At 36.8% G+C, this 72,089-nt stretch overlaps 1 protein-coding gene across 1 annotated transcript; it reads left to right on the top strand.

The window, feature by feature from the left end:
- Positions 1-31,135: 31,135 nt before the first annotated feature.
- tbata (thymus, brain and testes associated) lies at positions 31,136-50,920 on the top strand. Its single transcript, XM_030163539.1, has 8 exons — positions 31,136-31,255; positions 32,878-33,048; positions 33,137-33,225; positions 36,345-36,494; positions 42,367-42,448; positions 43,899-44,016; positions 44,127-44,170; positions 50,762-50,920. Exons 1-8 carry the CDS (start codon positions 31,159-31,161, stop codon positions 50,839-50,841), a joined length of 831 nt encoding a protein of 276 aa, XP_030019399.1. The 5' UTR covers positions 31,136-31,158; the 3' UTR covers positions 50,842-50,920.
- Positions 50,921-72,089: the final 21,169 nt, after the last annotated feature.

The raw sequence follows: 72,089 nt of genomic DNA, 5'->3' as shown, positions 1-72,089 counted from the left end.
TAAACCAAATTTAAAAAACGGATTGATTTTCATATTCTCTTCCTATTAACAAAAATAAATCAATAAATAAAGGTACAACCTGAGAGAAACAGAAAAACGGACCAAAAACGCCTGATTTATTCATTTATTTATTTTTCATTTTCTGAGACTGGATGTTGTCATTTTCAGGGAAAGAGCATTACTGTTTAGGTCACAAAGATTCTTATGAACAATGGGTTTGTATGAATCTTCCAGTTTGTATGAAATTTGGAGTTCGTAGATGGTCAGTGTATCTTTTGGTAATTGGATTTTCTTTTCAGAAACAAAAGAAAAACTAGTGGTTAATTGATTTTTGTTTTAAAATAGAGAAATTAAAAGTGAATTTCAAGGCATTTTTCTTTTTCAATGTCAAAACAGATAAACCAAATTTAAAAAAGTGGACTGATTTTCATTTTCTCTTCCTAATAACAAAAAAAAAAAAAAAAAAAAAAGAAAATTACAACCTGACAGAAACGGAAAAACGGACCACAAGTGCCAGATTTTTTTTTTTCATTTTCTGAGACTGGATGTTGTCATTTTCAAGGAAACAGCACTACTGTCTAGATCACAAACATTCTTACGAACAATGGGTTTGTACGAATCTTCCAGTCCGTATGAAATTTGGAGTTCGTAGATGGTCAGTGTATCTTTTGGTAATTGGATTTTCTTTTCAGAAACAAAAGAAAAAATAGTGGTTAATTGATTTTTGTTCTAAAATAGAGAAATTAAAAGTGAATTTCAAGGCATTTTTCTTTTTCAGTGTCAAAACAGATAAACCAAATTTTTTAAAAAATGGATTGATTTTCATTTTCTCTTCCTAATAACAAAAAAGAAAGTTACGACCTGACAAAAATGTCTGTTTTTTTATTTTCTGAGACCGAATGTTGTCATTTTCAAGGACAGAGCGCTAATGTCTGCGTCACAAAGATTCATATGAACCATGGGTTTATATGAATCTTCAACTTCATACAAAATCTGGAGTTCTTAGACATTCATTGAGGGAGCACGTCGACGATGTCCAGATTTTGTACGAACTGGAAGATTCGTACAAACCCATCATTCATAAGAATCTCTGTGACCTAGGCATTAGCGCTTATTCCTTGAAAATGACAGCATTCGGTCTCAGAAAATAAAAAAAAAAAAAAGCCATTTTGGATCCATTTTTCCATTTCTGTCAGGTTGTAACTTTCTTTTTTATTATTAGAAAGAGGAAATGAAAAATCCATTTTTAAAATGTGGTTTATTGGTTTTGACACTGAAAAAGAAAAATGCCTTGAAATTCAATTTTAATTCTTCTATTTTAAAGTGAAAATCAATTAACCACTAGATTTTCTTTTGTCTCTGAAAAGAAAATCCAATTACCAAAAGATAGTGACCTGACAGAAATGGAAAAACAGACCAAAAACAGCTGTTGTTTTGAATGTTGTCTTTTTCAAGGAAAGAGCACAAATGTCTGGGTCACAGAGAACCACTACATGTTGAAATCCAAAACAGACACAAACATAAACTGTTCTTTTTGTGCTGCACCTTTTCTGTCATTGTTCATACACCAAGAAACTGTGGAAGGACTTCAGCAGATTTATTATCGACCATATTTTCAGAAACTTTATCATATTGTGGAAAAATTTATTATTTTGTTTTTACAGATACCCCTAAAAGGAAAGAAAAACATTTTTTAAATAATTAATTTATTTCTCTTACTTCCTAAATTTTCCATTCACAGATGTAAGTTCTTTAACATAAAACCAAATATTAGTTATTTTTTGAAAGATATTGAACTTTATTAAAAGCTTTTACATAAATCTGGAAACAAAAAGTCTATAAAAACCATCAGTATTTGTTCTGATTTAGACATTGTATTATAATAACTGTATAATCCTTCCTCCTAGTGAACTTATTATTTTGTTGTATACACTGATTGTATACTTTACCTTCTTGAATAAAGATTTAACGAAAAAAAAAAAGAAGCTTAGGTCACAAAGATTCTTAGGAACGATGGGTTTGTATGAATCTTCCAGTTCATACGAAGTCTGGAGTTCGTAGGAGGGAGCATGTCTACGATGTCCAGATTTCGTATGAACTGGAAGATTCGTACAAACCGATTGCTCGTAAGAATCTTTATGACCTAGACATTAGCGCTCTTTCCTTGAAAACGACAACATCCAGTCTCAGAAAATGAAAAAAACAGTTGTTTTTGGTCCGTTTTTTCCACTTCTGTCAGATAGTAACTATCTTTTTTGTTATTAGACAGAGAAAATGAGTCAATCCATAAGTGATTTTCATTTTAAAATAGAGGAATTGAAATTGAATTTCAAGGCATTTTTCTTTTTCAATGTCAAAACAGATAAACCTGTTTTTTTTTTCATTTTCTGAGATCGGATGTTGTCATTTTCAAGGAAAGCGCGCTAATGGCTAGGTCCAGGGGTGTCACTAGCAATTGTGGGCCCTATGAAAGGTAAACGTTGTGGACTCTTCATAAAATTCCGTATCCTGTTGAGCTGTCGGAGTGCGCACGGGTAACTAACGTAACTTACGCTGACGTAAAACGAAACTGAAACTTAACATGCTTTCAACGTCCGACTCCCGACTTCTGTTCCTCTATCATACAGCAGATCTTACATGAAATCTTCACATCTTCTAATCTGTATCCACTGGACCCCCTCCACTGCTCTATGGGCCCCCCACAAATGCTGGGCCCCATGAATTTGTCATGATCCCCCCCTTTTTTGGCGCCCCAGGCTAGGTCACAAAGACTCTTATGAACGATGGGTTTGTATGAATCTTCCAGTTCGTATGAAATCTGGACATCGTAAACATGTTCTCCCCACAAATGTTTACGAACTCCAGACTTTGTACAAACTGGAAGATTCGTACAAACCCATCATTCGTAAGAATCTTTATGACTAGGCATTAGCACTCTTTTCTTGAAAATGACAACATCCCGTCTCAGAAAATGAAAAAAACAGTTGTTTTTGGTCCCTTTTTTTCCACTTCTGTCAGATAGTAACTATCTTTTTTGTTATTAGACAGAGAAAATGAGTCAGTCCATAAGTGATTTTCATTTTAAAATAGAGGAATTGAAATTGAATTTCAAGGCATTTTTCTTTTTCAATGTCAAAACAGATAAACCCGTTTTTTTTCATTTTCTGAGATCGAATGTTGTCATTTTCAAGGAAAGCGCGCTAATGGCTAGGTCCAGGGAAACCGCTAGCAATTGTGGGCCCCATGAAAGGTAAACGTTGTGGACTCTTCATAAAATTCCGTATCCTGTTGAGCTGTCGGAGTGCGCACGGGTAACTAACGTAACATACGCTGACGTAAAACGAAACTGAAACTTAACATGCTTTCAACGTCCGACTCCCGACTTCTGTTCCTCTATCATACAGCAGATCTTACATGAAATCTTCACAACTTCTAACCTGTATCCACTGGACCCCCTCCACTGCTCTATGGGCCCCCCACAAATGCTGGGCCCCATGAATTTGTCATGATCCCCCCCTTTTTTGGCGCCCCAGGCTAGGTCACAAAGACTCTTATGAACGATGGGTTTGTATGAATCTTCCAGTTCATACGAAATCTGGACATCGTAGACATGTTCTCCCCACGAATGTTTACGAACTCCAGACTTTGTACAAACTGGAAGATTTGTACAAACCCATTGTTCGTAAGAATCTTTGTGAACTAGACATTAGCGCTTTTTTCTTGAAAATGAATCATCCAGTCTCAGAAAATGGAAAAAAAACAGTTGTTTTTGGTCCGTTTTTTTCCATTTCTGTCAGGTAGTAACTTTCTTTTTTGTTATTAGACAGAGAAAATGAAAATCAACCTGTTTTTTTAAATTAGGTTTATCTGTTTTGACACTGGAAAAGAAAAACACCTTGAAATTCAATTTTAATTCCTCTATTTTAAAATGAAAATCAAACTAACCACTCATTTTTCTTTAGTTTCTGAGAACAAAATCCAATTACCAAAAATTACACTTACCTGGTCGGCTTCATTCAGACTCGTGCTTGTTTTCAGAGCAGACTCTACAAGAAAAGCTCACAAGAAATGATGCCAGACTTTCATTTTGCTGCCTCACTTCAGTTCTCCTGACTCACCATGACACCAGCATTCCAGTCAGAAAAGGTCAGCAACATAATAAGTGGAAACAGAAGCTCATTACAGAGAAACCACAGGGTGTTGAAGGTCAGAAATCATGAAGACATAATGGTGCAAGTCCACCTCAACCATCTACTGATATAAACTGTTTAATACCTGTTGATCCATTAATCCTATTAATACATGTAAATACTTGGTGTAAAATACAGTTTGTCATCTTTTCATGGTCATCATATTTGACCCATTTGGCTCCGTAGTTACCATGGAAACACTGTCATCTTCTACAACATTGATTCCCCAGTAAAACCCGTGGAGTTGGATCAATGACAGTGGATGGAGATACTTGGTTTATGTTCAGTTATTGATATTTTTGCTTAAAAAGTCACGTTTTCTTCAGTTTTCTCTGTTTCTTATGACGGCGTATTAGGTTCACATAAGAAAATAAAAACGCTTGTCACAACGAGAATAAAGTCGTAATATTTCGAGAATGAAGTCATAATATAATGAGAATAATGTTGTAATATTTCAGGAATGAAGTCATAATATAACTAGAAGCACTCGGAGAGCGCAGACCTCCGCCAAGGCTGATCAGTGGCCCCCCCCCCCCCCCGTGGGCCCCCCCACCCCCGATCACCACCAAAATTTAATAATTTCTTCCTTATCCCATTTCCAACAAACCCTGAAAATTTCATCCAAATCTGTCCATAACTTTTTGAGTTATGTTGCACACTAACGGACAGACAAACAGACAAACAGACAAACAGACAAACAAACAAACAAACCTGGCAAAAACATAATCTCCTTGGCGGAGGTAATGACAATAAAGTCGTACCCATTCATCGAATAATGGAGAACTTGGAACATTTGGTAAAGTTATACTTAAATTTGGGGTTTACACACAAAGGCCAAATATTGAGCCTATTAGCCCCGCCCACCATCAACACATTATCATTACTCTAAGGACTTTGAAGCGAGTTTGCATGCATTTGGGTTTGTTTCATTTTAAGAACTGAACTTTTGTGGAGGAGAAACTGACAAAGTGGTCGTCTGCAGGGCTATCGGTGGTTACACCAGAGAGCTATTAATGTTTCTCAAGAAACTGTGAGGATTCTACTCCGAATTTTGGAGTCAAGTAGAAGTGAAAGTTGCTGTTTTGCTTGTTGCGTTCACTGTAAAACCGGAAACTTTGTAGAATTTTCAAAATATTATGACATTATTCTTGTTAAATGAGTTTGTTTTTTTTTTTTTAAGTATGACTGTATTCTCATGACATTATGACTTTATTCTCATTAAATTAGTTTTTAAAACTACGACTTCATTCTCATTATATTATGATTTTATTCACGAAATATTATGAAATTACTTTCATAGTGACAAGGATTTTTATTTTCTTGTGTGGCCCTAATACGCCATCGTAGTTTCTGATACAATAACCCTCAACTTTAATCTGAGCTTTTATGAACATTTACATGATAAGTAAATGAAATATAGGGAAAATACCTTATGTTTACTGAAAAAACACAAAATACAGAAGATAATATCATAATAAATGGTGATAAATCACTTAAGACAAGTTAAATATAGAGAGAACTGACACAAAAGTAGCACTGGGTCTTTATGGGTTAAAGAAAAACAATTCAGCGTCTTTGCGTCAAGGCAGATAGAGCTTGTCAACGTATCGAAATAATTGATATGTATAAAAAAAAAAACAAAAAAAACAACTCTGGCTTGGTATTTTTTTTCCTTATCCCATCATGCCTTCAATCTCTTCATCTTTCAAGAACAAAAAATAAGTAAACAGTACATAATGAGAATAAACACTGGAATAAAGGAGGTTCAAATGAAAAGGTTAGCGGTAATTTAGCGGGTTTTGTGTCTGGATGCGTTGTTCGTTTTCTCCAACATTGGAGAACCCCAGGGTGACGAACCCACTCTAATTTTACGAAATAGAAAAAAGAATTACCATGTCATCACAGTGCATTTCACTCGTTCCTGCTGTATGTTATGAACATGCAACCGTAGAAAATTCCATAATTACTTTTTATATTGGGATTCAAGTGGTGTGACAGACTTGTGCCAGTTTAGAGCTCCAGGGCCTCACCAGTCATCAGTGGTGCATAACCTAAGCTTTACTGGGTCTGAAATGAACCCAACACTGCAGTAAATTCATCGTCTGTGTCACATACAAACGCTTTGACAACACAATATGATGAAGTGAACAGGAAAGAGGATAAAACAGGACACTTTCCCAGATGAACATGACGTCCTCGACCACAACTCGCCTCGTGGTTGGACGGTTCTTCACAGGTGTTTTTTAACAGTACGATGTTTATCAAGTTTTTAATATAAATTATATATTTAAAAAAAAAGGAATTTATCAGCTGCCAATATGTTTTAAATAAATGTTTATGGGGAATTTTGGAATAGAAATGGAAATGGAAAAGTCTTTATTGTCATCATCCAATACAGGCAACAAAATTGAAGTGCAATCCTTAAAGTGCATTTAAAAAAAAAAAAAAAAAAAAAAAAAAAAATATATATATATATATATATATATATATATAAAAACAGCACACACCATCTTAAACCAACAAGTATAACTTGTTGGTTGGCGACTTGTACTCACAAGTTGCTTTTCCGTTGACCCTCAAATTGCGCAAATATAACTTTCGCATAAAAATTTACCTAATGGAAAAACGACAATTTCACCAAAAGTCTCATTTTTCGATTAAAAGTTTTTGCGCTGGCAAGAGGTGGTTTTTCAGGCATAGCGCAAATGGTATATCACGAAAAAACTGCAATGGAAAGACCTTTTTCCTCAACTGGAGTCACGTGAATTAAAAAAAATGGATGTTGACGTAAGTTACAACAAGCGAAGAAGAAAAGATTTAAAAGAAACATGAAACTGAATCATTTTTTAATTTAGTACAAAATAGAGGGGTAATATATAATAACAATAATAATGAATATATCTGTAAATCAACACCATATTTACGTTCGTCGCCATGTTTATGGAATGACTTCTCGTGTCACCTTGCGATAATAAATAAACAAATTGTCACATTTGTGATTTAATGGAAAAACTGACATTACGCACTTCTGTTTTTTCGACATTTAGTAAATATCGGTAAAGTTTTGCGCAGCTGTCCAATGGAAAAGAGACTACTGTTGCCCATAAAGTTGGAATAATATGGTTTTCAGACACGTTCTTTTTATTGGTATTTATACACATTTATATTCACCTTTAACCAGGTTCAATGATTACATACCGAGTCCCAGTTACGCTTGATTGATCGAGAATGAGGCACATTGTCACTATTATTTCATAAGAAAAGGTACAAATGTTTTATTCCACCTTTATTCACAACAGTGTAGATGCTTTTTCTCCAAATATTTCATCCTTCCATCCTCACAATTAAGTCTTTTGTTCCTCTAAGCTGAAAACCACCACCTGATCTACACTGTAAAAAGTATTTATTTGCCCCCAAATGGATGGTATTCAGAGAGAGCAGGGATTTTATTCAAGTATTTTCCCTCACACTTGGGTTTGAGTGTATACCGTTACCAAAATACTGAAGGTCACAGAGCATCTGTCTGTCTGTCTGTCTGTCTTTTAACTGGCCAATTTGGTACCTACAGTTGAAGAACAGTCCCATCTCCACATTAAATATCTTTTTCCTTTAAAGTTCCCTTTTTTAAAGTCAGGAGGGACTGATTTAATTCACGTTGCTAAGCAGTTGCCAGGGGGCGGGACAGGAAGCAGCCTTGCACGTCAGGAGAAAGTTGTGCAGTACCACACTGCATGATGAGAAATTAAGTTAAAAACAGAGTGACGCATTTACGAACTTCAATCCCTAGATATCAGAATTAATATATGAATCGTTGTTTAAATTTTAAAGAATGATTTACCGAACGATTTTGATGTCAGTACTTATAAAATATAGAGTAACATCTTTTCCCAAAAGTCAGCTCTCCCCAGCATATCTAGAACCCATGGTTTCAAAAAGTAACAAAAAGTTAAGGGTATTTCTTTTTTTTTTGTCTTTTTTTTTTTTTTGCCATTTTTGCCATTTGTAAATAAAACTAGGTCTGGTCATTAAAAAAATGTGTTTCAATTCACACACAAAAAAGTGAAAAGCGCTGTGCAAGAATCCTAACTGAAAAAAAAAAAAAAAGTAGCCCAAAATTTTAAAATATATTAAAAATATAATATTGTTTGTAGTGTATATTAGAGCTGTCAAAACTAACGTGTTAATCCATCATCATGATTAATCTAATTAAAAATTTTAACGTAATTAACCCATCTACAGCTCAGAATGACTCTGAACGTCTCTGCCAACACATTTGGGTCAGTTTGTCCAAGTAGAGTTAGTGTCACGCATGTGCAAATGGTCAGTTGTTCTGGTAGTGACAGGCAGTAGAACCAACCCATAAAGATGGAAGACACTAAACAGCACAGTGGACCTCTGGATGGAAATATGAGGACAAAAAAAACAAGACGGAACAGTTGTTTCAAGTTGTTTTGTTGAAACGGTTGAAGGTGTTTAATAAACACATTAAGTGCATATATATTCCCTTCTTTCTTGAGCCTGTTTGCTCATGTGAAATGAAAGGTAATTAATATAGATTAATAATGAATATTTAATCGTGATTAATTGAAATGAATCCACAGCACACCTGTGATTAATATGATTAAAAATTTTATTTAAATACTGTATATATATATAAACACTTGTATCCAGTCCAAGCAGCTCCTATGGACATGTGAATAACAGCTACTGATGACTGATCAGATTCAGGTCAGCAGGACTTCAGTCTAATGACATCAGAGTGGACAGACGTCTGACCATGAATGCTAATATCTAAGTCAAAACCACATCCAGGGTGAGACCGGCTTATGTCGCCCCTGTAATTGAGTTTAGTAAAAGCACAGCAGCACTTTTCATCATCCACGCACCAGTGACCGACTCATTACTAAACCTTGAATAAGAAGTGTTCTGGTCCTCCTGTTGCTGCAATACATTAAAGTTTTTGAAATATTAAATAAAAGTTTTTATCAGGATCGTGCGATGACAGAATGAATGTGTGTTTGTTTATGTATTTATTATTGTATGTTTGTGTTGTTTTTGTATTACGGCTAAAATTTACTTAGGGGGTCAAATGAGTGACCATTTTTTGCAAATAAAAAAAAAGTTGTAAGAAATGCATAGAACTGTGTTGAAATAATGCTAATACATTTGTGCACAGACTACTGATATTATTTGACAGTGGAAGCTATATTTTCAGAAATATTAGATTTTGAATAGCACGTGTATGTGAAAACTTTTGCTGGTGGACGGACGTGACATTACCCATGATGCTCTGGTCAGTACCAGTACTTTATTAGGAATAAACTTATAGACTTACTATTGCTAATTCTCCTCTTATTCATAAATGTTAGTATTGTGGATCTAAAACAATAACAGCTGACACAAAAACACAAAATGTGGCAGTGGACGGATGTGACATGGTTGTTACAGATCCCATCATACTGATACTCAGCAGCCATGTCACCGTTTACACTAATGATCCCTGTGCAAAAACTAGGATATGAATTATTTATTGTATAGTTTATCATCATATTAAAGAGGAAATAACAATATAGAATTGTTATTTCTTCATAAAAATGCTTATTATTAGAAAACTGTTGATTTGAAAAGTGACATGTGACATTCTTAATGTATGTATTGGCGTAACATAAGCAGGATGGATCAGCACCATACTCCATATTGCAACCTGTAAAACTAAAACATGTGATATGTAGGATAGAATCTTGTAAGAAAAACTGTGGAATCTAAAAGAATAGAATATTTGTTTTTCAGGTAAATTCAGTTCAAATATAACTTGGCCATTTGTGACATGAAAATATAGCATTAATTGTGATGAAATTGGACATTTTTGAGCTGAAAACATAGTTCATATGACCATCAACATGTTGCAACAGAACTGAAATCCTGTCAGTTTGCAGAACTTGCATTTACCAACACAAAGTTCCTTTGGGGATTCACTTATATTAATTTCTAATGCACAAAGACAGAAATAAGACCTCTAAGCAAATTTTAGCTGATTAGTACTATGCACTGACTCCTTGACACTTTTAATTTCGTCGTACATGTTCCAGTGACAATAAAGGGCTGTTCTATTCTATTCTATTTAATGCATCTGTACTAAAGTGTTACAGGGTACATATGCAGATAAAAATTCATGAAAAAATTTGTCATGTCAAATCTCAGTGTTTCAACCACGGGCAAAACAAACACATTCACAGGTATGAGAAGCTGCTTCACTATGAAAGAAAAACCACCAGGATTCTGCTTTGAGATCACATGTGACATCGTAGACAGGATGTGAGGCTTAATAAAAGCATCCAAGACTGAGGTGAAAAGGTTTTCTAACCCTGTCTTCTAAAATTACCATCATGTATTATAATTCTACAATCACTGAATGCGTGAGTGGTGGGTGTTGAAATCGCAAAACGGAGATTTTCATCCAATTCAGCGAAGGGTTTGCAGAGGCTTTTTTTTTTTTTTTTTTATTAAATCACATACATTTCATGAACAAGCCGAAGAAAATGTGCTGAGAATGTGAGGAGGTGTTTGAAGGTGAGTTTGGTCAAGAAGGATAATTATGGTGATGACTCACTCATTTCTCGGCAAAGGAACATCTAAATTCTACCACTTTCTTACATTTGAATGCACCTAAAGAGCTCCTTAAAAATGATGGCTTGGACTTTCCATTGTGCTTGATGTGCTTTTACTGGCTGTGAAAATTGGGTTCACCTCTTTCAGCTCTGTTGGACTCTGAGCCTGCTTTGGTTTGTGTGAACACTCTTACAGTGGTTGGTGTTTATGGAAAAAAAAACAGCCTCTCCTTGAACCCATTGTCATATCTTCGTGCGTTTTTCGACTTGAGTCCAGTTTCTACCCACAAATGGTTATACCTTCCCTCAGAGCAATACTCACAACCTGGGGTGCCGATAAGAGGGGGGATAAACATGGCAAATTCATGGGGCCCAGCATTTGTGGGGGGGCCACTGAGCAGAAGAGGGGGTCCAGTGGATACAGGGTAGAAGTTGCGAAAATTTCATGTAAGGTCCGCTGTATAATAGAACCATAAAAGTTGGAAATCGGACGTTGAAAGCATATTAAGATTCAGTTTCGTTTTCACGCTAGTGCAGGGGTGTCAAACTCATTTTGTTTCAGGGGCCATATTTAGCCCAATTTGATCTCAAGCAGGCCAGACCAGTAAAATAATGACTTAATAACCTATAAATAATGACAAATACAAGCTTTTCTTTTTGTTTTAGTAGAAAAAAAACCCAATTAAATTATGAAAATATTTACATTTTACAAAAAAAATGTGAATAACCTGAAAAAACTGAAATTTCATTTGAAAAATTGGTGCAATTTTAACAATATTATGCTTCAACTTATTATTTGTACATGTACGTTACACACAGTGTTCCATAAACATTTGGTACCAGGCAGAATATTGTTAAAAGTTTTGGAGTTTGGAAGTAAAATTTGAACAATTTCTACAATATTACATCTCTTATTATTAACACGACTACAGATCACAGTGGATCCATAAATGCACAAAACATTTAGGAACAGGCAGAATATTATTAAAATTGCACATTTTAGGTTGTTCATCTTTGTTTTTATTAATTAATTTATTTTTGCTTTTCACTGTGAAAATAATTTTGTAAATGTAAATGTTTTCACAGTGTAATGTTATTTTATTTTTTATTTTTTTCACTTCATTTTTTTCCACATAATTTTTCAAAAAGAAAATTTGTAGTTGCCATTATTTATGGGTTATTGTGTTGTTATTTTTACTTTACATTGGTCTGTATGTGGAACCTGAACCAAAATGATTTGGACAACCTGGACTGTTCAGGTTCATTTTTGCACTTTCATCTTGTGGGACAGAATGGAACCTTTGGTCGGCCAGTTTTGGCCCCCGGGCCGCATGTTTGACACCTGGGCACTAGTGCAAGTCACATTATGTATGGACGGCTCTGACAGACCGACATGATACTGGTTTTTATGAAAGGGCCCACAACGTTTACCTTTCATGGAGCCCACAAGTGGTAGCAGCACCCCTGCTAACAACTAATATATTATATACTAGACTGGGGATATATACTGGACTGGGGGTATATACCATATACTGGACTGGGGGTATATACTGGACTGGGGGTATATACCATATACTGGACTGGGGGTATATACTGGAGTGGGGGCATATACCATATACTGGACTGGGGGTATATACTGGAGTGGGGGCATATACCATATACTGGACTGGGGGTATATACTGGAGTGGGGGCATATACCATATACTGGACTGGGGGTATATACTGGAGTGGGGGCATATACCATATACTGGACTGGGGGTATATACTGGAGTGGGGGCATATACCATATACTGGACTGGGGGTATATACTGGAGTGGGGGCATATTTCAGACTAGGGGTATACTGGACTGGGGGTATATTCTGTCCTGGGGGTATATTTTGGCCTGGGGGTATGTTTTGGCCTGGAGGTATATTTTGGCCTGGGGGTGTATTTTGGGCTGGGGGTGTATTTTGGGCTGGGGGCATATTTTGGCCTGGGGGTATATTTTGGCCTGGGGGTATATTTTAGCCTGGAGGTGTATTTTGGCCTGGGGGTGTATTTCGGCCTGGGGGTATATTTTGGCCTGGGGGTATATTTTAGCCTGGGGGTATATTTTGGCCTGGGGGCATATTTCGGAATAGGGGTATATACTAGACTGGGGGTATATTCCGTCCTGGGGGTGTATTTTGGCCTGGGGGTATGTTTTGGCCTGGGGTATATTCTGGCCTGGGGGTATATTTTGGCCTGGAGGTGTATTTTGGCCTGGGGGTATATTTTGGCCTGGGGGTATATTTTAGCCTGGAGGTGTATTTTGGCCTGGGGGTGTATTTCGGCCTGGGGGTGTATTTCGGCCTGGGGGTATATTTTGGCCTGGGGGTATATTTTAGCCTGGGGGTATATTTTGGCCTGGGGGCATATTTCGGAATAGGGGTATATACTAGACTGGGGGTATATTCCGTCCTGGGGGTGTATTTTGGCCTGGGGGTATGTTTTGGCCTGGAGGTATATTTTGGCCTGGGGATGTATTTTGGCCTGGGGGTATATTTTGGCCTGGGGGTGTATTTTGGCCTGGGGGTATATTTTGGCCTGGGGGTGTATTTTGGCCTGGAGGTGTATTTTGGCCTGGGGGTGTATTTTGGCCTGGGGGTATATTTTGGCCTGGGGGTATATTTTAGCCTGGGGGTATATTTTGGCCTGGGGGCATATTTTGGCCTGGGGGCGTATTTTGGCCTGGAGGTGTATTTGGCCTGGGGGTGTATTTCGGCCTGGGGGTATATTTTGGCCTGGGGATATATTTTAGCCTGGGGGTATATTTTGGCCTGGGGGCATATTTTGGACTAGGGGTATATACTAGACTGGGGGTATATTCCGTCGTGGGGGTGTATTTTGGCCTGGGGGTATGTTTTGGCCTGGAGGTATATTTTGACCTGGGGGTGTATTTTGGCCTGTGGATGTATTTTGGCCTGGGGGTGTATTTTGGCCTGGGGGTGTACTTTGGCCTAGGGTTATATTTTGGCCTGGGGGTGTATTTTGGCCTGGGGGTATATTTTGGCCTGGGGGTGTATTTTGGCCTGGGGGTGTATTTTGGCCTGGGGGTTTATTTTGGCCTGGGGGTATATTTCGGCCTGGGGGTGTATTTTGGCCTGGGGGTATATTTTGGCCTGGGGGTATATTTCGGCCTGGGGGTGTATTTTGGCCTGGGGGTATATTTTGGCCTGGGGGTATATTTCAGCCTGGGGGTGTATTTCGGCCTGGGGGTGTATTTTGGCCTGGGGGTATATTTTGGCCTGGGGGTATATTTTGGCCTGGGGGTATATTCCGTCCTGGGGGTGTATTTTGGCCTGGGGGTATATTCCGTCCTGGGGGTGTATTTTGGCCTGGGGGTGTATTTTGGCCTGGGGGTATATTCCGTCCTGGGGGTGTATTTTGGCCTGGGGGTATATTCCGTCCTGGGGGTGTATTTTGGCCTGGGGGTATATTTTGGCCTGGGGGTGTATTTTGGCCTGGGGGTATATTTTGGCCTGGGGGTGTATTTTGGCCTGGGGGTATATTCCGTCCTGGGGGTGTATTTTGGCCTGGGGGTATATTCCGTCCTGGGGGTGTATTTCGGCCTGGGGGTATATTTTGGCCTGGGGGTGTATTTTGGCCTGGGGGTATATTCCGTCCTGGGGGTGTATTTTGGCCTGGGGGTATATTCCGTCCTGGGGGTGTATTTTGGCCTGGGGGTGTATTTTGGCCTGGGGGTATATTCCGTCCTGGGGGTGTATTTTGGCCTGGGGGTATATTTCAGCCTGGGGGTGTATTTCGGCCTGGGGGTATATTCCGTCCTGGGGGTGTATTTCGGCCTGGGGGTATATTTTGGCCTGGGGGTGTATTTTGGCCTGGGGGTATATTCCGTCCTGGGGGTGTATTTTGGCCTGGGGGTATATTTTGGCCTGGGGGTGTATTTTGGCCTGGGGGTATATTCCGTCCTGGGGGTGTATTTCGGCCTGGGGGTATATTTTGGCCTGGGGGTGTATTTTGGCCTGGGGGTATATTCCGTCCTGGGGGTGTATTTTGGCCTGGGGGTATATTCCGTCCTGGGGGTGTATTTTGGCCTGGGGGTATATTCCGTCCTGGGGGTGTATTTTGGCCCACAGAACATTTCCTTCCTAAAATGTGTGCATGTGTCGTTCCCATTGCGACTCATCCCCTCGTGGTCTCGTCTGGCTCTAAATCATTATATCAAACTGAACAAACACACTCTGATTTAACTTTTTTGGTAAACACTAGTGGACTGTGCTCTGAATTTCAATACAGACTGAGAGGAAATAATCCTGATGTTTGGGGGAAGGCTGGGTATTGATCAGTGGGAGGAAATTGATCTTATCGCTCCCCCAGTCTGTATCACTGCAGGAAACTATCCAGACAATATTTCCACAAACTGAACTCATTAAATTTTTAGTCTCACATCGCTGGACTGAAAAGTTGTCAGATTAGTCTGGCTCCATCCACTTGGACGACGGAACAGTTGAAAACCAAAACTTTCCTGGTTGTTTGGCTCATCTAAACCTTATCGCTCTGCTCTTGGGGGGGTTAGAAGCTCAGAATGTGCTTGTCATGAGAGACAGTAGTCGCTTTTCCACTGGACATCTGCGCAAAACTTTACCGATATTTACTAAATGTCGAAAAAACAGAAGTCTGTCATGTCGGTTTTTTCATTAAATCACAAATGCGATGATTTGTTTATTTATTATCGCGAGATGACACGACAAGCAAGGTTATTATCATTAACGAAATGATGAAAACTAGAATTGTATAAACATTTTCGTTAACTGAAATAAATAAAAACTATAATTAAAAGTAAACAAATGATAACTAACTGAAACTGTATTGTGTGTTTACAAAATGAACTAAAACGTATAAAAATTCTGGATAAAATTCCCTTCGTTTTCGTCTTTGTCAATGTCGGACTGATATGAAATCGATTTATTTCCTTCAAGGAATTTTAGCAGGTGGTACCATATGATATTTAACGGTCCGTCACTTCTTGTCAATTATCGTTTAGTCGTCTTCTCATCCCCACTCTACCTGGAAACATGGAGACTAAAGTTGGGAGAAAGCAGCAGAGTCCTGTCTGGGATTTATTTGAATTCGACGGTGAAGAAGAGAAAAGATGTAAAGAAACTAAAACTAAACTAAAACTAAGCATTTAGAAAATAACGAAAACTAATAAAAACCAGCAAACTTGCTTTAAAAACTAATTAAAACTAACTGAATTAGAGAAAAAATGTCAAAACTAAATAAAACTAAACTATAATGAAAAATCCAAAACTTTTATAACCTTGAAGAGAAGTCATTCCATAAACATGGCGATGAACGAAAATATTGTTTATTTACAGATATATTCATTATTACTATATATTACCCCTCTATCTCGTACTAAATTAAAAAATGATTGGGTTTCCTGGTGTGTCCACACATACCGCAACATGTTTCTTCTTTATTGTAACGTCCGTCAACATCCGTTTTTTTAATTCACCTGACTCTAGTTGCGAAAAAAGGTCTTTCCATTGCAGTTTTGCGTGATATACCATTTCCGCTACACCTGAAAACCCACCTCTTGCCAGCGCAAAAACTTTTAATCAAAAAAGGCTACTTCTGATGAAATTGTTGTTTTTCCATTAGGTACATTTTTATGCGCAAGTTATATTTGCGCAATTTGAGAGTCAGTGGAAAAGCAACTACTGTCAACTTCCCTTTGCAGGATTTTCTGAGGGGCAACATCCTGGTTCCCCTGCACGGATATTTGTTATGTGTTCACGCATGATGTACCGCATTTGTCCAGCAGTCACCGCCAAAACGGTCATGTGAGTCTGGGCATAGCAAAGTGATTGTAAGGATATTGTATTCCAAAATTACAGATATCTCCCAAAATATTGGTCCTATCAACTTGCCGTTTTCGCTAGTTTGTTCCTTGATGAAAAATACATAAGTGTGCTAAATTACAGCTGTCAGCTCATTCCGGATTTTGTGTAATGTCCGAGACACACACACACAAACACACACAGAGTCCACTTCCGTTTTATAATATAAGATACTACAGATAACCCCTTTAGAATTCAGTATTTTTTCCACATCAGACATGACCTGATGCTGCAACCACCAAGTATTCAAGAACAAAATGCATTATATCACAAATGTACTTTTTTTTTTACCCTAATAGTTAACATTTAATTAGCATTTTCCACATTGTTATCATTATTTCTCATTTGGGGTTGACATTATTTGGCTAAAGATGTATCCGTTTTAACACATAAACCAGTTTTTATCCAAGTTATGTAAAATCTGAAGTCACTGCTGAGAAGTAAGGTCATTGTGTACCTACTGCTACTTCCACAAGTCATTCAGTCACTACAATAACACACTGAGAAATACATAGAATTGTCTGGGCATAATTACAGATTCTCCAAATGCATGGACCCACAGTGCAGATTACATTCATACACAATGGAAAGAAGAATAAGAATAAATTGCACACAAACTACAGGGATGGTGATGTTGTTGTGCTGTAATGCATGTAATGATGGGAGGAAGCCTTTCGCTGCACAAATGGAAAAACCACCGATTATTGGTCTGCAGAGCTACAGCAATAGTCCAACTCTATCACAACTCAATCTTTGCGGTACTATTTTCTGTGTTGAACGGCACTTTAACTGAAGGCCGGTGATAAAACAATATCAGTGATTATTTGGATATAAAGTTATATCATTTTGTGATCATTTTCCTGAAGATCCATGCCCATACAGGGTGGGGAAGCAAAATTTACAATGAACATTTAGTTGTTTTTTCTCAGCAGGCACTACGTCAACTGTTTTGAAACCAAACATATATTGATGTCATAATCATACCTAACACTATTATCCATACCTTTTCAGAAACTTTTGCCCATATGAGTAATCAGGAAAGCAAACGTCAAAGAGTGTGTGATTTGCTGAATGCACTCGTCACACCAAAGGAGATTTCAAAAATAGTTGGAGTGTCCATAAAGACTGTTTACAGGGTGAGTCAGAAAAAACGCTCTTTTCATTTAAAGAAATTGTACCACTGAAATGGAAATGCTTATTTTTCTTTTGATTATACAGTCATATTGATGTGGTTATTGAGCATGTCTGGCGATTGAATCATTGATTTATGGCATAGCATAACAGAGGGAATGTCCATTGTTTATTGTGCACCGAAATATCTGCCAACACAGTTTATGCCACCGTGAATAAAATTGAAATTGTCAACTATTACAGCATGTTCACTCGCCATCAAAATGTTTTGTCTCAACGAAGTCGTCCGGCACGACCTTCAACCTGGCTGCCATTCAGATTGATGCAAATCTGTGCTCGTTGTCGCATCTCTAACACAGCTCTTCTCGCCATTCGTGTTCGTCGTAGGGCTTGGATTTCAGCCGTGATGCGATTTCGGAGTTCCTGAAGAGTTTGTGGAACAGTCTGATACACACGGTTTTTAAGATACCCCCACAAGAAAAAATCAAGGGGGGTCAAGTCCGGGGATCTAGGTGGCCACTCTCTCTCCTGACCCAAACAGACAACTCGATGAGGAAATAATACCTGCAATCGCTGTGGTCTTGCCATGATGAAAACTCCCTGGGCACTTTCATGTAGGCCTATGTCCTGAGTGTGAAAGCAAAGCCCCGACTCCTGTAATTGTTGTCAATTTCAAGTTTGTTCACTGTGGCATACATTGTGTTGGCAGGTATTTCAGTGCCCAATAAACAATGGACCTTCTCTCTCTTATGCAATGCAATAAATCTATGACTACATCACCAGACATGCTCAATAACCACATCAATATGACTGTATGGTCAAAAGAAAAATCAGTGTTTCCGTTTTAGCAGTACAATTTCTTTAAATGGAAAGAGCATTTTTTCTGACTCACCCTTTATAATGTAAAGAAGAGAATGACTATGAGCAAAACTATTACAAGAAAGTCTGGAAGATACTATTAAAGAAGAATGGCAGAAGTTGTCACCCGAATATTTGAGGAACACTTGCGCAAGTTTCAGGAAGCGTGTGAAGGCAGTTATTGAGAAAGAAGGAGGACACTTAGAATAAAAACATTTTCTATTATGTACATTTTCTTGTGGCAAATAAATTCTCATGACTTTCAATAAACTAACTGGTCATACACTGTCTTTCAATCCCTGCCTCAAAATATTGTAAAATTTGCTTCCCCACCCTGTAATTATCACGATACAGTTTTATACATAAACAATTTTAACCCTTTCATGCATAGTGGTCACTACAGTGGACAGTTATTCTACACTTGTGGAATAATGTCCACAAAAAAAAAAAATCATACTGTTTGTTTTTAATCCTTTTACACTTTTTTTCTATTTCAACTTGAGCCATAAATAAAAATACCAAATACTGAAGAACTGTCACATTTTTTAACCCTTTAAATGCCGTGTTTGTAATGTAAACAAACTATTTTTTTGGATGCAAAAAACACACAAAAAAAGTTTTTTCAATATACTACATAAAAAGTGGATCACATATTATTTGATTTTTTCATCCTGGCATATGTCAATGATTAACTCCAACATTGGTTAATTTGCATTATTATTTTTGGCGCTAGGTCAAATGTTCAAAAATACTAGCATCTGTCACCAAGTGTGCGTAAAATGCACACCTATAAATCAAACTATTATATATTATATATTGATTTATTTTTCTGCTGTAATTTGATTATATTTTTGTAAATCCAGGTCAGCCCTAATCATACATATCAAATGGAAGAAATAGTGCACTTTAGGCACACTTGGGAGACAGATGCTAGTCTGGTAATTTTCTTTTGTTGACAATGTGCAAATTTTGGTTGGTGGCCAGAATTTTAAAGATCATGCAAAAATGAACAACTTTTGAATCCTAACCTTATTTAAATTGTGAAAAATAATATGAACTTTTTTTAACACGAAGCGCAAAGTGTGCCTAAAAGGTGCACCTGGATACCAGAGGGTTAATAGACTGTAATTAACTATTTTTCTTAAACATTTTTTTTTTTTTTTTTTTGCATATTATCTCCATAAAGTGAGTAATAACTAATATTAGAGTCTGTTAAAATGTGACAAAACACCAGATTAGCAGCATTAAAAAAAATTATTTCATAGTTTTCACTCAGTGTATCAGTAAATACATGTTTCTTTGCTTCAAAAATTAAATGCATGGTGTCCAGCTGAGTGGATATTTTTGCGACTCCATGAAAAATAGGTTCATAAAATTTTTTTTTCGATTGCATTGTTTTTTTCATGCCTAAAGAGGAATAAAAACACTCAGGTAAAATAACTTGATTATAGTCAAAAAACAGTATTCAAAATCTCTCTGAAGGGACATTTTAGAGACAATTTGATCCACATTTTTACTTTCAAATTCATTTTTGCTTTAGTTGGACCATAAGGGATTATCCAAAACAAGGAGCTACTTTATACTGAAATAAACGTTGGAATGGCAATCAATTAAAGTTTGCTCTCTGACGGGACATTACTGTGTTTTGACTCATTAAGGTTCTCATAATTCATGCATGAAAAAGTTAAGTGTAAGTTATTGTTTCAAATGATACTTTTCTGATTTCTTTTGTTCAGCCAAGGTGTAGTTTTTAGGTGTTACCTGCTTGACTGTTTCGACTGTGACTCCAGTCTTCCTCACACCTAAAAACTATACCTTGTCTGAACAAAAAAAACAAAAGTACATTGAACAAAAATATAAACGCACCACTTTTGTTTTTGCTCCCATTTTTCATGAGCTGAACTCAAAGATCTAAAACTTTTTCTATGTACACAAAAGGCCTATTTCTCTCAAATATTGTTCATAAATTTGTCTAAATCTGTGTTAGTGAGCACTTCTCCTTTGTCCTTTGCTGAGATAATCCATCCACCTCACAGGTGTGGCATATCAAGATGCTGATTAGACAGCAGGATTATTGCACAGGTGTGACTTAGGCTGGCCACAACAAAAGGCCACTCTAAAATGTGCAGTTTTACTGTATTGGGTGGTCCAGGGGGGTCAGAAAACCAGTCAGTATTTGGTGCGACCACCATTTTCCTCGCACAGTCTTCTTCATGAATTCTCTGAAACAGCTTTGGAGATGGCTTATGGTAGAGAAATGAACATTCAATTCACAGGCAAAAGCTCTGGTGGAGATTCCTGAAGTCAGCATGCCAATTGCATATTCCCTCAAAACTTGTGACATCTGTGGTATTGTGCTGTCTGATAAAACTGCACATTTTGGAGTGGCCTTTTATTGTGGCCAGCCTAAGGCACACCTGTGCAAAAATCCTGCTGTCTAATCAGCATCTTGATATGCCACACCTGTGAGGTGGATGGATTATCTCAGCAAAGAAGAAGTGTTCACTAACACAAATTTAGACAGATTTGTGAACAATATTTGAGAGAAATAAACCTTGTGTGTACACAGAAAAAGTTTTAGATCTTTGAGTTCAGCTCATGAAAAATGGGAGCAAAAACAAAAGTGGTGCGTTTATATTTTTGTTCAGTGTATAATTACATGAACAGAAGACAAAATGAACGTCATTAGCCTTATTGTTTCAAAGTTTTGTTTTCTTTTTTACTCAATTCACTCCCAAACAAAACTTTTCTCATCAAAAATCAGCCTGTAAAGCCAAAAAAATAAAGAATGTTGATTTTAACATTTATCACAATAATAATGGATAACACATGCGGCTTTCAGGTTTTCCTGCTATATTTTAAATATTCAAATACTCATTAACGGCTGAATTGTTAACAAGTGGTGGCAGGCTCAACAAACTCCACCCCTCGCATGTATTGTAGCTTATTTTGGCATCGATCCAGCTGATGTTTACATGTCTATGAGTGTGCTGATGTCAGCTTATCAATTGCCTCTATATATGTGCCAAGTTTGAAGTAAATTGAAACCAAATAGATGTTTTTATAGATACTGGTAATTTCACCCATTATAAGTAAATGAGAGGGAAAAAAATATTTTAAAAATTCATAAAAAATTAGAACTTTGACCTATTGTTCCCAAAATGTAACCACATCTATTCTGCGTCGCAATCTAGAAACCCAGTTTGGTATGAATTCAACCAATAGTTTTGCTACTAGCATGTTAACAAACATTCCTATCCAAAACAATATCCCTTTCCTCCCCTTCAGGGAGAAGAGTAAAGAAGAAGTAAAAATGAAGTAGCAATTAAAATTCCATACAGATCTAGTGGAAATATTAGTAAAACAGGTTGCATTTGATCATCATCTTTGCTGAAAAAGTCTTTTTTTTATATATAATAATAATAATAATAATAATAATAATAATAATAATAATAATAATAATAATAAAACATTTTATTTATAGGTGCTTTTCTTGGCACTCAAGGACACCGTACAGTAAACAAGAGAGTATAAAACTAGCAATAAAACTGAGTAAAAAGCAAAAGGCAGGTTAAAAATTGAACAGTGCAATTGTGGTCACATAGAGAAAGCGGTTCTAAACAGATGAGTTTTGAGTTTGGATTTGAAGAGAGGGAGTGAAGTGGTATTTCTGAGCTCTGTTTAGTTCAATCTGTCTCAGATATAAGAACCCTCAACTTTAATCTGAGCTTTTATGAACATCTACATCAGGGGTGTCAAACATGCGGCCCGGGGGCCAAAACCGGCCCACCAAAGGGTTCAATCAGGCCGGCGGGATGAACTGGTGAAATACAAACAAAAGTTACACTGAAGAAATTCACAATCGAGGATGTTCAAATAATTATAGGTCAGTTCAATCTAAAGTGGCTCAGACCAGTAAAATACTTTCATAATAAGCTATAAATAATGAAAACCACAAATTTTTCTCTTCCTTTATTGTAAAAAAAATAAATAAAATCACACAAAAAATTTTATATTTACAGACTAGCCTTTTACTAAAAATATGAACCACCTGAATAAACACAAACAATCTGAAATGTCTTAAGAGAATTAAGTGTAATTGCACTAATATTCTGTCTGTTATTAAACGTTTTGTGTATTGTAGTTGTAGATCCACTGTGTTCTGTAAGCTCTAATGAACGTGAAAATGAGAAGCTGAGGCCAAATAATGGCATAAATTGTTAAAATTGCACTTTTTTTTTTCTTAATAAATTTAATTTTGTTCATGGTTGTTCAATGTTTTTCACATGTTTTTAAAGAATAGTTTGTAGATGTAAACATTTTGATAATATAATTTAACTTTTTTCCACTTCAAAACATAGAAGTTAGACATACAAATTTTGGAATTGATATTATCTATATATTCTTATGTTATTATTTTAATGGTCTGGCCCAGTTCAGGTCATTTTGGGCTGTATGTGGCCCCTGAACTAATATGAGTTTGACACCCCTGATCTACATAATTAGTGAATTAAATATAAGAAAACACTTGATTTTCACTGGAAAATTCTCAAACTACAGAGGATAATATTGCAATAAATGGTGATAAATCACTTTAAAAAGGTTAAATAGAGAGAAAAATTCATTTGGGAACTGACAAAAAAGTCACACTGGGTCTTTATGGGTTAAGGAAACAAAGCTTCAATTTAGGAAAACTGTAGTCCAGTAATTTTTTTAATTGATTCGAGTCGATTAATCAGCTCTATAAGGGACAGTTGGTTAAAGCAGGGGTAGGCAACCTGTGGCTCCGGGGCCAAATGTGGCTCTTTAGCATCTCTATGTGGCTCCTCTGGTCAAAAAACATAAGGAACATTTTGAAATGAACTGAATGAGTCATTACTTTTTAACACTGTTATAGGCCTAAATCTATTCTTACTTTGTGCATCTGCAAAAATGTGCAGGCTTTACACGGAACAAAATATTTTTTTGACAGCATAAAAACAAAAATGGATTATTTTCTTGGCAAATTCAATACAAGATGTTCAATTTGCTTTTGTTCGTAATTTGTAAGTAAGTCACTATACATGAAAGTTGCACTTTTTCTCCATTACACAACAAAAATATGTTTTGGATTTAGTGTCCATCATTAAAAAAAATTGTACAAATCTTGAATGTTTTCTTTCTTTTAGTTGTATAATTTCATAAACACACCAGACATTGCATTATTATAATAGAAATACAAAATTAAATAGCAAACTAATCACAAAGCCACCTCATGGTAAAATGTAGATGGATTTTAATATTTTTTTTCATGGCTCCAGTCAGATTTCTTTCTTTTTTTTTCCAAGACAAAATGGCTCCTTAGGTTGTAAAAGTTGCCAACCCATGGGTTTAGAGCATAAGAGGGGTTCTGCTTTTGCTTTCACAGTCTCCTGCTGGTTGGAGATGCCTGAAACACTTCACCAAAGAGGTCTCCTTGAGGAATCCTGCCCAGATGTCTGAGCCACTTCAGCCAGCTCTTCTGGATGTGGAGGAGCACTGGAGAGCCCAGCCACCCTCCAGAGGAAACCTATTTCCAACGCTTACATCAGTCAGTACTCACAGCTCGTAACTGGAGGTGAAAGAAGGACCTTAGATCATCTGATAAATTGAAAGCTTTGCCTTTTGGCTCTTCAATCTCTTCACAACAACGGACCAGTACATCATCCATATGTACCCAGCCAGCATGTCCATGTGGGCCCCAGAAGGGTTACATTTGGGCTGCATACAAGGGTCCCATGTGGGTTTGTCCTCTGTTTCCATGGTGGCCCCACATGTGTTTGCCCATATCAGAATCAAAATCAGAATCAGAATCTCTTTATTTTCATTGTAGCAAGTACAATGAAACTGAGGTAAAGCTCTCAGGTTCAGTGCAAGAATTTACAGACGGACAACAAATATCAGAAAAACAACAACAAATATCAGTAAAAGGCAGTTATTTACATTAAAAAATAAAAAGTATTGCAAATTAAGATATTTGCAAAACATAGAATTTAAGTAATGCAAATAACATAAGAATTAGTGCAAATAACATGAAAGATAAATATTGTGGGATAAATAGTGTGAAGAATAAATAACATGAGATTTTCAGATCTCTGATTCTGATATGGGCAAACACATGTGGGGTCACCATGGAAACTGCGGACAAACCCACATAGGACCCTTATATGCAGCCCAAATGTAACCCTTCTGGGGCCCACATGGACATGCTGGCAGGGTAGCATATGTGTAAGTACGAGTTGTAATTAATTAGTAATTAATATATAATTATAGGCTAGAGCAAATCAGAAGACTAGGAATGACTCAAGGAGAGAGAGAGAACAGAGACTGAGGGTTGTGTTTAAATAGGTACCCAGTGACATGCAGTCAGAGGAGGCAGGGGAGGCAGAGCCTCCCTTGTCAATCTTGAAAAGAAAAAAAACTTGACTATAAAATATAATAAATGTTGATAGTTGTCAGCTGGTATGTCCTATAAACTCATTTTCCGTTCGAATCCATTATTGTTATTATTATTATATATATATATTTTTTGTCAATTAGAATAGCAGAATTTCCGCATGCTCCGTTCAAATACAGGGAGGAGATGCGTTGTGAGGCAGAGCTGTGCTGTGCCTCCCGGAGAACTGTCTACTCCCCTCATGAACTCTGCTGGTACCCGATGAAAATATTGTGTCGCTGTCCCTCTGCATATCGCAGTTAAAATGCTTTCAAACACTCTGATTATATGCTCTATCCTTCCATAATCTGCATAACGTATGGAATGTATTTCTGTAATGTGTTTAGGCTCGCAGATTAATCATAAAACCGCAGTGGAAAAAGTCACTAGGGGAGGCAAACAGTACCTCTGCCTCATGATAGATGGCGCCTGTGAGTCCACAGATTCATGCGCTTATAATCTTCTTCATTCTTTTTTATACACTTTAATTCACCTCATCAAAAATGGAGAATTACATTTCATGTACAAATAAAGGTAAGACCATAAACTTTTTTTTAATTTTTAGTTTGAAATGGCTCTTTTTGAAGGTTTCCGGTTGAGTTCATGCCAGTCTACCTATGCTGACTTGATGCAGAGCCCATATACCCAGGCCATTCCTTTTGCTCACTCTCTCTATTCCAGTTTCTCAGGCCACCATATACAGACCTGATCAAAATCTTAAGACCAGTTGAAAAATAGCTAGAATTTACCTTTTGCACATTTGGATCTTGATGAGGTTTTAAGTAGAGCTACAATATACAAAAGCAAGAAGGGGGAGTGAGACAAAAAGCACTTTGAAAAAGTAATTTATTGAAAACAACAAGTAAACTGAAATAGGCTGTGTATCAGCTGATCAAAAGTTTAAGACCGCAGGCTATAAAAGCCAAAATCTGCTCAAAATTCTCATTTTCTGTCGGGCATTCACACGGTCATGCCCTCCTGATGGCTAAAGCTAAGAAGCTTTCTCTTCTTGAACGTGGTCGGATCGTCCAGCTGCATAAGCGAGGCCTCTCGCAGCGTGCCATTGCTGCTGAGGTTGGATGCAGTAAGACAGTCATTCTAAATTTTTTGACAGATCCTGAGCATTATGGAACAAAAAAGTCAAGTGGTAGACCCAAAAAAATTACACCTGCGCTGAGCCGGAGGATCCGATTGACTGTCCGTCAAGACACAGGGCGGTCCTCGACCCAAATTAAGGCCCTTACTGGTGCCGACTGCAGCGCAATAACCATCAGACGGCATCTGCGGGAAAAGGGTTTCAAAAACAAAAAACGAATTCAAAGACCTCGTCTCCTACAACGCCACAAAACTGCCAGTTTAGACTTTGCCAGGAGCATCAAACATGGGACATTGAAAGGTGGAAAAAAGTTTTATTCTCTGATGAGAAAAAATTGAACCTTGACGGTCCAGATGGCTTCCAACGTTACTGGCATGACAAGGAGATCCCACCTGAGATGTTTTCTACCCGGCACAGTGGAGGGGGGTCCATCATGATCTGGGGTGCTTTTTCATTCAGTGGAACACTGGAGCTTCAGGTGGTGCAGGGTCGTCAAACGGCGGCTGGTTACGTGCAGATGTTGCAGCGGGCATCCCTCATGACTGAGGGCCCTCGTCTGTGTGGTAACAGCTGGGTTTAAAAACAGGACAACGCTGCAGTTCACAATGCTCGCTTGATGAAGAACTTCTTCAGGGAGAATAACATCACTCTTTTGGACCATCCCGCATGTTCCCCTGATTTAAATCACATAGAGAACATTTGGGGATGGATGGCAAGGGAAGTTTATAAAAATGGCCATCAGTTCCAGACAGTTGATGCCCTTCGTGAAGCCATCTTCACCACTTGGAGCAATGTTCCCACCAGCCTCCTGGAAACACTCGCATCAAGCATGCCCAAACGAATTTTTGAAGTGATTAACAAGAACGGTGGAGCTACTCATTACTGAGTCCTACTGACAAAATTTTTTATTCTGGTTTGGAGAGTTTTTTGTAATTTTTTGAGCGATGGTCTTGAGAATTGAGAATTTTGAGCAGATTTTGGCTTTTATAGCCTGCGGTCTTAAACTTTTGATCAGCTGATAAACAGCCTATTTCAGTTTACTTGTTGTTTTCAATAAATTACTTTTTCAAAGTGCTTTTTGTCTCACTCCCCCTTCTTGCTTTTGTATGTTGTAGCTCTACTTAAAACCTCATTAAGATCCAAATGTGCAAAAGGTAAATTCTAGCTATTTTTCAACTGGTCTTAAGATTTTGATCAGGTCTGTATTTGTAGATCTGGCTCTGAAAGAGTCAGTGCCTCCCCAGCCATGAACCCCGCTGCACGTCACTGTAGGTACCATATATTGGAAAAAAACAATGAACAAATTTACTATATAATGCATTGAGGTAGTTTATTACAAAATGCGTCAGTTTATTACATAATGCGGCTTTATTACAAGATGACATGACATTCTTATTACATTTTGAACTTTTATTACATAATGGGAATTTATTACATAATGCGGCTCAACAAGGTGGCAAAGACCCTTACAAGAAAGTATCAACAATACAAACAGTAATAACCATGGGGATGATTATAATGGTAACAGTAACTACAACCACACTTCGTCCCACGCTTCATGAAAAACACTTTTGCAGAACTCATGCTTGAAAAAAAAAAAAAAATCAGTTGAAATTGTCAGAAAAACTGCAAGTAAATAAACTTCATCAGACCTGAAGCAGACATATGCATCAGTAACCATGTCTGTACATTAAAGCTCTGCACCTGTTTTTAGAAACCCATTTAGATCCTTGTGTCTGGGCTTGAATTAGTCTTGTTTTTCACATCTTCTCTCCCAAATGCTGTTCAACGTAATTGGACCCAAAAAACAGAGGTTGCAAGTTCAGTGTGTTCAACTCAGGATTTATAGTCCATATAAGACAAAAACAAAACGCACAGGTGGTGCCGCCACAGCGAGGGTCCAAAACAGACGGAAGAACTTGAAAACTACGAACACAGAGGTGTGGACGTGACGGAATCATCTGGCGCTGCGGTGGTGGTCTGACGGGGCTTGAATACACGGAGGGACAATTGGAGGCAAGTGTGTTCATCAGCATGATTCCTCACACACCTGCAGGGAAAGAAACGCCAGAGGAAGGGGAAGGAGAGGAAACCGAAAAAAAGCCCAGAAAAACACAGACCACCACAGTTTCATCTGGTTTCACAGTATTTTCTCTGGCTAAGATAGTTTTTCCAAGAGGCTGCACAGTTTCCATTTCAATGTTTTAGTGCAGTCACTGGTAAATAAAACAGTGTTGTGCAAGTTACTTCCAAACTGTAATCCATTACAGATTACTTGTTACTGTTATTTAACCCTTTCATGCACAGTGGTCACTCCAGTGGACAGTTCTTCTCCAGCTGTTCTCTTGTATATTTATGGGTTTTGTTGTTTTAGTTCCATATCAGCCAACACAGTGGACACTTAAATGCATCATCCATACATTATAATTCATACCATTACTGTAACTTTGCTGTTTTTGATTAATACTGATCTGCAGTGACAGGTTGAAGTGTAAATCAATTGTTTGTTATTGTTAAGAGACTGTAATTAACCATTTTTCTTAAACAATTTTTTTTTTTTGCATATTATCTCCATAAAGTGAGTAATAACTAATATTAGAGAATGTTAAAATGTGACAAAACTTCTGGTTAGCAGCATTAAAAAAAAATATTTCATACTTTTCACACAGTTTATCAGTAAATACATGTTTCTTTGCTTCAAAAATTAAATGCATGGTGTCCAGCTGAGTGGATATTTTTGCAACTCCATGAAAAATAGATTCATAAAAATTTTTTTCGATCGCATTGTTTTTTTCATGCCTAAAGAGGAATAAAAATTCTCAGGTAAAATATCTTGATTAGGGTCAAAACGTAGTATTTAAAATGTCTCTGAAGGGACATTTTAGACACGATTAGACCCACGTTTTTATTTTTAAATTCATTTTTGCTTTAGTTGGACCACAAGGGATTATCCAAAACAAGGAGCTACTTTATTTTGAAATAAATCTTGGAATGGCGATCAATTAAAGTTCGCTCTCTGACAGGATGTTACTGTGTTCAGTTTCATCTGGTTTCACAGTATTTTCTCTGGCTAAGATAGTTTTTCCAAGAGGCTGCACAGTTTCCATTTCAATGTTTTAGTGCAGTCACTGGTAAATAAAACAGTGTTGTGCAAGTTACTTCCAAACTGTAATCCATTACAGATTACTTGTTACTGTTATTTAACCCTTTCATGCACAGTGGTCACTCCAGTGGACAGTTCTTCTCCAGCTGTTCTCTTGTATATTTATGGGTTTTGTTGTTTTAGTTCCATATCAGCCAACACAGTGGACACTTAAATGCATCATCCCATACATTATAATTCATACCATTACTGTAACTTTGCTGTTTTTGATTAATACTGATCTGCAGTGACAGGTTGAAGTGTAAATCAATTGTTTGTTATTGTTAAGAGACTGTAATTAACCATTTTTCTTAAACAAAAAGTTTTTTTTTTTCATTATATTCTCCATACACTGAGTAATAACTAATATTAGAGTATGTTAAAATGTGACAAAACATCAGATTAGCAACATTAAAAAAATTTATTTCATAGTTTTCACACAGTGTATCAGTAAATACATGTTTCTTTGCTTCAAAAATTAAATGCATGGTGTCCAGCTGAGTGGATATTTTTGCAACTCCATGAAAAATAGATTCATAAAAAAAATGTTTCGATGGCGAAGAAGATAAAAGATATAAAAAACCTAAAACTAAACTAAAACTAAGCCTTTAGAAAATAACAAAAACTAATAAAAACGTGCAAACGTGCTCTAAAAACAAATTAAAACTAACTGAATGAGAAAAAAAAAGTCAAAACTAAATAAAACTAAACTATAATGAAAAATCTAAAACTATTATAACCTTGGGACACACTTCAACATAGACCTAAATAAACAAACATTCAACTAGAAACAAGGATAACGGGTTGTAGAATAGTATAAAATAAATATAAATAAATGAGTAGATGTGTACGGCGATCCGGTCTATTAAAATTAATGTTTATGTATATACACTTTTTATTTACATATGTTGTGCACTTTAGGAATAATAAATCTTAGTTATTTATGTTTAACTTTTTAAGGGGAAGGTTTTTTTTTTTTTTTTTTTTTATCATTGGTATTTTATTATTTTTAACAGTATTTTATTAGTATTTTATTAAATGCTGCTGACAATCAGGACCTGAGTACAATGTTTCATTTCTGTGTATTTTATAAGCTGAAATGACAAATAAATTTGAATCTGAATCTGATTATTTAATGCAAATCAGTCAGAGTTTTATACAGACTGCAAATATCAATGTGCACTTATAAGTTTGCAACTACCTGCAGAGTCAAATCACATGGATACGACTATTTGACTGATTTTCATCTGATTGCAGGAGCATTCAAGCTGTTCAGCACCGAGGGATAACTGCAGCTGCTGAATAATTCCTACATCCGACCTAACGTTTCACATGGAATCACAGTAAAGTCCATCTGATTTGAGTGTGTGGGATGTAGTTAGAAAGTCCAGGGAGTAAATGGTCGGCCACCCACTGTGCACACACACCATTGTTTCTTGTTTAGTTGTTTCTTAGCAACAAAGGACAAACAGGAGCTGAAGGAGCACAGAGTTGGAGCTACAAGTCTGATCCTAGAGGTAAAGTGATTTCTTTACAGATAGGTTATAATTTTCCCCGCTGAACTTGTACAAACGAGTACTTTTTGCAAAGTAAACTGTGAAATGCGAAGCAGCCTTTGGTCTGGTTCTGGTTTTGTCTGAAGTCATTTTTGCAAAACTCACTACAGAGATTTTTTTTTTCTTTTTTATGCTTTCAGATTGAGGCAAATCAACCTGTCTTTGCAAGATATGTCGGTATCATACACCCCAGACTTTCCAGCGACACCGGGGGGTCTCAATGTGGAATTTAAGAAGATGTTACCCAAGAGCAGCCCACGCTTCGGTGCTTTGAGTCATCACTCCTTTTTTTCCAGACACAACCCTCATCCACACAGGGTGAGGCATATTCAAGGTAAATTCAAGGCAAATTCTGTCATATTTTACCTTTCCTCAAAACTATATATCTTAATTTGAAGTACATATTATAGTTTGTGTATGTATAGTTATTGGCCTATGTGAGGAAATACTACTTTTTACCTAAACCTCTGCCATAAAAACTCTCTTTTAACCCATAAAGACCCAAACATCCACCAGTGGCCAAAATCATTTACTGATATACAAAGTTAAACACCTGTTGATCCACTAATCCTGTCAATATATGTAAATAATTCATGTAAAATACAGTTTGTCGTCTTTTCATGGTCATCAGATATGACCCATTTGGACGTTCAGAGGCTCTGTAGTTACCGTGGAAACACTGTCATCTTCTACAACATTGATTCACCAATAACACTAGGGATGCACCGATCCACACTTTTTCACTTCCGATCCCGATACCTGAATTTGGATATCTGCCGATACCGGTACTATTCCGATACCAGAGCTCTGTTTGCTTTAATATGATTATTATCATTATTGTTGACTTTACATGAGGCTGTAATAAACTCCTCTCTACAAGAAAGTATGATATGTATGAACTGGGCTGCCGCTAGCAATTGTGGCCCCATGAAAAATTCAGAAAATAAAAATTAGGTGGGGAGATTTAGTGGGAAAAAATGTTTTTGTTTGGTGGGGATTTGTCAAAAAAAAAAAAAAGGGAAAAAAATTTGCATGTGTGTGTGTGTGTGTGTGGGGGGGGGGGATTTGTGGGGAAAAAGCAGGGAAAAATTTTGTGGAAAAAAAAAAAAATCCAGGAAAAAAATTTATGGGGAAAAAATGTAGTTGGAAAAAAAAACAGGAAAAAAAAATTAGTGGGGAGAAAACCCAGGAAAAAATTTTGTGGGAAAAAAAAAACAGGAAAAATTTTAGTGAGGAAAAAACCCAGGAAAAAAAAAATAATGGGGAAAAAAACAGGAAAATAATTAGTGGGGAAAAAAACCCAGGAAAAAAATTTTGTGGGAAAAAAAAAACAAGAAAAAATTAAGTGGGGAGATAAAAAAAATAGAAAAAAAATCTAGTGGGGATAAAAATAGGGAAAAAAAGTTGTTTAAAAAAACAAAACAAAATCCCAACAAATCACACCCTTCGTATCTCTACAATCCAAAACAACGGAACTCGCAGCTCTTTATTCTTAACATTCTAATGATAATGTTAGGTAATTTTTTTCAGTTTAGCCTGAACTGTGGAACAACAAACAGAAACTTAGCGAAGATAATAACATCCCATAATAACTGCATACCTTCAAAAGTTACATAATCAAACTCAGTCGTGCAGAAGAAACTCTGACAGTGTTCTAATTACTCACTCATTACCTCTGACTGCAGGAAATTAGTAGCTAAATTTAATTAAAGTAGATCAAACATTTTTCTGATCTCGTTTCAGGAGTTTCCCATTCCTGACCCAAGTTCAAAACAGAATATGAAATGTATACGTATATGCACCATGAGAGAGGTGGGTGCATCACTGGCAGATGGGCTTTGTTGTCGCCTTTAGTCTCAGCAGGGATTTCCTGAGTTTTATCGGCAGCACGATGCTTTGATTGCTATGCTCTTCTGAAGTACTTTAGCTCATGTGTGTGCGAATCCTCTGCCTCAGGTCTCAACGGCAGGCCGGTATGCTCGGTGAGAGATGATTGGTATGTCACTTCATCTTTATTTCCTCATCCGCTTCTGAAGAGCCACATCCACAAGAGGGGAACCGATCCATCTTCGACGCTGCCGCTCGCTCAGAGTCTTTACGGCGCCACGGGTTACAAAAACAAATCAGGTATATTGACAGCAAATTACACTCATTTCCTCTCAAAGGCTCTGCCACCAGAATGATTCACAGAGGATATCATTTCTTCACTTTGCAGCGTTTTTTTCCGAGGCATGGAGAGATGAACTGAAAGAACTCGCTGCTAAGATCAATTTGGCTTCGCAAGCACAGAAGGACAAAAAAGAGGTAAATGCGATCCAGCAATTACAGTTGACTCAATACACACAGCTTCTACCGCACAGGCCCACCGAAGACACAAAAGACCCCCTTTTACGCACTCAGAAGGCTCCTGATGTTCAAGGAAAGGTTGAGAAACAATGATCTAGACCAGGGGTTGGCAACCTTTGCAATCCAAAGAGCAATTTTAGGACAGAAATATAAAACTGTCCAGAACCCAAAGATACAAAAATTTGCTTAGAGGTCTTATTTCTGTCTTTGTGCATAAGAAATCAATATAAGTGAATCCCTAAAGGAACTTTGTGTTGGTAAATGCAAGTTCTGCAAATTTACAGGATTTCACTTATGTTACAACATGTTGATGGTCATATGAACTATGTTTTCAGCTCAAAAATGTCCAATTTCATCACAATTAATGCTATATTTTCATGTCACAAATGGCCAAGTTATGTTTGAACTGAATTTACCTGAAAAACAAATATTCTATTCTTTTAGATTCCCCAGTTTTTCTTACAAGATTCTATCCTACATATCACATGTTTTATTTTTACAGGTTGCAATATGGAGTATGGTGCTGATCCATCCTGCTTATGTTACGCCAATACATACATTAAGAATGTCACACGTCACTTTTTAAATCAACAGTTTTCTAATAATAAGCATTTTTATCAAGAAATAACAATTCTATATTTTTATTTCCTCTTTAATATGATGATAAACTATAAAATAAATAATTATAATACTAGTTTTTGCACAGGGATCATTTGTGGAAACGGTGACATGGCTGCTGAGGATCAGTATGATGGGATCTGTAACAACCATGTCACATCCGTCCACTGACACATTTTGTGTTTTTGTGTCAGCTGTTATTGTTTTAGATCCACAATACTAACATTTATGGATAAGAGGATAATTAGCAATAGTAAGTATATAAGTTTATTCCTAATAAAGTACTGGTACTGACCAGAGCATCATGGGTAATGTCACGTCCGTCCACCAGCAAAAGTTTTCACATACACGTGCTATTCAAAATCCAATATTTCTGAAAATAGAGCTTCCACTGTCAAATAATATCAGTAGTCTGTGCACAAATGTATGAGCATTATTTCAACACAGTTCTATGCATTTCCTACAACTTTTTTTTTTTTTTTTGACAAAAATGGCCACTCATTTGACCCCCTAAGTAAATTTTAGCCGCCTTATATCTTTCCTCAAAGTGGTGACAGTTTAAGAAGCTCTTCAAGATTAGTTTGTACAGAATATGACGAGAAAAATCACAGTTTCAGTGCATTTATAGAACAAAAGAAAACAATAGTTGCTTTTCCATTGACCCTTAAATTGCGCAAATATTACTTGCGCATAAAAATTTACCTAATGGAAAAACGACAATTTCGCCAAAAGTCTTATTTTTTGATTAAATGTTTTTGCCCTGGCAAGAGGTGGTTTTTCAAGCGTAGCGCAAATGGTATATCACGCAAAACTGCAATGGAAAGACCTTTTATCGCAATTACAGTCAGGTGAATTAAAAAACAGATGTTGATGGACGTTACAACAAGCGAACAAGAAGAAGTAACATGTTGCAGTATGAGTGGACACACTAGGAAACCCAATCATTTTTTAATTTAGTACGAGAAAGAGAGGTAAATTTTAATAACAAGAAAAGCACTCGGAGAGCACAGACCTCCACAAAGACAGTTCTGTCCCCCCATCACCACCAAAAGTTAATAATTTGTTCCTTGTGCCATTATCAACATTTCCTGAAAATTTCAGGAAAATCCATCCATAACTTTCTAACAAACAAACACGCAAACACACAAAGGAAAGTGATCACAATACCTTCTGTCGGAGGTAATAATGAATATATCTGTAAATCAACACCATATTTACGTTCGTCGCCATGTTTATGGAATGACTTCTCGTGTCATCTCGCAATAATAAATAAACAAATCATCGCATTTATGATTTAATGGAAAAACCGACATTATGCTCTTCTGTTTTTTCAACATTTATGCTGCATTTTCACTACATGGAATGGGCTCGACTTGACTCGACTCAACTCGACTCAGCCTTTTCGCGTTTCCATTACAAAAAAGGACCTGGAATCTGGTACCTGGTACTAGTTTTTTGGTATCACCTTCGCCGAGGTTCCAGGACTGGGGACCAGATACTAAAACGTGACGCGTAAAAACTGCAGACCACTGATTGGTCAGAGAGTCGTCTCTGTGACCCGCCATTTTACAAAAAACAGCCGTGGAAGTTTACAGTAAATATAGCGGTAGGTTAATCCGCATGATGACAGCCTGCATAACTACACCATGGTTTGTCGAGGAGGTTCAGACGTAAAAATTCAGCATGAGCTTGACGAGACAACTTGCAATGAATGAGTTTATCAGCAACTCTGAGCAGACGACACGGAAGTAACGTGCTGCATCGCTATGACGTCCAGATACTGTAAAGTCGGTAGTATCCTATAATGGAAACAGTCTCCAGGAATAGGACCTGGTACCCGAGTCGAGCCGAGCCAATTAGTAAATATCGGTAAAGTTTTGCACAGATGTCCAATGGAAAAGCAACTAGTGATATTTGTTATTTTTGTTTTGATTTTAACTGAGGTCATTTTTCACCCGTTTATGGAAGAGTGGATCTAAGGGTTAAGGTTGTCACTGTCCAAATACTTATGGATCCCAGTGTTTGTACGAGTGTCGTTGTGTGACATCAAACAGTGACAGAACAGCGGGTCGTCCAATAACCGAAGGGTTGGCTGTTCGAATCCCGCTCTGTCCATGTGCTGTTGTGTCCTTGGGCAAGACACTTCACCCTCCTTGCCTCCTCACACTGATGTATGAATGCGTATGAATGTTTGATGGTGGTCAGAGGGGCCGTAGGCGCGAATTGGCAGCCACGCTTCTGTCAGTCTGCCCCAGGGCAACTGTGGATACAGATGTAGTTTACCACCACCAGAGGGAGAATGTGAGAGCGAATGAGTAGTGGGTCAATAATGTAAAGCGCTTTGGGTGTCTAGAAAAGCGCTTTATAAAATCCAATCCATTATTATTATTATTATTATTATTATTATTATTATTACTACCAGCTTCTGAGGAACATGGCTCTCGGTCACTGTTTTCCAGAACCAACCGGACGAAGAGATCATCCGCTGTAAGACCCAGTATTCAGCGCAAACTGGGAGAATAATCCCCCCATCGTCCAAGTCTCACCAGCGCAGATCCCATTCCCAGCGCCTGGTCTACCCTCAACCCCTCCATGACCAGGAACTGACGGTAAACCTGTTCGTTTCAGCTCCTCACCTGATGTTTGGGAAGTTCAATGTGAGAATGTGTTATCTATCTATCTATCTATCTATCTATCTATCTATCTATCTATCTATCTATCTATCTATCTATCTATCTATCTATCTATCTATCTATCTATCTATCTATCTATCTATCTATCATCCGTCTGTCCGTCCATCTGCTTCTAACATGAAAATGGTTACAGATATCTATATAGTTCCTACTGAGCACTGATAGGAAGTCATATGGACTTTCATTTCAGTAGTTGAGTTCTCCTCCAGTGAAAGTACCACCCCCTTCTTTTGGGAGATTGATCTCCTGCATCAAGACCACAGGGCGATAACATAGCAACAGAACCTGACAACCTCGCAAATTCAATTTGTTATTGATTCTTGATGGAACACGCTGGTGAGATCAGGGTCAGGGTCATTGGTACTAACTTTTGGTTTTAACTGAGTTTTGTATTAGTGAATAAGTAACTGTATTTCTTTTGTACTGTATTTCTCGACCAGAGTTTGTTTCCGTGGAAAGTCTGGACTTTTTTTTAGGTATGAATGCAAACCAAGGTTATAATAGTTTTGGATTTTTAATTATAGTTTTATTTGGTTTGACATCTTTTTTCTCTAATTCAGTAAGTTTTAATTCATTTTTAGAGCAGGTTTGCTAGTTTTTATTAGTTTTAATTTTTTTCTAAATGCTTAGTTTTAGTTTAGTTTTAGTTTCTTTATATCTCTTCTTCTCCGTCGTATTCAAATAAATCCCAGACAGGACTCTGCTGCTTTCTCCCAACTTTGGTCTCCATGTTTCCAGGTAGAGTGGGGACCAGAAGACAACTGGAAACCACAAGTGACGGACTGTATGGTGCCACTAGCTAAAATTGCTCAAGGGAAATAACTTGATTTCATATCAATCCGACACTGACAAAGACGAAAACGAAGGGAATTTTATCCAGAATTTTTATATGTTTTAGTTAGTTTTGTAAGCACACAGTACAGTTACAGTTATTTATGTTTTTTTTCTTTTAATTATAGTTTTTATTTATTTCAGTAAACGAAAATGTTTTTACAATTCTAGTTTTCGTCATTTCATTAGTTTTCGTTAACGATAATAACCTTGATGCAAACATGCTAACTCTGATTCAAATCAAACAAACGTCCACACCACCTAGAAGTGGTGGTCTTGATCCGCTTCCAAACAAACTCTGGGCCGGTTCAATTCTGGTGTGAATATAACCGGCCTCGAACCAAAACAAACCAAGGAACCATGTGCCTTTTTGTGCTTGATGAGCTATCGTAGCCGAGCCTCATGGGTAGTCAGAGCTAATAGCAGCAGCCATGAGCCGTGGACAGACGTGGACCAGTGAGGAGATTGAATGTCTCATTGACATTTGGTCACATGTCCATATTACGAAACTGACTCCGAATGAGCTGTTCTTGACAGTTAACATTATTTTCGTAAATTTGTTTCTGTAAAAATAATATACATATTCCAAAAACAATAACTGTACATAGGACCTTGTTGAGCCGCATTATGTAATAAATTCCCATTCTGTAATAAAAGTTCAAAATGTAATAAGAATGTTGCATCATCTTGTAATAAAACCTCATTATGTAATAAACTGACGCATTTTGTAATAAATTACCTCTATGCGTTATGTAGCAAATTTTTTCGCATTATGTAGTAAGTTATTACAATTTGAGAAATTTATTACAAAATACACTTGACACATTTTTATTTTCAGGAAAATGGACTGGAGCTTATCTCTGTGACATAAATTGATAAAACACACAATAAATGTTTGCTGTTCATTCTGAGGGTGTCAACGAACATTTTTCCAAGATCATAAGATACTGTATCAGACACAACTGACACGGCAATATGATAACAATGTGCTAAATTAATCTTTAAACTGTGTGGTTAAAGTTCTGATTACATTACCTGTAGCTCCTGTGACTAATTTCTTCTAAATTGCTCTGAAATTATATTAATTTGGATTGTAATTAAATTTTTTTAAAATAAAAATGTGTCAAGTGCGTTTTGCAATAAATTTCTCAAATTGTAATAACTTACAACATAATGTGAAAAAATTTACTATATAATGCATTGACTATTACAAAATGCGTCAGTTTATTACATAATGCGGCTTTATTACAAGATGGCGTGACATTCTTATTACATTTTGAACTTTTATTACTTAATGCGGCTCAACAGACCTCCAAGTTTGTTTTCATCAACACCCACTGTCTCTGATTAACCCCGCCCCCGACTTTTCTGTCCAATGCCAGCGCAGTTCGTCACATGCTTCTGTTTACAAATTTTGGTCCACTAGCAAAAAGTGCAATGAGAATGTGATCTGACCCAAACAAAAAAACAAAGTTCGCATTCATTTAAAGTCAAATAAATGGACCAAAGGGCTTTTCAGATGTGAAAACACCTTTAGTTTTTCAGGTGTTTTGTAAGAAACACATGGCTGCAACATTAGAAAAATAATAATGGATCAGGAAAGTTTGACATTATAACCTTCCTCAAATAATTGACCAAAAAATTACCTTTTCACCTAAATCATCGCATACTTGATTTCTGTTTGTTTTTGTGTGTGTTTCCTGAAAAATCGGACAAAAAAGTAACTTTGGCAATTAACGACATGATACGTCCCTGTATGGTGCTTATGGAAACAGTGGGTGAAGAACACAATAGAAATGGAGGAATATGGATCATTTACACAGTTTATCTTTCAGTTCTGGTCGATACATGGTGAGAATCTGCTGATGTTAATTATAAGAAAGGAAGAATAAGTTGTAGCATCAGTATCTGTCAATGTCAGGGATGCATTCGATTTTGTTGCCTCCTGATCCTCCAGCTGATCATTTAGAAGCGACTCTGCCTCCAGCTGATCGATGACAAACAAAACAAACAAACAAACCTCCAGCTGATCAAACCCCACCATCCTGTTCTGTGTGTTCAGTCACATGTGCTGTGGTGAACACATGGACAGGAGGCACTTCATGACCTGGACACGTGATATGAACCCATAAAGACCCAGAGCTACCAGTGATTTAGCATCATTTATTATAATATTATGCTCTTTATTTTGTATTTTTAAGAGAAAATCAGGTATTTTCCTATATTTAATCTACTGATCATGTAGATGTTCTTTAAAATTTGGGGTGAAGTTGGGGATTGTTATATCAAAAGCAGAGAAAACGGAACAAAAATTGACTTTTTCATACAATATATCATTAATTGGACATGAAAACAAATTAAAATGAATTGTTTAGTGTGAAATTTGAATTACATTATAAAAATGTGAATAACCATGTACACCCTGAAATAAGTGCAATTTTAACAATATTATGTCTCAGCTTATTATTAAAACAGTGGATCAACAAATGCAGGGGAAAAAAAGCATTTTGATGGCCAGAATACAAAACCTCCTATCTGAAAAAATCACTTTTTTCAGGAAACAAAAAAAACGTTTAGTTGTATTATAGTATGGTCTTTGTTAAAGATATCCAAGCATATTCTACTGTTCTCAGACTCTCTTTCTATATTATGTGTTAACAATATCATCCTTGTTCTCACCATTTAATGTGAAAACTCAAAATAGAAAAATTTGCAGATAGGTTTTGTTTTTTGGCCATCGATTTGTAAGAGGCATTATATTGGTAAGATTGAACTTAGTTGTTTTTTTTTTTAAAGAAATTTCAGGTTTCTCATATTTGCTCAGGTTATTCACATTTTATTCTGACAGGATAGTTTCTAAATGTAACTAGAAGCACTCGGAGAGCGCAGACCTCCGCCAAGGCTGATCAGTGGCCCCCCCCGTGGGCCCCCCCACCCCCGATCACCACCAAAATTTAATCATTTCTTCCTTATCCCATTTCCAACAAACCCTGAAAATTTCATCAAAATATGTCCATAACTTTTTGAGTCATGTTGCACACTAACGGACAGACAAACAAACAGACAAACAAACCCTGGCAAAAACCTAACCTCCTTGGCAGAGGTAAATATTTCATTATATAAGTGGTGCCAGGCACAACAAACCCCTCTCCTCGCTTATTATTGTCGCTTATTTTGGCATCGATCCAGCTGATGTCATCATGTCTATGTGCTGAATCTGAAGTAAATTGAAACTGAATGGATGTTTTTATAGACATGTGAAATTTTGCCCATTATAAGTAAATGGGTAAAAAAAAAAAAAAAAGTTTTTAAAAATTCATAAAAAATTTTAAGTTTGACCTACTTTCCCAGAATGTAATCCCATCTATTCTGGGTCACTGGTAATCTATAAACCCAGTTTGGTATGAATTCAACCAATAGTTTTGTAGCTACAGACATGTGAATTTTTGCCCATTATAAGTAAATTGAAAAAACAAAGATTGAAAAAATTCCTAAAAAATTTAACTTTGACCTACTTTTCCCAAAATGTAAGGAGATCCATTTTGGATCACTGGTAATCTATAAACCAAATTTGGTAGGAATTCAACCAATAATTTTCCTGCAAGAGTGAAAACAAACAAACAAACTGAGCCAAAAACAATACCCCTTGCCTCTCCTTCGGGGGTGGGGTGGGGTAATAAGTTTACATTTTTCACATTAAACCAAGGATAAAGTTTGATTTGTCATTATTTATAAGGCATTATGCTATTATTAAACCCTCCCCCCAAAGGGGAGTCAAGGGGTATTGTTTTTGGTTTGGTTTGTTTGTTTGTTAACACTTAAGCAGCAAATCTATTGGTTGAATTCACACCAAACTGGGTTTATAGATTACCAGTGACCCAGAATAGATGTGATTACATTTTGGGAAAAGTAGGTCAAAGTTTAAATTTTTGATGATTTTTTTTCAAATTTTCCCATTTTCTTATAATGTGTGAAATATGTGCGAGGGCCGGGGTTATTTGTGCCTGGCACCACTTGTTTGACTTGTTTGAGATCACATTGAGTTGTTTGTGGCCCCTGAACTGACTGTTGATATTTTCAGTGTGATTTTTGCACTTTGCAAATTCATCCCGCAGCCTGGATCGGAACATTTCGTGGGCCAGTTTCGGCCCGCAGGCCTTATGTTTGACACCCCTGCTTTAGTATATCATCTTTTTTCTGATTTCCTTAGTGATGCAGGCAGGGAAAACCTTACATATTTGACCGTATTTCATATTTTCATGTTGGGGTTTGGTGTGTGTTGTTAAATCCTGATATACTTCTTATCGATTAACACTGATAGTTTTAGTCTGTTGTCTTTTTTACCTCTGCCAGGAGGTATTGTGATCACTTTGCTTTGTGTGTTTGTTTGTTTGTTTGTTAGCAAATTTACGGGAAAATCATCCCAACCATCTTTACCAAATCTTCCCCACAGATAGGCCTAGGCCCTGGGACAAACCCATTAAATTTTGGGCCAAGTAGGCCAAAGTTCAAGGTCACAGCAAGGTCACAAAATTCCAAATTTTCTTATCTCTCATCATAGAGCAATTTTCGAAAATTCATAAAAAAATCAAAATGACTCTGATTACCCTCCAATTTGATCCACCCGTAGCTTATAACAATATCTTGTATCTGGCACAAAATTGTCCACATCCACTGTGGAATGTGGACACTGTGGACATTTACATTTAACATTGAAAATCCCATCCACGACACATTTTTCATTATAACTCAACAAATATTGATTGGAATTTAATATAATTTGACATGCACATGACTGCTACCAAGCTTCAGCTTTCTCTGCTGTATGGAACAACCTTGAAAGTGTTTAATTTAAAAAGAAATAGTCGATCCACACATGCACACCGTTCGGGGTGCTTGGCGGAGGTTTGCGTTCTCTGAACACTGGTTTACTCTAAAATCTGTCTTCTTTCGTCAGGTGTTGGAGGTGCTTTGTCAGATCCTGCAGACAGACTCTCTGTCCACGGTCCAGCAGTGGCTTCTGCTCGCAGGTCAAAGAGGTATGTGTACTATGTCAATAATGAAATAATCCATTAGAAATGTTAATTTGTGGCTTCTGTGACTAAGGCTACGTTAAGACTGCAGACAAATGTGGCCCAAATCCGATTTTTTTGACCATATGTGACCTGTATCCGATCTGTTGAAGACAGTTTGAACAGCACAAGTCCGACCCAGGCCACTTTCATATGTCGTTCTACATCTGATGCGTATCTGATATTTTGCAATGCGATTTCAGTCTGAACAGCCAGGTCGCATTTATCCGACCTTTATGTCATTAAAATGCGACAAACGTCACAATTCTGTGTCCCAGGAGGAGGAGCGGTAGGAAAAATATACTTATTTCCATAAACTCATTATTTCCACATACTCATTTCCTGGTTAAATAAAGGTAAAATAAAAAAAAAAAAAAAAACATTAAACACAGCGCGTACATGTGTGGTCACATATTATGTCAGGACCTCTTTTGCGCATGCGGGTCACTTCAGGTTCGCATTCAGTTCACGCTGAAAATTGACAGAAGTCGCATTTAATGTGAAATATGAACGAGCACACAAAAAATCTGATTTTGAAAATTAGATACTCACTTTAGCAATCAAATGGGAAATTCCAGAAAGTGTGGGGTCCCTTCCTAAAAACATTCCAGACCCTGTAAATGCTTGACTTTTAAGTGCAGTTTAACAATGCTGCTTACTCCGTACTTACTCCTAGCGCAGGTTTCTGTCTTGATCGTGATCCCTTATTATTTGTAGTGCACTGGCAATGACTGAGGAGGGATTATTTTATGTACAGTGTGTTGTTTGCTCTATTTTGCTTTGCTTTTTTTTTTTTTTTCTATGGTGCTAGCTGCGTTAAATTTACACCCATGCTTACTTAAGATTTCTTTAATGACCATTCAGCACTGCACTTGTATTATATTGAGAAAACGTCAATAAAAAGATCTTGATCCAAAAAAAAAAAAAAAAAAATCTAATTTCACCAAGAAATCTGAATAGTGCATTAAGACCTGCTGTCTGAAAGTAGCCTAAGAAAACGACCAGTATTTAAAGTTAATGAAAAGTTATATCGAGTATATATAGAGACCTGATATTAGCGAGAAAATGAATTGACAAATGAATCAATTATTTGACAAATTTAGGGGGGGGGGGTTGTTTTTTTGTTTTGTTTTTGTATTTATTCATTTTTGTATTTAATTTTTTTTATTTAACTAGAAAAAATAATTCTTTTTTTTCATTTTTTGTTTATTTATTTAATGATTAATTATTTAGAGATTTTGGGTCAAAGGTGCAGTTTGTGATGCTTAGCGGCATCTAGTGGTGATGTTGTAAGTTATCTGACTGGAATGGCCCTCATCTCACCCTCCCCTATGGTGTCCAAAAAAAAAAAAAAAAGTCTTCTATTCAGAGCAGGATGTACTTTAGGCCAAGCTGTTGATGTGATGTGATCCCTCAGAGAAGGACCTGGTGATGGGGATGATCAAACAGGCTCTGGACGGTGTTGACGTCCACCAGCAGAACGTGTTCTCACCTCCAGTATTGGAACAGTCATGGAGGAAACCATGGAGAACCAGGTCAGGATGATTCTCTCCCTTCTACAGTTTTCATCTTCAAAAAGTACCTCAAGTACAACATGTTTACCAGCATTTTGTCTGTTTGTTTGTTTTTTCTTTTGCTCTTACAGAACGTGCCAGTCCTCAACCTCAACCTCCAGTGAAGACAAACCAGGTAACTACAAATTTTACATAAGACTGTTTGTAAAACCCGCCTGTTCTTTTTCTTTCTTCTGAATTACAGAAAGGCAAGGCAGGTTTATTTGTATAGCACATTTCAGCAACAAGACAATTCAAGGTGCTTCACACAGGACATTGAAATTCAACGACAGGGAAGAAGAAACACATTTAAAACGTTATAAAAGAAACATGTAAAAGGGGATTAAAAACAGCAAGTAACAAAACAACACATAAAATCCAAAAACTTAAAAACACACACATTAAAGTAAGAGTTGCAGTGCAGAGTTTCGAAGGAGAATATAAAATTTTTAGTCAGCGGCAGCAGTGAACAGGTGAGTCTGGAACCTGGACTTAAAAGAACTCAGACTCTCAGCAGACCTGATATTTTCTGGTAGTTTGTTCCAGGTATACAGAGCATAGAAACTGAACGCTGATTCTCCGTGTTTAGTTCTGACTTTTGGAACACAGAGCAGACCTGCACCAGACCACCTGAGTGGTCTGGATGGTTCATATTGGACTAGAAGGTCTCTGATGGATTTTGGGCCTAAACCATTCAGTGCTTTATATGCTAGTAAGAGAATTTTAAAGTCTGTTCTCTGAGAGACAGGGAGCCGGTGTAGACACCTCAGAACTGGACTGATGTGGTCCAGTGTAGAGACCTCAGAACTGGACTGATGTGGTCCAGTGTAGAGACCTCAGAACTGGACTGATGTGGTCCACTCTCTTGGTCTTAGTGAGGACTGGAGCAGCAGCGTTCTAGATCAGTTGCAGTTGTCCGATAGACTTTTTAGGCAGACCAGAGAAGATACTGTTACAGTAGTCAACTCCACTAAAGATAAATGCATGGATAAGCTTTTCAAGGTCCTGCTGCGACATCAGTCCTTTAATCCTAGAAATATTCTTGAGGTGACAGTAAGATGACTTTGTAATTGTTTGTGTAACAAGTCTTAACACTGAAGCTAATTCCACAGAAGAATGGATTGCATACAGGACACAGCTTCATACAGGCTCATTGTCCTCTTCTTCTAAACCTTAATTCGATGTTGTTTGAACTATTGAAATGCATTAGTCGAGCCCATGACAACCTGAAGGATGGAACATGGGTGAATTGTAAATAAAAATGTCATAATGGTATCCAAATCCTTTAAATGTATGGTTTTAAACTTCCACTTTTTGTACAGTGAACAATCTGAAGGTTCCAAATGACGGTGTTTTTCAACCTAGGGGTCAGGACCTCACGTGGGATCACCTGGAATTCAAATGGGGTCACCTGAAATTTCTTGTAACTGGTAAAAATAAATAAATAAATAAATAAATAAATAAATAAATAAATAAATTACTACTAAAAAAAATATGAGTTGAGAAAGACAATCACGATCCATAAAAGACAAGCTGAGTCTGAAACTGAAGCGCTGTGGTTCTGTTTATCTGTCAAATGTTCATTGTGGTCAGTTTCAGATGCTGCAGCTCTTTCATAATTCATAGTTTGAGTTCTTGTTTGTTCAGTATTAATTGTCAGCCTTGTAAATCCAAGCTGGACTGACTGTACATATCCTGACCAAGGAAAATAAAACTCTCCCTTTTTGCAGTAATCTACACCTGGCTTTTCTGCCTCCGTCCATAATAATATACATTATATAGACTAAATGTTAAAATTAACGTTTATTTGCAACATAGTAGAGCAAACTATTACATCAGGGGTGTCAAACTCATTTTAGTTCAGGGGCCACATTCAGCTAAATTTGACCTGAAGTGGGCCGAACCAGTAAAATGATAACATAATATATAAATAATGTCAACTCCAAACTATTCTCTACGTTTTAGAGCAAAAAAAAACAAACAAAAAAAACATTTACATTATGAACAGGTTTACATCTACAAACTCTTCTTTCAAACAATGTGAATAACATGAACAAACTGAAAAAATAAGTGTAATTTGAACAATATTCTGCTTCAGTTCATCATTTATACATGTATATTATAACTTACAGATCCCAGTAGATCGACAAACACACAAAACATTTAGTAACAGGCAGAATATTGTTAAAATTGCACTTTCTTCTCTTAAGACATTTCAGGTTGTTCATATTTGTTCGGGTTATTCACGTTTTTTGCAAAATTATACTTTGTTTTAGTGTAAATACATGAAAATATTTACATTTACAAAGAGAAAACATTTGGAGTTGTCATTACCTCCGCCAAGGAGGTTATGTTTTTGCCAGGGTTTGTTTGTTTGTCTGTTTGTCTGTCCGTTAGTGTGCAACATAACTCAAAAAGTTAAGGACAGATTTTGATGAAATTTTCAGGGTTTGTTGGAAATGGCATAAGGAAGAAATGATTAACTTTTGGGGGTGATCTGGAAGAAATCCTGGATTCTGGATCACTTTGAAATTTTCGTTAACATTGTGGTAAATGGGGCCAAAATTTTCGTTTCCCAATATCTCGCTTAGTTATTGACCGAAACTCATGAAATTTAACTCAGGAATTGACAATGGGGTCCTCTATCACATTTCAAAGGCTGATCCGGATCTGATCCAGAAGGCGGATTTTATCTCAATTTATATAAAAATGGGGGTGCCCTTACTTTTTGGCCTACTGTGCCTTTAATATTAAAGGTAGAAATTTCTGACAAGCGCCATCGTGTAGCTCAGTCAGTTCCGCATCGGGTGTATGCCACCGGATTTCATGTAGCTTTAATACTTAAGGAGCTAGATCCAGAAGAAAACCGCCAATACGAGAAATGTGATTTTCGTGAATAACTACTGAACTAATAAGGATATAATTATGAATCCAGTTGCTAATGGTATGTTTTCATGGTCAAGGAATCTTAAAATATAGGTAAAATAAATATGGGACTAATCTTTATGGTGGAAATCACAATATGGGGGAATTGTGCAAATCTCATGCAATTTGACTCAGGGATTTACAATGGGGTGTTCTATCAAATGGCAAAGACTGATCCGGATCTTTCAAAAAGTTATGGACAGATTTGGATGAAAATTTCAGGAAATATTGATACTGGCACAAGGAACAAATGATTAAATTTTGGTGGTGATCGGGGGGGGGGCACTGATCTGCCTTGGCGGAGGTCTGCGCTCTCAGAGTGCTTTTCTAGTTATTTATAAGTTATTATGATAGTATTTTACTGGTCCTGCCTACTTGAGATTTAACTGGTCTGAATGTGGAACCTGAACTAAAAGGATTGTTAATATCTTAGTGTAATTTTTGTATTTCACAAATTCATCCCAAGGGCCGGACTGGACCCTTTGGCGGGCCGGATTTGGCCCCCGGGCCACATGTTTGACACCTGTGTATTACATAATCAAAAACAAATTAATTTTAGCAAAAAAAAAAAAAAAAAAAAAAAAAAGAAGAAGTTTCTGTTTTGAATGTCTGGGGTCGCCAGAAATTTGTGATGTTAAAATGGAGGTTTTTTTTTTTTTAATTGTATCAATTACTAGAAACCCCAGGTGACCCCAAGGTTGAAGAACCCTGCCTTAGACCAAGTCGCTGGACCTCAGGTTTGTTCTCGTTAGCCCACTCTGAGGTTCAGTCTTACACTCGATTACTGCTGTGGATGAAATCACTCCTTTCTGGTATTCGGTCACCGTTCTGTGTTCATTTAACGTCTTTTCACACCTGAAGTTGATGCTGCTGTGCTTGGAATGCACACTAGTACAGCTGTTTGTCTGGAGTAAATCAATACTCTGTTATGTAATGGCTCCATGGAGAGAAGACGAAGAGAGAGGAGAAATGATTGGTGTCGTTTCCACAGGCTGCTTTATAGTGATTTAAAGATAGAGAGAACATTGTGTATCCATGAGTCTGCTGAGTTGGACCAACAGGTGGAAAGTAGAGACGTCGAAAACACTATCCCACTTTTATTTATTTATTTATTTTTTTGACACTTGGTTTATATGAGTCATTTATCATTTTGTCATACAGAGCCGTGAATGCAGCGCCTCATATTCAGGGTTGACCCAGCGTTTGGTTCAGACAGAATAACTCTGGATTTCAAAAGGTGGTGTTATAGTTAGGTTACGTTACTGTTATGAAGGCATCCACAGATAGCAGCTTTAGTTGGAACAAAACAAGTCTGCAAGGAAAAGTTACACACACTATGTGGACAAAAGTATTGGGACACGTTGGATTCAGGTGTTTCTTTTCTAACAGGGGTCTGTGTTGAGCCGCATTATGTAATAAATTCCCATTATGTAAATGCCTACTTGTATAGAATTTTAATAACTGCTGGCAAAAAGGCTGTGACCAGGCACTGGCTCCAACCTGAACCACCTAGTCTGGAAAAATGGGTCGATATTGTGAATGAAATTTACCGGATGGAAAGACTAACCTTCTCCCTTCGATTACAAATGAACAAATTTTCAGATCTATGGTCAAAGTGGATATTTTTTGTTTACACTTACCAAACACAATCTGTTGGAACCCTAAATGTACAAGAAATGACAATATAATGACAAAGTATCTGGAATTGTTTTGTTTTTTGTGTAATTCATTAATTCTACTTTTCTTATTTTATTTATTTACTTATTTATTTTTCTTTAGAGAGAGGAGGTCAAAGTCTCTTGGTCTTTTGTATATGTTTTTTTTTTATATAACAATGCATCCATTGTTCATTGTTCAATTGTTTAACCAAAAAAAAAAAGAGAAAATCTGAAATGTTGAGAATGGAAAGTTTGGTCATCGGTCACATACTTGTTATGTGACCACAATGTAATTTAAATGTATATCGAACTTTTCTCAAAGTTTCTAAATAAAAATTTGAACAAAAAAAAAAAAATTCCCATTATGTAATAAAAGTTCAACATGTAATAAGAATGTCACGTCATCTTGTAATAAAGCCGCATTATGTAATAAACTGACACATTTCGTAATAAACTACCTCAATGCATTATGTAGTACATTTTTTCGCATTATGTAGTAAGTTATGACATTTTGAGAAATGTATGACAAAATGCACTTGACACATTTTTATTTCCAGGAAAATGTAATGTGCTAAATTAATCTTTAAACTGTGTGGTTAAAGTTATGATTCCATTACCTGCAGCTCCTGTGACTAATTTCTTCTAAATTGCTCTGAAATTATACTAATTTGGATTGTTATTACATAATGAACCATGTTATTACATTTTTTAAAAATAAAAATGTGTCAAGTGCATTTTATAATAAATTTCTCAAATTGTAATAACTGACTACATAATGTGAAAAAATTTACTGTATAATGTGTTGGCGTAGTTTATTACAAAATGCGTCAGTTTATTACATAATGCGGCTTTATTACAAGATGACGTGACATTCTTATTACATTTTGAACTTTTATTACATAATGGGAATTTATTACATAATGTGGCTCAACACTCTGGGATACAACACAATAATGAGAAATGTTATAATATAGTTTTATATTGTCATAAATATCATTTCATTGGTTAGTTTGATTTAAATTGTTGTCTTTGCTTCTAAAATGCATCAGAGATGATTTTTACTTAATTTCTCTCAACATTGATTTTGGTTTTTCTTTATCCATGACTGTGATTATTTCCACCAGGAGGTATTGTGATCACTTTGCTTTGTGTGTTTGCGTGTTTGTTTGTTTGTTAGCAGGATAACTCAGAAAGTTATGGACGGACTTTCATGACATTTTCAGGAAATGTTGATACTGTGGCACAAGGAAGAAATGATTAAATTTTGATGGTAATGGGGGGGGGGGGGCGGGGGGCAGATCTGTCTTGGCGGAGGTCTATACTCTCCGAGTGCTTTTCTTGTTTTAAATGTTCTTCCTCTAAATTTCTAAAATATTTTTCTTGCTCTGACTGTAAATAATTATTTTCTACCATACTATGGATCTGATTACATTTTAGGAACAGTAGGTCAAAGTTCAAATTTTTTATTAATTTTTAACACCTACCCCCGCACCCCTCCCCATTTACATTTAATGAGCAAAATTTCACATGTCTATAGCAGCAAAACTATTGGTTGAATTCATACCAAATTGGGTTTATAGATTGCCAGTGACTCAGAATAGATGTGGTTACATTTTGGGAAAAGTAGGTTAAAGTTCAGATTTTACCTAAAATTTTTCAGTCTTTTTTTTCTCCTATTTACTGATAATGGGTGAAATTTGAAATGTCTATATTCTATGTTTTTAGTGAAAAGTACTTATTTACTTAAAAGTAATTTAGAACAAAGTGCATGTACATATAGATGCAGTGTGGAAGTAAAACTCTTTGGCGCAAATGTGCAGTTTTGTGCAGAAGTATTAAGTCTATTGTTTTGTTTTTGTTATTTTTTTTATTTTTAATTAAGGATTGTAATGAGCATATACATCTCACTCTCCTTCCTTCAGATACGACAAGAAAATACAGACAAAAAAACAAAACAAAATCCACACACGCAATCTCTACTAAATGAAGTAGAAATCTGGAAGTGTCGTGCAGAGAGTAAATGAGGCCTGAAATACTACCCTTCATATAAATTGAACACAAACAATTCTTATTTGCAGTTATTTTCCAAAATAGGCAGAACATTGTTTCCTTTGTTGGAGTCTGATGTAAGTTTCCTCCTACAGAGAGGATCGGAGACGCAGAGGTTCTTCAAGTCTACGACGACGATGAAGCTCAGCACACAGAGAACGTGCAGACGCCATGAATGTCATAAAACGGATAAACAACATGGAAATTAGTAGGATTTATATAGAACTGTTGTGAGGATTTGCTTCACATATACGTAACAGACTTCAAACACGTGTTAATGAGACTATTTGACCTGATGTGTTTTCATTTGCACTTCATTTATGTCTTATTATGTTACACAACGCTGATGTGTACCGCTTTATGTTTTCAGAAGTCTTTATGTTTTCCTGTAGAAGCTGCATAATTATATTCCTTATTATCTGTTTCTGTGACAATAAAGCTGACCTGAGCTTACATCAGATTATTCGCTTATTTAACATCACAATGAAACACACAATAAAAGTACGGTGGCCCAGAGGTGCAACAGCCCAAAAAATTATCCGCTATAAGAAAAAAAGACAACAGCCCAAAAAATTATCCGCTATAAGAAAAAAAGACAACAGCCCAAAAAATTATCCACTATAAGAAAAAAAGAGAACAGCCCAAAAAATTATCCACTAGCCCAAAAAATTATCCACTATAAGAAAAAAGACAACAGCCCAAAAAATTATCCACAATAAGGGAAAAAAAAATAGAACAGCCAAAAAATTATCCACTATAAGAAAAAAAAAAGAACAGTCCAAAAAATTATCTACTATAAGAAAAAAAAGAACAGTCCAAAAAATTATCTACTATAAGAAAAAAAAGAGAACAGCCCAAAAAATTATCCACTATAAGGAAAAAAACAGAGAACAGCCCAAAAAAATGATCCACTAGCCAAAAAATTATGCACTATAAGAAAAAAAGACAACAGCCCAAAAAATGATCCACTAGCCCAAAAAATGATCCACCATAATAAAAAAAAAGACAACAGCCCAAAAAATGATCCACTATAAGAAAAAAAGAGAACAGCCCAAAAAATTATTCACTATAAGGAAAAAAAAGACAACAGCCAAAAAATTATCCACTATAAGAAAAAAAAGAACAGTCCAAAAAATTATCCATGATAAGAAAAAAAAGAGAACAGTCCAAAAAATTATCCACCATACGAAAAGACAGAGAACAGCCCAAAAAATTATTCACTATAAGAAAAAAAAGAGAACTGCCCAAAAAATTATCCACTATAAGAAAAAAAGAGAACTGCCCAAAAAATTATCCACTATAAGAAAAAAAGAGAACAGCCCAAAAAAATTATCCACTATAAGAAAAAAAAAAAGAGAACAGCCCAAAAAAATTATCCACTAGCCAAAAAATTATTCACTATAAGAAAAAAAGACACAGCCCAAAAAATATCCACTATAAGAAAAAAAGACAACAGCCCAAAAAATTATCCACCATAAAAAAAAAAGAACAGCCCAAAAAATTATCCACTATAAGAAAAAAGAGAACAGCCCAAAAATTATCCACTGTAAGAAAAAAAGAGAACAGCCCAAAAAATTAGCCACTAGCCCAAAAAATTATCCACTATAAGAAAAAAGACAACAGCCCAAAAAATTATTCACTATAAGAAAAAAAAAAAAAAGAATAGCCCAAAAAATTATCCACTATAAGAAAAAAAGACAACAGCCCAAAAAATTATCCACTATAAGAAAAAAAGACAACAGTTTTTTTTTATTCATTTGAGAACTGCTGCAAAAACACTACTGGGTCTTTATGGTTTAAAGTTATTTTACAGCTAGAACTGCAAAAAAAGATGACCAAATTTAGCATATTGATAACCTCTAGTTTTTTCATTCACTTGAAATTTTGTTGTGATATATTATTATAATTTTCATGTTTATGCGTTTTAAGTTTAAGGCAAAGTTTGTTATTGTGTGTGATCTGAAAGACACATTAAATAATTTTCTCTGTTCTGATATAATAACCTTTGAATTCACTCTGAGTTTTAATGAACATCTACACGATCAGTCATTTAAATACAGGAAAATACTACATTTTAATTGAAAAATGCTAAATCCAGAAGACAATATTATAATAAATGCTGATAAATCATGTAGCTAAGGTTAGTCCTCCGGTATCTGGGTGCACTTTTTAGGCACACTTTGCACTTTGTGTTAAAAAACTTATATATTTACTACACTTACATATTATTTTTCACAATTTAAATAAGGTTAGAATTCAAAAGTTGTTCATTTTTGCATGATCTTTAAAATTCTGGCCACCAACTAAAATGTGTACATTGTAAACAAAAGAAAATTACAAGACTAGTACCTGTCTCCCAAGTGTGCCTAAAACGCACTATTTCTTCCATTATAACTACTGTTTTTGATCCGAAAGCCATTAAGGCATAAATCCTGCTTTTACTGATATCTGGGCTTCATTTGAGAGGTGAGGGTCTAAATTAATTTATTAACTTTGTTAATGTTGGAGTTAATCATTGACATATGCCAGGCTGCAAAAATCAAATAATATGTGATCCAATTTTTATGTAGTATATTGAAAAAAACCCACATATTTTGTGTTTTTTGCATCAAAAAATGTAGTGACATCATGATGAAAAGAGATGGTTTAAAAGGTGAAAAAAAAAATCTAAAATGACTGGTTATTTGATATGTATGATTAGGGCTGACCTTGATTTACATTTAAAATCAAATTAGAGCAGAAAAATAAATCAATATATAATATTTAATAGCTTGATTTGTAGGTGTGCCATTTGGGCACACTTGGTGACAGATGCTAGTATTTTTGAACACTTGACCTAACGAAAAATAATAATGCAAATTAACCAATGTTGGAGTTAATCATTGACATATGCCAGGATGAAAAAATCAAATTGTATGTGATCCAATTTTTATGTTGTATATTGGAAAAAAACACATATTTTGTGTTTTTTGCATCAAAAAAATGTAGTGACATCATGATGAAAAGAGATGGTTTAAAAGGTTTAAAAAAAATCTAAAATGACTGGTTATTTGATATGTATGATTAGGGCTGACCTTGATTTACAAAAATAAAATCAAATTACAGCAGAAAAATAAATCAATATATAATATTCAATAGTTTGATTTATAGGTGTGCCATTTGGGCACACTTGGTGACAGATGCTAATATTTTTGAACATTTGACCTAGCGCCAAAAAAAATAATGTAAATTAACCAATGTTGGAGTTAATCATTGACATATGCCAGGATGAAAAAATCAAATTGTATGTGATCCAATTTTTATGTTGTATATTGGAAAAAAACACATATTTTGTGTTTTTTGCATCAAAAAAAATGTAGTGACATCATGATGAAAAGAGATGGTTTAAAAGGTTTTAAAAAAATCTAAAATGACTGGTTATTTGATATGTATGATTAGGGCTGACCTTGATTTACAAAAATAAAATCAAATTACAGCAGAAAAATAAATCAATATATAATATTCAATAGTTTGATTTATAGGTGTGCCATTTGGGCACACTTGGTGACAGATGCTAATATTTTTGAACATTTGACCTAGCGCCAAAAAAAATAATGTAAATTAACCAATGTTGGAGTTAATCATTGACATATGCCAGGATGAAAAAATCAAATATATGATCCACTTTTTATGTAGTATATTGAAAAAATTTTTTTGTGTTTTTTGCATCTAAAAAAACGGTTTGTTTACATTACAGACACAGCATTTAAACAGTTAAAAAATGTGACAGTTATTGAGTATTTGGTATTTTTTATTTATGGCTCAAGTTGATGAAATAGAAAAAGTGTAAAAGAATTAAAAACAAACTGTATGACAAATTTTTTGACATTATTCCACAAGTGTGCCAAAAAGGCACACTTGGTGCTTAGTAAGGGCCTTGGTGGACAGGATACTGGAGGGTTAAATATAAAGGACAATTCATTTTTGAAGTTGCCACAAAAATAATTCTAGGTCTTAAAAGGTGAAGTCATATGTCAACATTCTCAAAACACGCAGATCAGAATGCGTATTTTTTCCATAAAAGCCTTTGTACATGAAAGTTCAACCAGTTTAAAAGCACGTCTATGACTTCCCCTCTGAAATATTTGAAACAAAGCTGTTAAAAACCTTGCAGGTAAAGATTAAAACAGCATGAACTGATCAGAATTTATGTAATTTAGTCGACCTTTTACCACAAAACGCAGCTTTTCTTCAGCTGAAATCCTTTATAGTTGGTGTTTTTATGTAAAGGTGAGGTCCTGCCCCTTCTAGTTTTGTCCCTCAAGACTTTATTTGATTAAAAAATTGTATTAGAGTCAACAGTGTCATGGAAAATATCTGCCTGTGAGTGCTCTGACTTGTTTGCATGAGGGCATAAAAGCACTGACTGGGTGGAAACACAATTTATTATAATTACAATAGGACCATACACACTTCAATACAGAGATGTTGGAGTGAGGTGCCTACGTAATGATTTATTTCCCAGAAGAGCCAGAGAACAAGGTGTTTAAAGGAGATCTATGCGCATATTTCAGTATTTCTTTATCATATGTATACCTCTTGCTGTGTAAAATAACCTCCAATGGACAAAAGCCATTAATTTGTTTTGTTCACATGTCAGCTATTTACATTATAGTCCTTACACATTTCCTCTAGTGACGCATTTGGAATGTAACAGTATAATTAGCTTGTTTTCATCAGGGTTTGTTTCTATGTTGATACTGGCACAAGGAAGAAATGATTAAATTTTGGTGGAGATCTGGGGGGGTGGACTGATCTGCCTTGGCGGAGGTCTGCGCTGTCTTTTCTAGAAAAGCACTCGGAGAGCGCAGACCTCCACCAGGGCCGATCAGTGGGGGCCCCCCCACCCCACACCCCCGATCACCCCCAAAATTTAATCATTTCTTCCTTGTGCCAGTATCAACATTTCCTGAAAATTTCATGAAAATCCGTCCATAACTTTTTGAGTTATCTTGCTAACAAATGAACAAACAAACAAACAAACATGAGGGGGGGGGCAGATCTGTCTGGGCGGAGGTCTGTGCTCTCCAAGTGCTTTTCTTGTTTACTTATATACTTTTTAAGAAGGAATAAAGTTTTAAAGGATATTGAATATTATGTTCTAGTGTATTGTCAAAATATTGGAAATATTGGAAAAATATTGTAAAGTAACCTAGACATACCAGTAGTAAATTTGAGGTGGGTGGGGGGGGGGTGCAGACTGGTGGAGGTCTGTGCTCTCCGAGTGCTTTTGTTGTTTGTTTGTGTGTTTGTTTGTTAGCAAGATAACTCAAAAAGTTATGGACAGATTTTCAGGAAATTTTCAGGAAATGTTGATACTGGCACAAGGAACAAATGATAAAATTTTGGTGGTGATTGGGGGAGATCTGCTTCGGTGGAGGTCTGTGCTCTCCAAGTGCTTTTCTAGTTTACTTATGTACTTATTAAGAAGGAATAAAGTTTTAAAGGATGTTGAACATTATGTTCTAGTGTATTGTCAAAATGATAAAATATTGGAAATATTGGAAAAATATTGTGAAGTAGCCTACTAATCTAGACATACCAGTAGCAAAGTTGAGGGGGGGGGGGCGCAGACTGATCTGCGTTGGTGGAGGTCTGTGCTCTCTGAGTGCTTCTCTAGTTTGTTTGTTTGTTTGTTTGTTAGCAAGATAACTCAAAAAGTTAAGGACGGATTTTCAGGAAATTTTCAGGAAATGTTGATACTGGCACAAGGAACAAATGATTAAATTTTGGTGGTGATCGGGGGGGGGGGCTGATCTGCCTTGGTGGAGGTCTGCGCTCTCTGAGTGCTTTTCTAGTTATATCTGTTTCACCTCTATTAGTAGTAGTAGTTTATTCGGTTGTTAATTACTTTGAACAACAAACAAAAACATCATATCCGTTGTTCCATACACAATGCAACTGAAAGGGTTTAGGCTGAAGTTCAGACTTATTTTGCCTAATCCTATTTACAATTAACACAATGTTTCCACAAGAAAACAAACAAATAAAAAATGTTCAATGTACAGGGTGGGGAAGCAAAATTTACAATGAACATTTAGTTGTTTTTTCTCAGCAGACACTACGTCAATTGTTTTGAAACCAAACATATATTAATGTCATAATCATACCTAACACTATTATCCATACCTTTTCAGAAACTTTTGCCCATATGAGTAATCAGGAAAGCAAACGTCAAAGAGTGTGTGATTTGCTGAATGCACTCGTCACACCAAAGGAGATTTCAAAAATAGTTGGAGTGTCCATAAAGACTGTTTATAATGGAAAGAAGAGAATGACTATGAGCAAAACTATTACGAGAAAGTCTGGAAGTGGAGGAAGCAACAAAAAATGTACCAAAGCTTTTATTAAAGCTCTCAAATCCAAAATCCTAAAGGATCCAACCGAATCCATGAGAAAAAAGGCAATTGAACTTGAGGTAGACAACAAGACCGTTAGAAATGCAGTAAAACATGATTTGAAGATTTAAATTCTCATGACTTTCAATAAACTAATTGGTCATACACTGTCTTTCAATCCCTGCCTCAAAACATTGTAAATTTTGCTTCCCCACCCTGTAATCATTGCTAAATATACAACAGAAGAGAACACATACAGTATTTAATTTAATTCAGGTAAATCACGTCCTTATCTCAACTACCAATATTGATCCTAGTCTTTTAAACAAGTATTTTCTTTAGTCAATCCTGAGCTCTATATTTTTGAATAAGAGTTCATTTGTACATCTTTTTAAAGGTTTAAATTTCACTGGTAATCGGGGGGGTTGATCTGCCGGCTACCATAGATAGTCTCGTGACAGCTTCCGGCGGCATTTGTTGTCAACGGTTGTCAAGCTAACCAACCGCATTTTATGCAATATATCACAATGAAGCCAAAAATATGACTCCGGCAATTATGCTACGAGGCTAATGATATGTGTAAAAGGTCATTAAAAAGAATGATCCGTCTCTCCCTATTGAACAGCAGTAATACAATTTTCCGACGTTAGCGCCCTTGGGAAACAGTAGGAATTCAGCTAGTTGTAAGTCCAACAGCTCTCAGAAAAGGCAGGAACATTATCAAAGTTAACACATTATAAACAACAACAAAAACACATGTAAACCAGATGGAGAGAATGGAAGTACAGAGTCGTTGCTATGGAAACCAGAGTGATGCACATCAGAGATTTGCAGGTTTTCAGCTCACCTCCAACCTCTGGTATGTGTTTTATATTCTGTATGACACCCGACATGTTTTGATAGTATTAACGTCACTCTTTATTTATACTGACATTGTAATTTGCAGGTTGTCACTCAAATTCTCCAGATACAGAGAAATATTCTCTGAATCTGCTGGGATGAGATTTCAGAGCGTGACAAGGACTCGCCCTTAATGCAAATCAGATGGAAATTTGTACAAATTACTAAAATAAAGCTGATTGAATTATGATGACAGAAAAATATCACGTCCTCAAACTCCCTGAAGACGAGATGATCAGTGTCTGAGTTTGAAAATTAACTTTACGACACAGTTTAGTGCTAGCAACTGGGGAAATAATGTGTCATACAAGTTAGTAGGCAGTTTTATCTTTGCAGCTTTTTGTCATACCGTAGAATTCTGTTTGATATTAGTGAGCTGTATTAATCTTATGGTGGTGAGTTGATTTTATTAACCTTTATTTATTTATTAGCAATGTAACAGTACATTCATAGAAGTGGAATTACAGTACATACATTATACATTCCCATTTATACAGGGTGGGGAAGCAAAATTTACAATGAACATTTAGTTGTTGTTTCTCAGCAGGCACTACGTCAATTGTTTTGAAACCAAACATACAGTATATTGATGTCATAATCATACCTAACACTATTATCCATACCTTTTCAGAAACTTTTGCCCATATGAGTAATCAGGAAAGCAAACGTCAAAGAGTGTGTGATTTGCTGAATGCACTCGTCACACCAAAGGAGATTTCAAAAATAGTTGGAGTGTCCATAAAGACTGTTTATAATGGAAAGAAGAGAATGACTATGAGCAAAACTATTACGAGAAAGTCTGGAAGTGGAGGAAGCAACAAAAAACGTACCAAAGCTTTTATTAAAGCTCTCAAATCCAAAATCCTAAAGGATCCAAACAAATCCATGAGAAAAATGGCAATTGAACTTGAGGTAGACAACAAGACCGTTAGAAATGCAGTAAAACATGATTTGAAGTTAAAATTTTACACAAGAACACCAAAACACTTGTTGACAACAGCAACAAATCCAACTTTAGCAATTTTTGGGAATCATGTTTATGGCCGCCTTCTAGCCCAGATCTAAACCCTCTGGATTCTGCTATTTGGGGCGTTTTAGAACATGCTACCAATAGAACATCACACAGCAATGTCGACTTTCTTAAAGATACTATTAAAGAAGAATGGGAGAAGTTGTCACTCGAACATCTGAGGAACACTTGCGCAAGTTTCAGGAAGCGTGTGAAGGCAGTTATTGAGAAAGAAGGAGGACACATAGAATAAAAACATTTTCTATTATGTACATTTTCTTGTGGCAAATAAATTCTCATGACTTTCAATAAACTAATTGGTCATACACTGTCTTTCAATCCCTGCCTCAAAATATTGTAAATTTTGCTTCCCCACCCTGTATATTATTTATTTATATATTTGTTTGTTTCGAGCATGCGAAGAAACAAAATAACCTGGCTGTCGCCTCTTTGACGAAACTGCAGCAATGCGTACAAGAGAAAAACCGAAACTAAAGTATCGATCTCACCACGCTAGTATCGATCTGATACCGATACCGACTTGATACTATTGACATTTGGATCGATCCACCCACCACTGACAGAAAGAAGCATCGGTGCTGTTAAACAATGTAGAAATTGCATCCCATATCAAATAAGGAAAACACTAGTGGAATCATTAGTTCTGTCGCATCATATTATTGTTCAACTGTTCGGTCAAATACATCAGAAATAAATCAAAGTAAACTTCAAATTGCGTAAAACAAAGTAGCTCGAATTAGTCCTAAACTGTCCATTCAGAAAAAGCACCAGAGACGCTCACAGCCGTCTGGGCTGGTTACACTGGTCTACAAGGAAAATGCTTCCAGAATAAAAGTAATGAAATTTTACCACATGAGAGTCACTGATAAAGAAAAATCAAGTCAAAAATGCTGGTTGGCTGAACTTTCCAAGATGCAGCCTTGGGTCAAAATAGGGCTGTGCAATTAATCGAAATTCAATTACGATTTTGATTATTACATGCAACGATTACAAAAATTATGTAATTGAGAAAAAACGATTATTCATTTTGAGTTGTTTTAATTCACGCGCACGCAAGCTACCATGAGCTGCTCGGCCCCGCCCCCCTCTAAGCTACTGCTGCCAGCTAGCCGGCAGGTCCACCCCAAGAGGAAAGTTGTACCTAGCGGTCTGGAAAAACGGCAGGAGAATCACAGCAGAAGTGCTTGGTAAACAAAAAGGCAAGTCCAATTCAGTTGTATGGAATCACTTTGGGTTTGATGAAGAAGACGAAGAGCAAAAACACATCACGTGCAAAAAGTGTTTCGTAGTTGTGTCCGCACCGACCGGTAACACAACAAACCTTTTTAACCATCTGAAGTTTAACCACCGCCACCTTTATCGTAATCTTATGAAAAACTAAAACGCATAAAAACAACTTCGTCCGCAATGCAATCTTCAGTCTCCGAATCTCTTTACTCTGCAACTCCCGTATTAACCTAACCTAACCCGTATAACCCTAACGTACGTATTCTAGATGGCTGATGTATACAGAAGGCCTGAACTGAAACCTCACGGCACGCCACTGAATTTACTATGTTTCATACTACATTGAACATACTTGAATTTATAATTTGCACTTTACGTGAGTTTTTTTTTTTTTATTGCTCCAGATCTATGGCAAGTCTAGAGCAGTTTAATTCCAGTGCACTATTTGTTTACAAAAGGAAACATACTTGAATTTACAGTACACTTATTTGCATTCAAAGATTTTTTTGTTTCGTACAAAAGTGAACATACTTTGTTTTAGTGGTTAAAAGCTTTATTTATGTTTAAAGAGTATATTTTACATTGCTTTGCAAGAAAAAATAAACAACTTTAAGGTTAACAAATAATCGTTTTTAATAATCGTGATTTCAATTATTGCTAAAATAATCGTGATTTTTTTTTTTTTTCTATAATCGAGCAGCCCTAGGTCAAAATGTGAAATTCTAGAATTAACGAGAGAATGGGTTTGACTCAAAAGGAATATTTGTCTCAGAGCTACAAGATCTACTTCAAAACACTGTCTGCACATTAGAATACATTCACTTTACAGGTTCTATTTAGTGGAAGATTTATAAAACTATTATGTAAATGTACATAAACCAATATATATGTGTAATAACACTTAATCATATACCTTGAAAACATCAGCAAACCGGCACTTTTGTCATTTATTTTCCAATTAATCTTATTAAAATACACAACATTTAGCACATTTAATCTCTGAAGCAAATCATTTCTAAAAAATTGTAGACCAGTGTTACATGTAAAAGGTAGAATTAGATACTCTTTGGTTAAATTTATTAGAAATATCTTAGTTACAAAAACACCGGAACTCCTTTACGGTAAACTGACTTTCTTCTGTGACGTCCATCAATATTCCACACGCCAGTCAGGGGAGAGACATTTCCTGTTGCCTGTCTGTAGGACGAATCAAATACAGGGAAGTGTGCAATATAGGGCAATGGTTGTGTGGAATACACTGCCGCAAGTTTTTATTTCAGAAATTCAAGCAGTTAGTTTTTAGCTTACCGGCCGACAGACTGTAAGCTATTGTTGTTATGTGGCGTCGTTTGTCGTCTGTCATCCGTTACAAAAATTTCAATCATCTTCTCTGAAACTACAATTTGGATTGACTTCAATCTTGGTATACAGCTTCTTTATGATGATGTCAACAAAAGTTAGTGAAATTATTTGGATCTGGATCTGATTCTGGATTTGGTGCGACTCCTCGAAAAATTTCCCCATTATAAGACATAGGAAGTGGATCGATGCAATAACTCAGTAAATATAAATGATATCCAGTGTAAATTTCTACAGTCCAGCCCTGATGGGGAGATGACCAAAACATAATGTCCACATGCTGATCAGGATCTTCTTCTGGATCCGGGAACTTATGGAAAATTTAACATGGGCTCTTATGGGGAAAAAATTTCAGTCGTCTTCTTCTCCGAAACTCCAGTTCTGATTAACTTCAAACTTGGTATACAGCTTCTGTATGATGATGTCAACACAAGGTATTGAAATTATTTCGACCTGGATCTGATTCTGGATTTGGTGCGACTTTCAATAATTTTCCCATTATAACAGATAGGAAGTGGATTGATCCAATAAATCAGTATCAATGATATCAAGTTGGAATTTGAATTTGTTACAGATCTGATTGGAATATGACCAAAACATGAACTATTTCTGTAATAGAATAAATGCACAGAACTGGGGGATAATAAATGGCATCTGGATACATTTCCCAAAGCTTTTAATTTGGCCGGTAAGCTACAGGGCCGTTGGTCCTATTTTTCTAAAAGGTTGAGAATTTTCATATTTACCCAAGAATAACTGTCTGAGCTATTGCACATGCTATAATGACATCATCTAGACCACAAGTGTCAAACATGCGGCCTGGGAGCCAAATCTGGCCCGCCAAAGGGTCCAATTTGGCCCCCGGGATGAATTTGTGAAATGCAAAAATAACACTGATGATATTAACAATCAAGGATGTTCAAATCGTTTTAGGTCAATTTAATCTTAAGTGGGTCAGACCAGTAAAATACTATCATAATAACCTATAAATAATGAAAACTACATTTTTTTCTCTTTGTTGTAGTGAAAAAAAAAGTAAAATTACACAGAAATGTTTACATTTACAGACTAGCCTTTTGCCAAAAAAAAATGTGAACAACCTGAAATTTTTTCAGAGAAGTATGTGGAATTTTAACAATATTCTGCCTCTTACTTTTTTGTGTATTTGCAGATCCACTGTGATCTGTAAGTTGTGATGCACATGTATAAATAATAAACTAAGGCGTAATATTGTTAGAAGTGCGCTTATTTTTCTTAAATATTTTCAGGTTGTTCATATTATGTTCAAGTACAGTTCGTAGATGTAGATATTTTCATTACGGAATTTGACTTTTTTTCAGTCAAAAACAGAGAAAAAACTTTGGAGCTGACATTATTTATAAGTTCTTATCCTATTATTTATATTATTTTACTGGTCCGGCCCACTTTAGATCATATTAGGCTGAATGTGGCCCCTGAATTAAAATGAGTTTGACACCCCTGATCTAGACAGTTTGTTTTTCTTTTGTTTGTTGTGGAGCTGTTTTTTGTTTCAGTTTTTTTGGGTTTATTTATTTATTCTTTTTTTTTTCTGTTGTTGTTGGTATTATTATTGTTACTGTAATTGTTTTGCGTTGTGTGCTTGTCGTTGAATTTTGGTTTTGGTGTTGTTGTGTTGAGTGTATGTGCATCCTGTTTGCTGAGCGAGTTGTGGGAAATTGTGGTGCTTTGTTTTTATGTTAATGACTCCAGGAAGAGTAGCTGCTGTGGTGTGCAGCAGCTAATGGGGATCAAACTAATAAACTAAAATAAACTACTGGGTATGAACTACCATGATATACTTTAATTAAAGTAATAGCCATGCATTACTAACTCATGGCCTCACATTAATATTTTTTCCTCACATATCACCAAAGGGGCTCCGTAATTATCCAATATATTGGCATTTTTAACAGATCTTCAGAACTCTTTACTCTAAACGCTTATAATTTCAGCCCGTTTTTAATATGACTCCGTTTCACCCCTTTTAAGTGAATAAGTGACTCTGATTTCAATGACAATAAAAACATTTTAGTATTAAAGTCTCTTGATTAACACACCACAGCATTTACCTTGACATGATGTGGGAGGTTTTTAAAATGACAAAAACTGTATTAAAAATGACATTTAAAAATCTGCATCACCTCCTTGCCTGATGCCCCTGTTTGTGTTAAATAACCCATTCACTGTATTCAGCTTATGAACATTACTCCTGTGTGTATAATGAAGTCCAGCTGGAGAAAAGCTTTGGCAGTGACACAAACTGACTCTAAAATGTGCAAAAATGTACTTTATTACAACCTCGACTGTGCTGTCATAGTCTAATGTTGTTTCCCATGTAACTGTGGAAGTCACTGTACTTATGCGTCCTCACTGGGTCTTCTTTTTCTTCTTCTTTCCACTTCTATGGTTCTTGGTTCTCTTTTGTCTCCCAGTCTGTGAACTAGTGGTAAAAGACCATTGTCTAGGATGGATGGATGGATGGATGGATAGATAGATAAATGGATGGACAGATGGATGGACACAGATAGATGGATGGACGGACGGACGGACACATAGATAGATGGATAGATGGACGGACAGGCAAATGGAGGGATGGATGGACGGACGGACACATAGATAGATGGATGGATGGATGGATGGATGGACGGATGGACGGACGGACGGATGGACAGACAGATGGACGAAAACATAGATGGATGGACGGACGGACGGACACATGGATGGATTGATGGATGGATGGACAGACGGATGGACATATAGATAGATGGATGGACGGACGGACGGATGGATGGATGGACGGACGGATGGACGGACGGATGGATGGACAGACGGACGAACACATGGATGGATGGATGGATGGATGGATAGATAAATGGATGGACAGATGGATGGACACAGATAGATGGATGGACGGACGGACGGACACATAGATAGATGGATAGATGGACGGACAGGCAAATGGAGGGATGGATGGACGGACGGACACATAGATGGATGGATGGATGGATGGACGGATGGACGGACGGACGGATGGACAGACAGATGGACGAAAACATAGATGGATGGACGGACGGACGGACACATGGATGGATTGATGGATGGATGGACGGACGGATGGACATATAGATAGATGGATGGACGGACGGACGGATGGATGGATGGACGGACGGATGGACGGACGGATGGATGGACAGACGGACGAACACATGGATGGATGGATGGATGGATGGATAGATAGATAAATGGATGGACAGATGGATGGACACAGATAGATGGATGGACGGACGGACGGACACATAGATAGATGGATAGATGGACGGACAGGCAAATGGAGGGATGGATGGATGGACGGACACATAGATAGATGGATGGATGGATGGATGGATGGACGGACGGACGGATGGACAGACAGATGGACGAAAACATAGATGGATGGACGGACGGACGGACACATGGATGGATTGATGGATGGATGGACGGACGGATGGACATATAGATAGATGGATGGACGGACGGATGGATGGATGGACGGACGGACGGACGGACGGATGGACGGACGGATGGATGGACAGACGGACGAACACATGGATGGATGGATGGATGGATGGACGGATGGACACATGGATGGACGGACGGACAGACGGACACATAGATGGATGGATGGATGGATGGATGGACGGATGGACGGACACATAGATAGATTGATGGACAGACGGACGGATGGACGCATAGATAGATGGATGGCTGGACGGACGGACAGACAGACACATAGAGAGATGGATGGATGGATGGACGGATGGATGGACGGACGGATGGACAGACACATAGATAGATTGATGGACGGACGGACGGATGGACGCATAGATAGATGGATGGCTGGACGGACGGACAGACGGACGGACAGACGGACACATAGACGGATGGATGGATGGATGGATGGATGGACGGACGGATGGACGGACACATAGATTGATGGACGGACGGATGGACGCATAGATAGATGGATGGCTGGATGGACGGACGGACACATAGATGGATGGACAGACAGATGGATGAACACATAGATAGATAGATAGATAGATAGATAGATAGATAGATAGATAGATAGATAGATAGATAGATAGATAGATAGATAGATAGATAGATAGATAGATAGATAGATAGATAGATAGATAGATAGATAGACACTTGAACAGGATGATTTTTTTTTTTTTTTTTTTACATGTTACAGATTTTGTGAAATATCAACAGAAAACCAAAACCTAAATTCAGATTTGTCCCAGAAGTCCAGGACTGACATGTTGGACTTGTCCTCCTCTGATCCTCTGTTCGTTCAGACTGACAGCTGTTTCAGTACATGATCAGTGCTTTGTCCTTTTGTTTCCCTCATGGGTCTGGTTGTCATGGGCTTGTTCAGTTAGTGTGTGTCATTCCAAGGTTGAACGCTTCATATTACAGGTTAGAATTTCCCTTTGTGTTCCAGTCCACAGTGCACCTTAAACACCTCTGAAGCCTCTGATTTTAATCACAAACAGAAACACTTGTGGCTGACGCTGAAGGATGGACCACAGTGGAGAGGCTGTCCACTTCAGCCTTCTGCTTTACGCTAATGCTGCACCACAAACAAAATGTTCCAACTACACTTCAGTCACATCTCAGTCACCATTATGCAGTGGCGTCACTAGGCCTATTTTTAAAAAAAAAGTTCACACAAATTTAATGTGGCCAGAATATGAGTTTAAATAAATAACACTGGTCAACAACATATTTATTGTTGAAGTTTTTTGAGCTGATTTAGGATAATTTTGGTGTGCTGAATCCAAAAATCACATTAATTTTGCTCAATCAGGTCAACTTTCTGAACTATGCTACATATTGGCTTTTTAACATTTTTGCTTACATTTATGGGCATTTTCACATCATATATATGATACAAAATTCTTTCATATTTCTTGCAATAAACGAGTTCTGAAGATTTTACTTTTGCCAATTTATGATTAGTGTGTTTTTTTAATATTACAGGTGAATGAAATGGCTTCGACTAGAAGATCTTGCAAAAATAAGCCTGACGTATTCTGCTACATCTGCGGTGAATACACCATTGTACCTAACAGGAATCAAGTCACAAGTTTCATAAAGTGTGCTTACCAATCTTATTTTGGTATTAATTATTACCTCCGCCAAGGAGGTTATGTTTTTGCCAGGGTTTGTTTGTCTGTCTGTTTGTCTGTCCGTTAGTGTGCAACATAACTCAAAAAGTTATGGACAGATTTTGATGAAATTTTCAGGGTTTGTTGGAAATGGGATAAGGAAGAAATGATTAAATTTTGGTGGTGATCGGGGGGTGGGGGGGCCCACGGGGGGGGCCACTGATCAGCCTTGGCGGAGGTCTGCGCTCTCCGAGTGCTTCTAGTTATATTTTGTGAGAAGATCAATTTTTTAAAAATTAAAATAGCAAAAAAACCTGACCTGATTGAGAAAAACATGTAATTTTTGGATTTAGTGGTGCAAAATGGTCCTAATTCAGTTGAAAAAACCTAGACAACTTGCAAAAAACATTTTTTTTGTAACCCAGTGTAATCATGTAACCTGTCATTACCTCCACCAAGGAGGTTATGTTTTTGCCAGGGTTTGTCTGTCTGTCTGTCTGTCTGTTTGTCTGTCCGTTAGTGTGCAACATAACTCAAAAAATTATGGACAGATTTTGATGAAATTTTCAGGGTTTGTTGGAAATGGGATAAGGAAGAAATGATTAAATTTTGGTGGTGATCGGGGGTGGGGGGGCCCACGGGGGGGGGGGGTGCAGACCAGAAAATTTCATCAAAATAAGTCCATAACTTTTTGAGTTATGTTGCACACTAACGGACAGACAGACAGACAGACAGACAGAAAAACAAACAAACAAACCCTGGCAAAAACATAACCTCCTTGGCGTGGGGGGGCCCACGGGGGGGGCCACTGATCAGCCTTGGCGGAGGTCTGCGCTCTCCGAGTGCTTCTAGTTATTACCTTAACTATGATCATAAATCTGGGCGACACGGTGGTGCAGTGGTTAGCACTCGTGCCTCACAGCAAGAAGGTCCTGGGTTCGATTCCAACACCAGTCGACGGGGGGTGGGACCTTTCTGTGTGGAGTTTGCATGTTCTCCCCGTGTCTGCGTGGGTTCTCTCCGGGTACTCCGGCTTCCTCCCACCATCCAAACACATGCACTAATAGGTTAATTGGTTAATCTAAATTGCCCATAGGTGTGAATGTGTGAGTGATTGTTTGTCTCTATATGTTCAGCCCTGCGATGAACTGGCGACTTGTCCAGGGTGTACCCCGCCTTCGCCCCTATGTAGCTGGGATAGGCTCCAAGCGACCCCCGTGACCCTAGTGAGGATAAAGCGGGTTCAGAAAATGAATGAATGAATGATCATAAATCTGTCAGTTTCCCTTCACTTCATAGTGTAAGGTAGAGAGTCCCTTCACAGCGTCGTTATCCAGTCCATTCCACTTGTCCATATGGAGTACGCCCACATCACTGAAAATCCAGTCCTTGTGATGGGACTTTTGGTTCTGTGAAGGGAGTCGTTCACTGAAAAGAGTCGTTCAAAAGACTGGCTCTTTTATGTTTTTTGCGTTCTTTGGAAACACCAATGTTTTAATGGCTAAATAGGCTACACTCAAAAAAATGATTCTTGGCTCTAATAAACATGAAGTAATATTTTAAAGTAAAATGTAACTGAAATATATGAAATTTAAAGTTTATTTATCTGAAAAAGTCAAACATAATGTGAATATGCTTAGTATAAAGTGAATCTAAACAAGTAAAGTAAACTTTATTTACTAGATCACATAAAAAGGCTGAGTGTCACAGTCAAATACGGTGGCCCAGAGGTGCAACAGGCCAAAAAATTATCCACTAGACGAAAAAAATTATCTACTACAAGAAAAAAAAAGAGAACAGCCCAAAAAAATTATCCACTATAAGAAAAAAAAGAGAACAGCCTAAAAAAATTATCCACTAGATGAAAAAAATTATCTACTTCAAGAAAAAAAAGAGAACAGCCTAAAAAAATTATCCACTATAAGAAAAAAAAGAGAACAGCCTAAAAAAAATTATCCACTACATGAAAAAAATTATCTACTACAAGAAAAAAAAAGAGAACAGCCTAAAAAAATTATCCACTAGATGAAAAAAATTATCTATTACAAGAAAAAAAAGAGAACAGCCCAAAAAAAATTATCCATTGTAAGAAAAAAAAAGAGAACAGCCTAAAATAAATTATCCACTAGATGAAAAAAAAAAATCCCCTATAAGAAAAAAAAGAGACCAGCAAAAAAAATTATCCACTAAAAGAAAAAAAAAGAGAACAGGCAAAAAAAAAAATTATCTACTAGCCCAAAAAATTATTCACTATAAGAAAAAAAAAAGAACAGGTGAAAAAAATTATCTACTATGAGAAAAAAAAGAGAGCAGCCCAAAAAAATATCCACTATAAGAAAAAAAAAAACCATCATCCACCTTTTCAATTACGGGGGCGCTGTTTACCCGAAAGGTGTCTTGCTTTAAAATTAAGACCACCACAAAAAATAAAAGGATAGGCTGAAAAATTTTAAGGCTTTCGGCTAATGTGGCTAATGCTAAGGAAGTACCCCACCGGAAGTGGAGGTCGTGCGCTAAAAAATAAAGTTATTTTAAAATATAGATATTTCCATTAATATAGTTTGCAAAGCAGTTAAATGATTAAATACGGTTCCAGTGTCTGCTCAAGGTTAGGCATGGGCGTTAAATGGTTAAGGTTAGGGTTAGGGTATGGTTGGGGTTAGTTTTCAGTGGTAAATGGCCCTTGTGTGCACTGTGAGAAGGTTCGTTGCTAAGCTAATGCTAACGCGAAAAGTTGACGGCAACTTTGTGTTATTTTATTTTGAGAGGAGGAGCAGAGGAGCTTCCTGTGGAGCTCCACTATCATGGCATTGCCCATTTGTTTGCACGTAGACCTCTCCTCCTCAACTCAAACGGAGTGTCTTCACTAACACTAGATCAAGAAGGACATTTTGTGGAGATAAAGATGTGTGCCGTGGTACCGCAGTGCCTTGGCACCTGGCAACGAGCTGAGCTGTGGTACCGAGCCATGGTACGCGGTGCCGTGCTGGGGTACCTGGCACCGAGCCGTGGTACCGCGGTACGTCGCGGCACCAGCCGAGGTGCCACGGCACCTCGCGACACCAGCCGAGGTGCCGCACCACCCGAGGTGCCACGGCACCAGGTATCGGTGCCGCAATATGCACTTGCTGTCTCTCAACAAATGGGCGATGCCATGATAGTGGAGCTCCACAGGAAGCTCCTCTTCTCCTCCTCTCAAAATAAAATAATTTTAGAACTTCTTGTAGCGAATATTCATCAAAAATGATATTGAATGTCAGGCAGTTGAACAATTCAACACCGTAATCACACAATTGTTTACTCGCACTGGTAGTTCACAAAGTTGCCGTCAACTTTTCGCGTTAGCATTAGCTTAGCAACGAACCTTCACACAGTGCACACAAGGGCCATTTACCACTGAAAACTAACCCCAACCATACCCTAACCCTAACCTTAACCATTTAACGCCCATGCCTAACCTTGAGCAGACACTGGAACCGTATTTAATCATTTAACTGCTTTGCAAACTATATTAATGGAAATATCTATATTTTAAAATAACTATTTTTTAGCGCACGACCTCCACTTCCGGTGGGGTACTTCCTTAGCATTAGCCACATTAGCCGAAAGCCTTAAAATTTTTCAGCCTATCCTTTTATTTTTTGTGGTGGTCTTAATTTTAAAGCAAGGCACCTTTCGGGTAAACAGCGCCCCCGTAATTGAAAAGGTGGATGATGTTTTTTTTTCTTATAGTGGATATTTTTTTGGGCTGCTCTCTTTTTTTTTCTCATAGTAGATAATTTTTTTCACCTGTTCTTTTTTTTTTTTTTTTCTTATAGTGAATAATTTTTTGGGCTCGTAGATATATATATATTTTTTTGCCTGTTCTCTTTTTTTTTTCTTTTAGTGGATAATTTTTTTGGCTGGTCTCTTTTCTTTCTTATAGGGGATTTTTTTTTTTTTCATCCAGTGGATAATTCTTTTTGGGCTGTTCTCTTTTTTTTTCTTATAGTGGATAATTTTTTTGTCTAGTGGATAATTTTTTTAGGCTGTTCTCTTTTTTTTTGTAGTAGATAATTTTTTTCATCTCGTGGATAATTTTTTTGGGCTGTTCTCTTTTTTTTTCTTGTAGTAGATAATTTTTTTCGTCTAGTGGATAATTTTTTGGCCTGTTGCACCTCTGGGCCACCGTAGTCAAATACAGTTTATGTAAAAGTTTGCATTAACTAAAGCAAATCTGACTGAAGGTATTTAATTCATTCATATTGACTCAATATGATAGAAAAAACATTGTATTAAATTTAACCCTTTACATTAAACTTATGTAATAAAATTACATGGAAAATTTACATGTAATTAAAATACATAAAGTCAACATTTTTGGCTTAATTTTTTTTTGAGTGTACATGTGATGATTGACATTACATTTTAAAGGTATTTAACCCTTTCATGCATGAATTATAAGTACCTTAACACCTTTAGCCCTATCAGCCCGCCGGCTAAAAAATTATATTAGGGCTAAAAAATTATATTAATATTCATCTACTATAAAAATTAACAAATCAGGACAATGGATGTTATTTTTCAAATTTTGCTCAAAGTTTAGACCCTAATGTATGGGGCCATTATTGTAGCAATATTATTTGCAAATGCGTGTGGAGAGTTGAGTGTCCGTATTTCAATCTGTCTGTGCGCAGTCGGATTTGCAAATGTTTAAATGAATCTGTAAATGCGTGATGAGATTTGTGTGTCTGTACAACAATCTGCAAATGTGTAAAACAACTTGTGTGTGTGTAATCAGATTTGAAAAGTCAAAGTATTTTCACTACAAGACCCAGAAATACAGACAAATCATTGGTTACAAGTCAAGCGGCTTCTCGATTGGCTCTCTTTACACACGTGAATTTTGCTACACTTCTGCCGTGACGGATCCACAAATGCGTAGCGGGATTTGTCTGTAAAACCAGGGTTTGTGTGCCTGGGCTCAGGCTGCCCTGGGCTCAGGCTCACAGGCTCCCTCATTCCGGCTGCGTTCAGCTTTGCTCGTTCTTGTACCTGACGTGAGTTTGCGTGAGTTGTGCTTGCAAGGTTCACCAACTGCCACTAAAAATCAAAGAAGAAGATTCGCCTGGGCAAGGAAAGATGGCTGCAAACGACAAGACGGGTCAGACGTTTGGGGCTACGAATAATCCATGGGTAAGTGACATGGATTATTCGTAGCCCTAAACGTCTGACCCGTCTCGTCGTTTGCAGCCATCTTTCCTTGCCCAGGTCCAATGTCCAAGCACTGGTAAAACCAGTTCCAGGCAGGCACCAACTTTGAGCTGGGCTAAACCAGTTTATAGATTACTTTAATATCAACCCTGTAAAGCAGGGGTCT

The sequence above is a fragment of the Sphaeramia orbicularis genome, chromosome 19 (assembly GCF_902148855.1).
Source record: "Sphaeramia orbicularis chromosome 19, fSphaOr1.1, whole genome shotgun sequence".
NCBI classification, from domain to species: domain Eukaryota; kingdom Metazoa; phylum Chordata; class Actinopteri; order Kurtiformes; family Apogonidae; genus Sphaeramia; species Sphaeramia orbicularis.
This window is presented reverse-complemented; position numbering and strand designations above follow the sequence as displayed.

Bases quoted from the DNA above. Each gene is read 5' to 3' on its own strand.
- tbata (XM_030163539.1), top strand. From the start codon at position 31,159: ATGTTACCCAAGAGCAGCCCACGCTTCGGTGCTTTGAGTCATCACTCC. The intron at 33,226-36,344 runs GTAAATGCGATC...ACTGTTTTCCAG, and splicing joins CACAGAAGGACAAAAAAGAG to AACCAACCGGACGAAGAGAT. The intron at 44,171-50,761 runs GTAACTACAAAT...TTCCTCCTACAG, and splicing joins CTCCAGTGAAGACAAACCAG to AGAGGATCGGAGACGCAGAG.